The 71,859-nt window shown below is 41.5% G+C and overlaps 5 protein-coding genes across 5 annotated transcripts; 3 read left to right on the top strand and 2 right to left on the bottom strand.

Annotated features, from left to right (window-relative positions):
* The first annotated feature begins 20,254 nt into the window (after positions 1-20,254).
* On the top strand, positions 20,255-22,628 carry LOC141592436 (uncharacterized). The gene has a single exon (XM_074413109.1). It carries the CDS (start codon positions 20,454-20,456, stop codon positions 22,401-22,403), a length of 1,950 nt encoding a protein of 649 aa, XP_074269210.1. The 5' UTR covers positions 20,255-20,453; the 3' UTR covers positions 22,404-22,628.
* A 12,774-nt stretch (positions 22,629-35,402) lies between these two features.
* Positions 35,403-42,456, top strand: LOC141592435 ((DL)-glycerol-3-phosphatase 2). Its single transcript, XM_074413108.1, has 7 exons — positions 35,403-35,726; positions 36,620-36,844; positions 40,105-40,165; positions 40,310-40,457; positions 40,561-40,640; positions 41,956-42,089; positions 42,212-42,456. The coding sequence occupies exons 1-6, from the start codon at positions 35,648-35,650 to the stop codon at positions 42,086-42,088; spliced, it is 726 nt and encodes a 241-aa protein (XP_074269209.1). The 5' UTR covers positions 35,403-35,647; the 3' UTR covers position 42,089; positions 42,212-42,456.
* Positions 42,457-47,538: 5,082 nt separating this feature from the next.
* On the top strand, positions 47,539-49,757 carry LOC141592433 (uncharacterized). The gene is made up of 3 exons (XM_074413106.1): positions 47,539-48,327; positions 48,538-48,615; positions 49,472-49,757. The coding sequence occupies exons 1-3, from the start codon at positions 47,737-47,739 to the stop codon at positions 49,472-49,474; spliced, it is 672 nt and encodes a 223-aa protein (XP_074269207.1). The 5' UTR covers positions 47,539-47,736; the 3' UTR covers positions 49,475-49,757.
* A 223-nt stretch (positions 49,758-49,980) lies between these two features.
* Positions 49,981-53,853, bottom strand: LOC141592434 (auxin-responsive protein IAA33). The gene is made up of 2 exons (XM_074413107.1): positions 53,277-53,853; positions 49,981-50,463 (listed from the first exon to the last, which is right to left on the bottom strand). Exons 1-2 carry the CDS (start codon positions 53,795-53,797, stop codon positions 50,382-50,384), a joined length of 603 nt encoding a protein of 200 aa, XP_074269208.1. The 5' UTR covers positions 53,798-53,853; the 3' UTR covers positions 49,981-50,381.
* Positions 53,854-67,852: 13,999 nt separating this feature from the next.
* LOC141590434 (uncharacterized) lies at positions 67,853-69,775 on the bottom strand. The gene has a single exon (XM_074411027.1). The coding sequence runs from the start codon at positions 69,773-69,775 to the stop codon at positions 67,853-67,855; it is 1,923 nt and encodes a 640-aa protein (XP_074267128.1).
* Positions 69,776-71,859: the final 2,084 nt, after the last annotated feature.

The raw sequence follows: 71,859 nt of genomic DNA, 5'->3' as shown, positions 1-71,859 counted from the left end.
CGGCAAGCGGTATAGAATTATTGTCCCTGAGGGTGATCGGGCGGTCGTTGCCCTCCGAAGGTTGTATCGGCGTGTATATTAGACATCTGGAGTATGGGCTCCGATTTCCTCTTAATGAACACGTCGCGGCCATAATCAAAGCCATGAATGTCGCCGTGGCATAACTGCATCTGTTGGCCATTAGGACGATTATTGGCTTCGTATGGTTTTGTCTTTTTAAAGGGGAGGCCCCAACGGTGAACTTTTTCCGCCGGCTCCACCATCTTGAGCGATCTACCCTAGGCGGCACGGGGTGGTACGGCGTGCGACCGAGCCGGGTTATGTGACCGTCTCAGCCGACATCTGCAAAGACCGGAAGGGGCGGTGGGTATATGTCGAGGTTCCGGAGGACTATCCACTGCCCGGTCCTTCGGCGCACGCGTCAATTTGCGGTGTGAGAGTCAGGGGGAGCATAAAAGATATGTCTCCCGTAATAAGATTAAGATGGACGCCAAGAAGGTCTATCTTAAGGACGACGAAGTGCGGGCAATGAGCATGTTCGAGGCCGAGAGGGATGGCACGCCGAAGGGATGGATGCCTCCGACGCAGATCGTCCTTTAAGACGAGCCGCTTTGTCACGTCGGCCTCATACCGGCCCTCAGCCAGGGTAAGTGGGGTCGGTATGAGGCCCACCTTTGCTTTTTATGCTTCTGTATTTGAGCCTTGGTTTACTTCTTTTGCTTAACTATTGACTTTGTTTCTTGCAGATCGATTTGGTCGGGATCTCTCTGTCTCCATCCTAAACAAGTTGGGACTTGACCAGGACGGGAGAGTTGTTGAGCTGCACTCTAAGGCCGCGCCGCGTGATCGCAGACAGGCCCCGCACGAACTCATGGAGCAGGCGTTGAAGGCAATGGATGTGAGGGCGACTCAAGCAGAGATTGGCGGTAACGTGCCGCGCCGGAGACCAAAAACAACGTCTACGGCGGCTACGACGTCAACCCCCACTCGATCTCCAATCCCCGTAGTCCAAAAGGATAAGGTGGTCGTCAATGTTGACGAGGACGTCACCGTTCTGGAGGGTCCTCCTCCTTCAAACAAGAGGAAAGAAACAACGCCCGCTCGCTCTTTATTTACCGAGGCGGGGAAAGAGGAGGGTCACCCGCCCTCAATCCAAGAAGGCGGGGATCGTACGGATCTAACCCATGGCTCGGATTTAGCATATTCCTTATGCATTCGATGACAAAGCTTTCGATATGTCGATGAATTTTGACATGGACGCTTTGTCTGGGTTTTTTATAGATCAGCCGTCGCCAGCTGTTGTTCTCACCGAATGGCAATTGGAGAAGCAGCCTGTGCAGACGGGCGACAAAAATGCCGCCGCCGACTCCTCGTCCGAGAAGGTTTCCTCCGTTCAGCTCAAGGCGGACGGCATAAGGTTGGCCAAAAGGCTGGTGAAGTGGGTGAACTAGCGGCACTCATCTTATCGAGCAAGAAAAGCTCGTGGCTCAAATCGCCCTAGCTCGAACGGCTTAGGCTTGAGCTTGCCGCGCTAGGAAGGAGGCCGAGAGGACGAAGAAGGACTTCCCGGCCACCATGAAGGACTTCTTGCGAGCGAAAGCTTAAGGAGGACGCCGAGAAGGTGGTCCTGGCCGAGAGAGCCAAGGTTGAGTCCGCGTTGGGCCGATGCCGTTAAGTCGCGGGAGGAGAGAAACAAGCTTGAGGGTGGTTATAAGGCCACGGTTGAGCAGAGGGAAAGATGGAAGTCCCTGCATTTGGCCGAGGCGAAGGAGCATAAGGGCACAAAGGCTATCCTTGCTCAGAGGGAGAAGGATATTGAGATGCTGAAAACCGTCATCATCCCTGAAATGTTTGCCCGGTACCGGGACCAAGCTGAAGATGCTACCAGGGATGCGATTAAAGAGCTCCTTCCTGAAGGCACCTTTCCGTGGCAAGATTTTGACAGGCTTCTGGATGAGAAGGCGGCTGCTGCGGAGGCCAAGGCCGTGGCCGAGGCGAAGGCGGCGAAGGCTGCTCAGGAAGCTGCGGCCAAGGCGGCCCATGATGATAAGGTGAAGGAGGCTAGAGAGGAGGCAGAGAGGGCAAAGTCAAGTGAAGGCGCAAGTCGTCCTGGGCCGCCCACCGTTGGTGATGTCTCTGCTGCCGGTGGCGAAAGCAACAAGCATAGGGAGACAGGCGGTCGTCACGATTCACCCGGCCCTTCGGACAGCTTCAGCTGTTCGGGGCCAACTATTGAGCCTTTCCCCCCTGCCATCCTTTTGGCGCTTCATGTCTTAATGTTGTAATCTTTTGTTGTTCCTTCTTTTTTTGTTAAACTTTGGTAGGTTGTGCTTAGGCTATCCCTATGGGGACGGCCGTCGACTTGATTTTGTCTTACTTGTAAACATTTTTAATAAAGTTTGTTTATTTGCCTTCGGCTTGGCCGAGGCTTTGATCTCATCCTCCATTTAGTTGTCTTCTTACGTTTTTAAACATATTGAGCGCTTTTTCGTTTTTACCTTCGGCTTGGCCGAGGCAATTAGATTGCGTATCTCAACTGTACTTAAACGTTTTTAGCATATTGGTCGTGTCCTTTGCTGCACCTAAACAGGTCGAGGTAGCAAGATTCACGTTTCCCAATTTGCTCAGCAACATGTTGGCATGTCGGTCGCTTCCTCCTCCACTCCCGGCTTTGGCCGAGGCGGTCAGATTTGCGCTTCCCAACTGCTGTTGTAAACATGTTAGCATATCGGTCGTTTCCCCGTCACTCCCGGCTTTGGCCGAGGCAATCGAGGTTACGGCTCGACTGCATTCGTATCTATAGACATATTGATCGCTTCCTCTGCCACTCCCGGATTGGCGGGGCGATCGATTGCGTTCTCAATGTTGTACTTATACGTTCTAAAGCATGTTGGTCGCTTTCGCGAGTATCAACTGCATTTGTAGTGACTGCCCGGCTTTGGCCGTGGCGTCTACTAGTGACTGCCCGGCTTTGGCAGTGGCGTCTACTTTGGTACGACTACGGAGGGGACTCTTCATTTCGATGGAAAACTTGGATCACTCTTCATTAGACATAATCACGCGTTGGGGTGCCCACAACGGTCTCGGACACCTCCGCCGCTATATGAAATATTTCCTAAGGTTGTCTGTGTTCCAGTGGCTCATTAGAGGCACACCCTCCATGTCTGTCAGCCGGTATGTCCCTGGCCTCATTTCTTCAACCACCCTGTAGGGTCCTTCCCAGTTGGTCGTCATCTTACCATGGATGTTTCCTTTGTTGGTTGCGGCCGACTTTCTCAGGACTAGATCTCCTACTCTTAAGTCCCTTTTGTGGACCCTACGGTTGTATGCTCTTCTTATTCGGTTTTGATATACTGCCAAGTTGAGCCGTGCCGTATCTCGACTTTCTTCGACCAGGTCTAGGGAGACTCTCAGGCCTTCTTCATTTTCGACTGGGTTAAAGGTTTGCGTTCTGAATGTCGGCACCGCTGCTTCAATTGGCAGGACGGCCTCAAACCCATAAACTAGGTGGAATGGACTGTACCCTGTTGATTGTTTCTCCGTGGTTCGAAGGAACCACAGGACGCCGGGTAGTTCATCAGCCCATCTTCCCTTTAGGTCTTCAACCTTCTTCTTCAACCCGTTCAGTATTGTTTTATTAGCTGCCTCCGCCTGCCCATTGCTCTGAGGGTGGCAGACAGAGGAGTATGCAAATTTGATACCGAGCTCTTCCAACCAATTCATCACCATGTCGCTCCAAAACTCTCGGCCGTGGTCAAATACAATGACTTGGGGTAACCCAAAACGAGTTATGATGTTCTCCCAAATCACCTTTCTTACGCCGCCGTGGTCTTGGCGGTACCGCGACCTCGACCCATTTGGTGAAGTAGTCAACGGCGACAATCAGGTACTTCCTTCCTCTGGAGGCCGTCGGAAATGGTCCTAATAAATCCATCCCCCACTGTGCAAATGGTAGGGGACTACATCTTGGTTGCGGGTGTCGGGAAGGTGCATGTATTACGGAGCATGCATCCGACAATTCTTGCACTTCTTGGTTTTTGCCCCGGAATCTTTCAAAGCATGGTAGGCCGAAGTAGCCGGCTCGGAGAGCTTTGTGGGCTAGCGTTCTCGCCCCATGTGATGTCCGAGATGCCTTCATGAATCTCTGTCAAGTATAAGCTCGCGTCGGTTGGGCCGACACATTTCAAGAGTGGTCTTATTACGGACCTTCTGTACAATTCTCCTTCGAACACTAAGTACCTTGCAGCGATCCTTCTTATCTTCTGAGACAGATTGCGGTCCTTCGACAACTCTTTTGTCAGCTTGTATTTCATTATCGGAGTCATCCACGTCGTCTCGGCTTCGATGTCGCCCACCATGCCGACGGTCTCAGTGATGCTTTTAGCATTTTCGATATCCACCAAAGACGGTTCGTGACATTTTTGATGCTTGAAGCGGCAAGTTTTGAGAGAGCGTCGGCTCGGTTGTTCTCGGACACAGGGATGCACTTTGTATTTGGAAAGATTTCAATTTTGAGGTGTCATCTTTTACCCTCTCCAGGTACCTTACCATCCCATCGTCTCGAGTCTCATACTCTCCTCTGATTTAATTAGTCACTAAGAGCGAGTCTGTTTTCAACACAATATGCTCCGCCCCGGCAGCTCTAGCTAACTCGACTCCAGTTATCACCGCCTCATACTCGGATTCGTTACTTGAGGCCGAGAAGGTAAACTTCAAGGCGTACTCAAACTCGTCTCCGTTAGGGCTGATGATAAGGATGCCGGCTCCTGAGCTGTTCGCCGTGGAGGAACCGTCGGTATACACTTCCCACACACCGGGATGTGATTCTTCTTGATACGTTCACTCGGCCAGAAGTCGCAAGCACTTGCCCCTTTATCGAAGGCCTCGGCCACATCGAATGCCAAAGCCGGAGAGCTCTCTCGCCCATTTGATAAGTCTGCCGGATTTTTCGAATTTTTCTAATGCTTTCTCCAATGGCTGGTCGGTTAAGACCGTCACGGGATGTGCGTTGAAGTAGGGTTTCAGCTTCCTTGCGGTAACGACGACGGCGAAGGCTGTTTTTTCGATCAGTGGGTAATTTCTTTCGGCGGCCAGCAGTGTATGGCTGATAAAGTAAATTGGGTGTTGCTGCTTACTTTCTTCCCCGACGATTACGGCAAGATCGACCGTGGCCGAGGTAATCGCTAAGTATAGATATAAGCGTCTCCCCGTCGTCGGCACGGGACGGGGTCGGTAGTGTCAGAAGGTGGGTTTTCAGTTGCCTGAAAGCCGTGCTCTGTTCCTCCCCCCAGCTAAAGTTTTTATTCCCCTTTAGCACTTTAAAGAACGGAGTGCTCTTGTCGGCCGACCGAGAGATGAAGCGGGCGAGAGCCGCCATCCTTCCGGTCAGCGTCATAACCTCTTTTCGATTTCTCGGCTCCGGTAGGTCTAGTATTGCTTTGACTTTCTCTGGATTGTCATCAATTCCCCTGGCACTGACAAGCACGCCGAGGAACTTGCCGGCCCGGACACCGAAGTTACATTTCTTTGGGTTAAGCTTCATTTTATATTTCCTTAGTGAACAAAATGTCTCGCTCAAATCGACTAAGTGCTCGCTGTCAGACTTGCTTTTTACAATAGCATCATCGACGTAAGCCTCGATGTTTCGCCCTTTTTTATTTTGGAACACTTTGTCCACCAGCCTAGTGTAAGTTGCGCCAGCGTTCTTCAAACCGAACGGCATCATTCTATACATGAATGTGCCGTGAATGGTGATGAATGCGCACTTAGGCATGTCTTCCTCGGCCATGAATACCTGATGATACCCTGAGAAGGCGTCTAGCAGGCTTAGCATAGTGTAGCCTACCGTGGCATCAATTAAACTATCTATTCGAGGCAAGGGATAGCAATCTTTAGGGCACGCTTTATTAAGATTGGTAAAATCAACGCACATCCTCCACGCCACTGACGATTTCCTCACCATTACAACATTTGCTAGCCGCTCAGGGTAAGTACAAGGCATGATAAAGCCCGCCGCTAGTAATTTGTCTACTTCAGCTTTAATGGCCTCATCCTTCTCGGCCGAGGAGTTCCTCATCTTCTGCTTGACCGGCCGAGCGGTGGAGAGTACGTTCAGCTTGTGAACGATCACCTCCCGGCTCACGCCCGGGCATCTCGGCGGTGAGTATGCGAAGACATCTTTGTTCTTCCTCGGCAGGTCTAGGAGATCAACTCGAATTTTGGCTCCGTGTCGACACCGACGATTACGGTGCGCGCCCGGGTCAATTTCCACTTCCTCGGTCTCGGCTCCTTCGACCATGCCGACATTAGTATTCATCGGATCGCCCTCCTGCTGCAAGGATGGGCTCTTCCCTTTCTCCGATTTCTTCGCCACTTTGAGGGATTGCATGTTGCACCCTCTGGCAGACACTTGGATATTGACTATTTCATCTCTCTCGTCCTTTGAGACGAGCTTTTGTGCTTCCCCTCGGTCCGAGACGTACATCAATGTCAGATCCCGGATGGACATCACTGCATCGGCCTCGCTCAAAGTGACTCGGCCTATGAGAACATTGTAGGCAGACGAACCGTCGATAACCACGAACTCAGATAAAACATTTTTAGCCGCATCCGCTTGACCGAATATCACCGTGGTCGATTGACCCCGGGGTACAGGCCGGCCCCGAGAGAAGTCTGTATAGTGGGTTAGTGCAGGGGCTCAGGTCTCCAATCTTCAGACCGAGATTAGGAAAGCACTCCCTGAACATGATGTTCGTGTAGGCGCCTGTGTCAATTAGGCACCTTTTGACCAAGTGGTTGGCTATATCCAGGTGGACTACAAGCGGGTCGCTGTGCGGAGCGACGACTCCCTCGTAGTCCTTCTTTCCAATGGTTATATCGGGGATGGTGGAAGCGGGGATCGCTGTTTTGGGCAAAAAGTTGATGGCTTGGTACAACTCATTTAGGTGTCGTTTGTGCCCATTAGCTGACCCACCGTTCTCGTTTCCCCCGATGACAACCTGGATCACTTCCATCCGTTGGAATACTGATTTTCTATTCGCCCCGTCGGCGCTTGCTCCTGGGCCTCCAGCTACATACTTGCTGAGGCTCCCCTTTCGGATTAGCTCTTCGATGGCGTTCCTTAGATGTCGACAGTTGTCAGTTTTATGGCCGGTGTGGCCGTGGTACTCGCAAAACTGGCTTGTGTCACCGTCCCCCCTCGCCTTGGGGGCCTTGCCCACTTTTGTCCATCATTCTTGCTTAGGGTAAAGACCTCGGCTGGAGAGGCGACCAGGGGGGTGAGACTACTCTGCACCGCTTCGGTTGTACGGTCCCGAACTCCCCGGCGCCCGCCGAGTGCATTTCCTATTAGATCTCTCGGCCGTGACCTATTCCCGTCACGGCGACCTTCATCTACGTTGTCCCGGCGGCTCTTCCTCTCTGGGTGCCCAGCTTCACTGTGGCCTACCCAGGTTTTGTGATAGTCCTCCACCTTTACGGCTCGGTCGGCCATCTTTCTGGCGGAGTCTAGGTTGAGGTCTTCGCACTGATCGCCTCGTTTTTGAACTCGCCTTTTGGGAGGCCTTTCATCGGCGCGAAGGCCGCCGATTCGGTGTTCGGCTCACGGATCCGCTGAACCTTAGCGTCGAATCTTTTCACGTAGCTTCGGAGGGACTCGTCCTCCCCCCGTCGGATAGTTAGGAGATCGATGTTTCCACGGCCCTTCTCTTGTTGCAAGCATCTTGGGTTATGAAATTGTCTCTCGTGTCGGCATAACAATATACCGAGCCATTAGGTAGCCCCTTGTACCAACTCTGAGCCATCCCATGCAGGGTCGTTGGGAAGACTCGGCACCACACCTCATCAGGCTGCTCCCATACCGACATGTACGACTCGAAAGCCTCGGCATGGTCGGTCGGGTCGTTATCCCCTTTGTATGATAAGGGCGGCAGCTTCAACTTAGTCGGCACAGGGATCTCTAGGACATAGGTACTGAGGGGCTGTCTGAGCACGTGTCGAATTTCACGCGGTGATCGGCTCCTCGCAACCTTAGTCCGGCTTCTCTCCCTCTGGCGGGAAGGGCTTCTTGTCCGACTTTGGTGAGTCGGACTTCTTTCATTCCTTCGGGGCTGGCCTCGTTGTTGCCGCGGCGACGCTGTCCTCCCGCGAGTGGGGGAAGGACTTAGGTCTGCCACTGGCGCCACGGGCTCTGCTGGCGTCCTAGCATGCCCAGCTCCTTGTATCGCTCCGGTAAAGTTGTTCGGAGTCACTTTATGGGCCCTGGTCATCTGTGGATGCGCTGCCGTCACCGTCGTCGTAACAGGGGTGATCGGCGTACTACCCATTAGGTCCAGGAATAACTTCAGTTTGGCCGCATCGACCACATGTCCCATGACGATGACTTGGTCGGTAGGCAGCGGTGTTTCTGGCTCTTTCGGCATCCCGAACATCACCGGCTCAGTGACTCGGCCGGTGGGGGACTGCCCGATCTCAGAATTACGGAACGTGTCATCCTGGAAGAATGCAGTTCCTTCAATCACAGTTTCTTGTTGCTTTGACATCTTCTTAGCTCGTTGAATGGTTTTGGTTCTTTTTTTTTTAATGTAGGTGACTAGATTTTAGTTTATATCCCCACAGACGGCGCCAATTGTTCCGGGTGTAATTCCGGAACAGCATTGTGACCACTTGAACTTGTTGAATGATGTCGTTGCTTGTCTCTTCCTTTCACTCTCTCCTGTAAAGATGAACAAACTGAGGGCTCGGCTTGGTACCGAGCGTACTCACTCCGACGCTCAAGTCAGTAAACTTAGAGGGATAAGTTGTGTGTTGAACTTGGCAAAGTATATTGTAGAGAGATAAGGGAGTTTATACCAGATATTTCAGTTAGTTTCTCAATGAGAGATGATGAGTATTTATAGACTTTCACCTTTTGTCACATAGTGGCCAAGTGGCCAAGTGGCGTAGCAGGTGGAAAGACCGTTTTACCCTCGGCCGAGGGACCCATGACAGGCCGACAGTAAGCTAATTACAATCTTTATGATGCTTGCTTAAGACCATCACATGAACGAAAAGTATCACATGAACGAAAAGTATGATAATTACAATCTTTTGATGCTTGCTTAAGACCATTTAAGGATCGCTTAAGTAAGCTTTGCATAATATGTTAGGATTCTTAGATCTTTATCTAAGGTTTTGTGTTCCGTACTCTTCCTTCTCTAAATTCCCATTTTAGAAAAGCGAATTTTTAATATCATTTGCCATTCTTCATCAAAATGAAATGTGGCAATTCCTAACATGATTTATCTTGATCAACATCTTCATGTCAATCTATGCATTTAGGTACTCTAAAGCTCTATTTACTTTAAGGAGACCGTCGTCTTAAAGTAAATCTACTCTTGAGATTGTAATGCTATGGCTATTATGCAACAAAGTCGATTTGGGACTGCACGCAATTGATCATTCAATAGGTCATAATTTCATTACTTTCGAAAAGTAACATATTTAACAATAAGACATGTGTACTTTACTCCCACTCTATTATAGTTCCATTACTTTCAAAAAGTAACTCATTAACTACAAAACATGTTTGTGACGATTTACTCCCACTCTATCTCTTAGAAATACTTCTATCTTCTTAAGTGATAGCTTTGTGTGTCACAAGCATATGTGGTGAAGTAATACAAGTTCGTCTAGACTACCGAGTTAGCTCATAAATAGACCGGCTCTATTATGGCAGCTTGATTCATGTAATATGTTAAATAGACTCTCTATTTTAGGTATCTCCAGGTTGACCCTCCAGATTAAAATAAAAATCCCCAAAAGTGAGTTCAACAACTCAACCCGACTCATATTAGTTTGATCTTATAGGTAGTGATACAAGGTCATAATCCATAAATAATAAATCAAATTTATTACTTAGATCTTATAAAGTATGTCTTAGTGCAAACCTGGCACTTGGGTGAAACCTTTAGGAACTAGTCGTGCTTTATAGATATCTTGTTGACCTTCCACAGAATGCTTTATCTTGTAAAGCCATTTGCATTGAAGGGGACGAACCTTAGCAGGTAAGTCAACAAGATCCCATACGTTGTTCTCATACATGGAGTCCATCTCGGATTGCATGGCCTCAAGCCATAGCTTTGAGTCGGAACTAGTCATGGCACCTTTATAGGTTGCGGGTTCACTACTCGTTAAGAGTAGAATGTCATCTATGTCATGCTCCTCGACCATACCAATGTATTTGTCCGGAGGAATAGAGACTCTACCCGATCTCCTAGGTTCCTCAGGAATATTAACCGCAGCCGGGATTGAAGGAACTGGTTCCTCCAATGGTTGCTCGGCATTGGTTCTGGAATCTCTGACAGCTCAAAGGTTCTATTACTCTTCGCGTTCTCGAGAAACTCCTTCTCTAAGAATGTCGCACTAGCCGCAAGAAACACACGTTGTTCGATTGGCGAATAGAAGTAATGACCAAATGTTCCTTTAGGATAACCTATAAAGTATGTCTTGACCGATCGCGGGCCGAGCTTATCCTCGTGTCTCCACTTGACATAAGCCTCGCAGCCCCAAACCCGTATAAAGGACAAGTTAGGGACCGTTCCCTTCCATAGTTCATATGGAGTCTTGTCAATGACTTTAGACGGACTTCGGTTGAGTATTAGAGCGGTGTAGAAGAGAATAACCCCACAATGAATCAAGCAATACGGTGTGACTCATCATGGATCGAACCATATCAAGTAGTGTTCGATTTCTCCGTTCGGACACACCATTCAACCGAGGTGTTCCAGGTGGAGTTAAGCGTAAGGCAATCCCACGTCCTTAAGGTGTTGATCAAACTCGTGAGAAAGATACTCGCCACCACGGTCCGATCGCAGTGTTTTAATCTTTCTACCCGATTGATTCTCATGACCCGATTCTCGGTATTCTTTGAATTTCTCAAAGGACTCACTTTTATGCTTCATCAAGTAGACATAGCCATATCTACTTAAATCGTCCGTGAAAGTGATGAAATACCTATAGCCTTCTCGTGCGGTGATTGACATAGGTCCACACACATCCGTATGTATGAGTCCTAATAGGTCGTCAGCCGCGCATTCCAACACCTTTGAAGGAAATTCGAGTCATCTTACCAATGAGACATGATTCACACGTGCCAAATGATTGAAAATCAAAGGCCGAGATAGCTCCATTCTCTATGAGTTGTTTAACGCGTTTCTCATTAATGTGTCCCATACGGCAGTGTCATAGATAAGTTTGATCTTTGTCACCAACCTTTAACTTCTTATTCATTACGTGCAATATTTCGGTGGTCTGATCTAAAACATAAATTCCATTCATGGAGACTGCCTTGCCATAAATCATATCGTGTAATGAGAAAATGCAGCTATTATTCTCTATTACAAATGAAAAACCAAGTTTGTCAAGTGCAGAAACTGAAATAATGTTTTTAGATAGACTGGGTACATAATAGCAGTTATATAAAAATAACTCAAATCCGCTAGGAAGCTGGATCACATATGTTCCCCTCGAGACGGCAGCCACTCGTGCTCCATTCCCGACACGCAGGTCCACCTCACCCTTTACGAGGGGTTCGATGTTTCGGAGGCCCTGCACATGATTGCATAGATGAGAACCACAACCAGTATCTAGTACCCAAGTTCCGTAACTTGCGTGGTTAATCTCAATCATATGAATAAAAGAAGAAGAAGAAGAAGACATACAAACAGGGTTAACGCGACCTGCTTTTATGTCCTCATGGTATACAGGACATGTACGCCTCCAATGCCCAGTCTTGTGGCAATGATGGCATTCCATGTAACCGGTCTTGCTCTTTGTCGCGCCTGGTGAGGTGCTCGACTCACCAGGCCCACTCTTACGATCCCGACTTCTTAAACTTCGGCTTGCCTCTTCGCTAGGTCCGCCCGAGCTTTGCCCTTACCCTTGCCCTTGTTTGACACAACGAGAACATCCTGTTTCAGGCTCCCACTAAACTTCATGTCCTTCTCGGTCTGTACGAGAAGGGAGTGTAGTGCATGAGGACTTTTCTTCAAATCATTCATATAGTAATTGGCTCTAAAGAGCGCAAAACCATCATGGAGTGAATGAAGCATGCGGTCAATCACGATGTTCTCACTGATCTTACAATCAAGTGCCTCCAGTTTCTCGACATTCTCAATCATGTTGAGAATGTGTGGGCTAACCGGTTGGCCCTTCTGGAGTTTCGCCTCAAAGAAGCGACAGGTATGCTCATAGGTCACGATTCTCGGTGCTTTCGAGAATTCCTTAGTGAGCGTGGTGAAAATCTTGTTTGCACCTTGGGCTATGAAGCGTTTCTGCAAATTGGATTCCATTGCAAAAATGAGTACGTTCTTTATCGCACCCGCTTCCATGACGAAATCGCTATACGTGGCGATCTCGTTAGCTCGGCCGTGGGGCCGGGTTTGGCGGGATGGGCTCGATCAGATATTTGAGCTTCCCGTCGGCAATGGCAAGCATTCCGTAATGCCGCCTCCCGATCGCGAAGTTTGATCCATCATTCTTGATCGAGTAGATCGATTCATCCGATTCATGAAGATCCAGAAGCCAGGACTCACGGCCCAATGTGGCACTTGGCATTGGGTCGTTCGAGACGGCTGACCATTTTGTTATTAGCAGTTTAAATGATCGTGATCTACACTGAAAAAGAAAGGAAAAACAAAACGAAATAAGCAACTCATCGAGGTCATTTAAGTCTATTTAAAATACATTTTAACCTGTAGACTCATTGCACTTGCATAATTGATCTACCTCAAGAATTATACAAGTGATCCCAAGACTCAATTTCCGTAAATTGATAAGCCAACTGTTTAGCTAGTTCTACTCTTAGAACTCTCGGTCGATAGATTTCCGTAAATCCTATCTATAGTCCACCATAATCACAGGATCGTACGAGTGACCATAGTGTTGAGATAAAATAGGTCAATCAGTTCCAACTTACCCGACGTAGAAGGGGTCATATTATGCCTACCGACGAAGAAGGGATTCATTGGAGTTTGACCTATAAAGACTATTCTCAATTTTTGTTTATACGAGGAAGATCCCATCAACTTAGTTTTAATTCATTTTAAGTGAACGAAAAACTAGCATTACGTGAATGAATTAACTTAGGTGATGGCTTATAAAAATGTGTGATATCTGTATATCATAGAAAACTAACGTGCAACCTCTATATGAGTCAGTTTTCATGCAAATATTAGGTGGTTTGGTTTTAGGCGGAATATGATGCAAACTATCGTTACGATGAAAACATAAAAGAATGCAAAACGTAAATAAAAGTCCTAGTGTGGCCTATCCTAGCAAAATGAACATAATACAACTTTGGAATCCACCGTTGGACCCGAGAAGCTTGTCTTGATGTTCCATCTTGATCCATGCAGCGGGAGTGAGCATCCGATCTCCATCTTTGGTCTTCTCAAAATTACAATTTAAAATTTACAAATATGATCCTATTTACATTCTAAATTAAAACTGTAATTACAAGGAAAAATCAAAACGGAGATGCGAGATCTCAAAATACAACCAAGACCGTGTTCCATCATTACGGTAACACGTTCTACTAAGGCCACACTAAGTTACAACCGTTTGTAAAATTAAATACGTAATTAAAAAAACATTCATTGCATTCAAAAGTAACGATAAATAAAAATGCATCAACTAAAACAAAATTTATTCGTGACATAATTCCGTAATTATGTTAAATTTATCCAAACCACCTTATAACGATTAAATAATGTGACAATACCGCTTTTATCAACTACTTAATTTTAATCCATAACAATTCATTACTTTAAACCGCTTTAAAATAACTAAATGGTACGTGTGTGAACCGTTTCACAATCAAGCGAGTGCACAAAATCCGTATTATGCACATTTTGGCCGAAAAAAAAATTAAAACACCAAATTTATTTTTTTTTTATAGCTGTTGTACCGTGAGCAAAAAAAAAATAAAACACGAAAAAAAAAAAAATTTCAGCGGCTCAATATTTCAGCGCGGCCAAAACCTTCGTGTAATCGATTTGACAAAATAAAACCAATTGCAATTTTGACCTAATTCGCATAAAATTAAATCTACAATTGATGAAACCTTAACATATTGCTTTTAATAATCGTATATAATAACAATATGTAAAAACAAATCGAAAAACAAAATCAGACGATCGAGACTGATCAGCCGTGAGCTAGCATGTTACGGTTTTCAAGAAAAGAAAAACAGAAAACAGCCGAAAAAAAAACAGTTCGGCCGCACGGTTTTCAATGCAAAAAAAAATTATCGATTCAAATCGTTTAATGAAAATCACTATGAAAAAAATACGTGGCCTCGCTCTGATACCACTTGTAGGATAATATCTGTATAAAACCCCTTAAAATTAAGGACTATAACGCAATTTTAACTTGTGATTAATTGTCATAAACGAAAAACAAGAGAAACGATAAAAGAACAAGAATCAACCTCGGGTCCTTGTGCAATTCGGCCTAATGAACAGAAATCAATGTAGATTTCCTCCTAATTGTTGCACCCAAGATCGTCTGAGACTATGCCCCTTGTGCTAGAAAGTACTCTCTAATTGCCTTGCAATATTGAGAGAGTTTTTGTGAGTTTTCTGATGTGAGATCTAGAATTTCAGAGAGAATGCCTCCAAAACCCTAATTTTTGCGCAAAAATGATAAAAGATTAGGTCAAAAGGAGAGAAGCTCTCCTTTTGTTCATTCTCGGCCAACCGCACGGTTCCCAATGGAGAGAGTGGGTTTTCCACTTTCTCCTTATTTAACTCGTGATCTGACCCATTTTGCTAAATGTATATGACGGGTTTTAATTATAAATCGTTATCTGTTATCGGATATTAAAATATCGACTAGTAACAAGCACCAGTCGACATATTAATACTTGTCCGAAAATAACAATATTGTATAATTAATTAATTCAATATACATTAATTAAATATAATCGTTTATATTCAATTTGCGAATTAACCGCTTAATTCACCTTAGCCAGCATTATTTAATCCGTATTAAATAAATATCTCAACATCGCGTTTGACTAATTATTAGTCAATAACTCCGACTAACTGCTTAGTCATATTAGGCATCAACATGACTGTATTTTCATACTGTCACATCTCTCAAACGTATTCTATAGGTGTGACTTTTAGGGACCACTTGATCACCGCCATCAGTATGACAATAACGTCAAACTTATCTAGCAAGCCAACCGTTATTGATAAACGTGGACCAACTGATAATAATACAAAAGTATACCCTTTATTTTTTTAGAGATTTATATGCCATTGCACTAACTGTAGAGGACACCAGCCCCAACAAGCTCCCACTTGTCCGTACAAGTGTACGTGCAATAACGTTATCCGCACTAACTGGAGGACACCGACTCCAACATCCACACATCCTCCACCCATTCCCTTACCCTATCATATCCCATAGATGATCTTACCTCCACTCCCAAGGATTGAAATCATATTGTTAAGAGTTAGGGTTAGACATAAAGTAATATATAAATGTTTCCTTTAAAGCATTTTTATCTATCCGATCTTCCAAATGATGAACGGGTTGCAGGCTTGCTTACAGCTACGATAATGGAGACCGTCTATCTCCATAATAATATCGTTCTTTGTCATCTTCATAATAACGTCGTCCTTTGTCATGTCTTAATTTTGTTATCATGGAATTACAACTTCAATTATGCGTCTGGTCGAAAAATAATTGTCTTATTCAATTTGCTAAAATTTCAAACATTAACTGTAACACCCCAAGTTATTGAGAGTAAGGTTGTCCCACATCGGAGAATTGAGGAGGTTGTGATATGTTTATAAGGGATTCCACCCACCACTTAGTAACAAGGCCTTGTGCTTTTGCGCTTAAATGAGGACAAATATGAGCCCAAAGGTACATATCCCATCTTATTGGGTTGTGTTACGACCGTGGTGGGTCGGGTTGTTATAAATGGTATCAGAGCGACCCTGCGACCGTGTGGTGAGCCCGTGGTCGAGAGTACCCGGGTCACACACCTAGCGGGGGAGGATTCTGGGCTTGGCTGCGGTCAAGTTGGAGGCACAACGAGGACGTTGTGTTCTTTAAGGGTGTGTTTGGATTGACAGAATTGAAGGGAAAGGGAGGGGAGGGGAATGGAGGGTTTCAATTTCCTTTGTTTGGTTACAATATGTGGAAGGAGGGAAATGAAAGGGGATGGAAATGAGAGGATTTAATTTCCCTCCTTTAGATTAAACTAGAATCTTTCCATCATTGGCAAGATTTGGAAGGAAAACTTTCTCCTTCCAAATTGAGTGTGGTTTGCCAAATACTCCAGCAATATGGCAAGGGTATAATTGCCTATGCATTGAAATTAGCTTCACACTCTTTGTCCTCCTCCAATGCAGAAATAAGCTTCCTCCTCCTTTCTCCCCCTCCCTTTCCCTCTACTTATTTTGCTATCCAAACAACCCCCTTCCAATTCCCCTCCCTTTCCTTTCCTTCCCTTTACCTTCCCTCCATCCCTCTCCCCTCCTTTTCCTTCCCAATTTGCTATCCAAACACACCCTAAGTGGAGGAGATTGTAACACCCCAAGTTATTGAGAGTAAGGTTGTCCCACATCGGGGAATTGAGGAGGTTGTGATATGTTTATAAAGGATTCCATCCACCACTTAGTAACAAGGCCTTGTACTTTTGGGCTTAAGTGAGGACAAGTAATGGGCCCAAAGGTACATATCCCATCTTATTGGGTTGCGTTACAACCGTGGTGGATCGGGTTGTTATATTAACAGCCAGACCTTCAATATATTAGCTTCTTTTGTTTTTTGCATTTTAAATAAGTATCTTTCTCATTGAGCTACAAGTTACTAAAATTTAAGTGTCATATACGTACTCTCAAATTTAACCGACTATTTAGAAGTTTGCAACTACTTAAAACTTGGGACTCTCAAACGGACTTAATTCCTTATCAATTCCAATCTACTTAAAATTTAGGACTCGCAAATACCTACCATATATAGAGTAATAGCCATTTCAATTCAATCACTATTTGATTACGTTTTTTTTTGTATGTTTAGGAACCTATTTCCGGCATTGAAACATATTAAGTGTTGAGAACCCTTATAATTTGGAATTAGAATTGTACTCAATTTATTATCAATTCCAACCTAGTTAAAATTTGGGACTTTCAAATATTTACCATATAGTAGTCATATATTTAGATTTATCACTGTTTGATTACCCTTCTTTTTATTATTAATACAACGGAAAATTCACATGGTACCCCTGAACATTATCACTTTTCACATGGTACCCAGTATTTTAAGTTTGTGTACATTATACCCTCCACATTTTATTTTCATGCACAATATGCCCTTTTTGTCGCCATAAAAAAAATTAATTGAGCGTAACTCCTACATCGAAATTTGGAATCGACAATTTTTTGGTTCTAAAATGATTTTCTTATCATAACTATGATTTGAGATAAAAAAAAATTGTCAATTGGCATTTTCTAGGTTTTTTTCCCCGAGAATATTAAATCGACCATAATTTCGATCTTAAATTTCCGAATGACCATTTTTCGTTGTATAAAATTGTAGATCTCGAAAAGATAATCGATTTTGAAAAAAAATGGCCAATTTCGATTTCTGGTCAACGATTTATGCTCAAGTGAAAAATTTAAGAACGATAAAAAAGGCACATCCTACTTGAAAAACAAACTTTAAGGATACCATGTACACAAACTTAAAAAGTTGGATACCACGTGCAAAATGATAAAATTTAGGGGTACCACGTAAATTTTCCGTTAATACAAATTTCAGCGTAATGTTTTTTTTTCTTTTCTAAATGCAAATATTTCGTCGTCCTTTGTCATGTCTTAATTTTGTTATCCTAGAATTACAACTTCAATTATGCATCTTGTCGAAAAATAATTGTCTTATTCAATTTGCTAAAATTTCAAACATTAACAGCCAGACCTTCAATATATTAGCTTCTTTTGGGATCGATCCCCCACAACTGCGATTGAGAGGGGTTTAAATACCGTAATCCTTGGACATGCCCCGAAATCCGGATTAGTCGGCCCAATGTGGTTCGGATTACCGGATGGTTTAGACCAAAAAAAAAAAAATTTAGGCGACTATTTAGAGGTTTGCAACTACTTAAAACTTGGGACTCTCAAACGGACTTAATCCCCACTAAACTAAAAGAATAAGAAATTCTCAATATTTTCCCGCTCAATTGATTGACATAGTGGTGGGTCATGCTAAAATTATAATAATTGCTATTGATTGACTAACAAAATAAAGTGGGACCTATGTTATTCTATACAAATTTATTCAACTCAGTTGATACAATCTTCTATACTACATTCTTAACTGAGGCCCTGTTTGGTAATCAGCAGATTGATATTAGCAGAAGTAGGTTGGTCAAGCGGATTATAAATGACAGATTGGATTAACAGGTTTGACTAGTATATTTCAATTAGCAGATTTAGTAGAAGTGTTTGGTAATTAGCAGATTCTGGTTAATAGATTGTTGTATTTATGTGTAAATTGTTGACGGATTCATATTTCACTATCTACTAATGTAAATATGTTAGGTAGAGCAGCATATTGGAAAACAATAGATTGAACTCTAATCTACTCTGTCAATATGTCATTTACCAAACACTCAAAATAGTAGATTGGTAAGTCAAACATGCTAAAAACCTTGAATATGCTGAAAATTTTCCAATCCGCCGTTTACCAAACACCCCCTGAATACAAAATAAAGTGGGCCCGATTGATTGACTAATAAAAGAAAGTTAATACTCCCTCCTATTCACTATATTCTTCCCCTTTCCTTTTTGCACAAGAATTAAGAAAGTGAATTTGGACCACACAAAACACATTACCCCACATGCAATTTAATTTGGAACATACAAATCAACCCAAAAAAGGAAATAGGGAAGAAAACCCGAATAATCCGAATAAGGAAATAGGGAAGAATATGGTGAATAGGAGGGAGTATGTGTTTCCGTTTAGATGTGTCGTATTATTTTTGTATATGTTTCCGTTATAAAGTTAATATATGCGATTTACTTACATTTCGTCCGTTTAGATGTGTCGTATTATTTTTATATATGTTTTCGTTATAAAGTTAATATGCAATTTATTTACATTTCGTTTTTAACTCAATGCTCATATCCCCTATAAGTAGTGACCCTATATTAGATTATGTTTTTCCATAATAGTCGGCTTTCATTATTTTTAATAATAAAAAAAAGTTCGTACAAAAATAATTTAATCTAAAAGTCCTTTAAATAATACACTTTTCTTGAAAATATCACTAACATTATAATCAGTACATTACAACTTATTATAAGTACAACTCATTTATATAAATATCTTAAATTCTTACTATATAAGTCAAGCTCACAAATGTCGCGCTTTAGCTCTCAAATGTCGTGCTTTAGCACGAGATCTCAACTAGTTCCTTATCAATTTCAATCTACTTAAAATTTGGGACTCGCAAATACCTACCATATATAGAGTAATAGTCATTTCAATTCAATCACTATTTGATTACGTTTTTTTTTTTTTTTGTATGTTTAGGAACCTATTTCCGGCATTGAAACATATGAAGTGTTGAGAACCCTTAGAATTTGGAATTAGAATTGTACTCAATGCATTATCAATTACAGCCTAGTTAAAATTTGGGACTTTCAAATATTTACCATATAGTAGTCATATATTTAGATTTATCACTGTTTGATTACCTTTTTTTTATTATTAATACAAATTTTATAGTAATGTTTTTTTTTTCTTTTCTAAATGCAAATATTTTTGATATTTTCCTTCACAATACTTATATTTTCCTTACAAAATTTATAAAAAATAAATTTGCTGACTTCGACTCATACCCGCCTCACCCAATTCCAATTCTACGGGTTTCCCAAATACCATTGAGATATTATAATCCAAAATTGAATTCCACGTAATCTCGAAATGAATTTTTGAAATTGAATTCAAAAATTTTAATTTCTACCTTCATACAGCAAAGCTTTGCGTCTTGCTCACAAATCACAATAAGGCAAGTGAGATGACAAGTAGTGAGAAATGGAACACCCCATAGATAGTGTCATTTGCATATTGTGAAAGTAGCACTATTCGTCTTCAGCTTATGACGAATAACACCCGTTTTTAGTGAGAATTTTTGTTCATACAATTGAAGTTATAAAAATGAAATTAATTCCGCGTAAGTCATAATTAGGGAATTTAATTCCAACCTAGATTCCTAAAACACATCGAAGATAGCTCAGAATTGAAAACTTTACTTGATAACTCGGTCGATCCGATCATAAAACCAAATGAAATTACCAAACACACACCTTCTTTCCATTTCTCCCCTTTCTTCTTGATTTGATCACAACTCAAAACTCACCTGTCATTTCCCAGATCTACACCAAAAAAAAATGTCGTGTTTAGCCCTCTCTCTCCAACCCATTAACGGCCCCGACATCCTTCTCCAAACCCGGGAATGGTTTCCTCCGGCACGCGCCCTTGTAGCCCTCTCAGCCTTCAGGAGCACGCGCCTCGCCCTCTCCTCCAAATCCCCCTCCCAAAACGACGACGTTTCAGGCGACCTAGCTCTCGTCGGGGATGACCCACTTGCCGCCTCATCCGGTCAGGTAATTGTCGGCGTCGAATCTCGTTACCGCGTCGTATACCGTTTGGTTAATTCCATTTATGTCCTCGGTGTTACTACTGCTGATGATAATAATGCACATCTTAATCACACTGTTAATTACAATGTTAGTGTTGGTAATAATGTTTTTGAGTGTATTAGTATTGTTAATCAGGCTGTTAGTGTTATTGTTACTGCTTGTAGAGGTGTTGATGTTACCCCTGAGAAATTAGGGAAGAAGTATGCTGAGGTGTACATGGCTTTGGATATTGTGTTGAGAGGAGTTAGTAGTATTCGGTTGGCGGCGATGTTAGGGACGATGCATGGGGAGAGTATTGCTAAAATGGTGCATTCTGCTGTGGATACCGAGAATAAGGTTAGGGGGGCGGAGAATTGGGGTGCGGTTGAGGGGTTGGCTGTTGGGCATGAGGCTGGGGTGGAGGCTTTTTCGAGTATTAGGTTTGAGTTGCCTGCGGAGACTCTTGCGGCTGGGGATGAGGTGGCAGCGAGTATTGGAGGGGTGGGGCAAGCGGGATTGGGGGAGGGTGAGGGGTTAGGGAAGGGAGAGGAGAAGGAGGAGATTAAGGATCCTTTTGCGGCTAGTGACTCGGTTAATAAGGATGTGGGGTCGTCGTTGGTTGGGGAGTTTAAGAAGGATAAGGACGTGGGGTCTTCGGATGTGACTATGGCGTTGGTGGGGCTTGAGGTGACCCCGTTGCCTTCTGCGGAGGCTGCCCAGCCGACAAGGATTGCGGTTGAAGGGTTTGAAGGGGATTATGGTGGGATTGAGTTTGGTAATGATGAGGCGTCTTTGAGGGAAACGTTTGAAGGGTTTGATGATGCTTTTGGGGGTGGGTTGGATGCTTCGGAGTTTGTGGGATCTACCAAGGTTGCCAAAAAGGACGGCCTTAGTGGGCTTGAGTTGTTGCAGACTGGGCCTGATGGTGCCCCGCTTACTTCTGCTCCTCCGGCAAAGACTCCTCTTGAGGATCTGATGGCTCAAAAAACAGAGATGAAAGGACCTGAGATGTTCATTGTTGAGGAGATTAGTGCCGAGTTCAGGGAGTCTTTGCTTGCTAGAGTAGGACTGCTGGGTGTTGTATATTTGAAAACCTTACCTCCAAAGATGGTTGGTGACAAAGAGACTGAATTTTCATTCAAGGTTGATGGTACAACGTCTATTAAACGGGTTATTATTCAGAGCTCTCGAGTAAGCACCCTCGGGAATGGCATGTTTCATGTTAGGTCACAGTCCTCTGAAGAGCCTTTACCTGTCCTAAAATACAGTATAATGCCTCAAATGACCCCCATTCCTTTGCGAGTTCGGCTTGTTAAACGTCATGTTGGGACATTACTCTCGGTCATGATACAATATGTTTCGAACCCTGATTTGGCAGCACCCCTAACTGATGTAACATTCGTTTTAAAACTACCAGTTGATCCAACATTACTGAATGTCTCTCCCAAGGCGGTGTTGAATAGATCTGAGAAGGAATTAAAATGGCATGTGCCCGAGATTCCATTAAAAGGTACTCCCGGGAAGCTAAAGGCACGAATGCCCATCGACATAAATGAGGATGACATTGAAGAGGAAATTGAGGTTGTATGCCACGTTAAGTTCTCAGTAAAAGGAACAAAAACACTGTCTGGTGTTTCTCTTTTGCCTGCTTCTGAAGCTAAAACAGACTTCTATTTGGTAGATCATAAAGTTGAAAGTGGCGATTACATCTGTAATTGATCATCAATGACATGGTACCATCCTCACTCATATTTCTCCATGAATGCTTGCAGTTTTGTAAAATGTTTTGTACTAGTCACTTTTATTGGGTTGTGATTTTTTTTTCCTCTCCTGCTCGTTTGTAATTGATGTCACTTACTGTTACCATTGGAATTCGAAGCACATTTGTCATCATATATTGTTATATTGTTCCAAATACACACCTCGGATTGGGATTATGGTTGCTTACAATGATGATATTTTTCATGGAATGTATGAGCTTCAAAAGAGTGGAAGCACAAATATGAGTTGGAAAGTCACCAGAATTCCTGAAAGCATTTGTAAGGAAGTGCGATCAAAACCAAAAAAAGGCGGTGAAGTTTGATTGTCATTATTGGGTGAATTTGAAAAGTGAAGGAAGATGCAGATATTTCAGCCTATCATGGTGTGGTAATGTTCAGCTCAGCATACTCAGGAGTATCATTGTATCACGACCGTTTTCCACATGACTGTGTCCCCTTGGGTTTGTTATCGTATATTGTTTTTTCTGCTGTGAGTAGTAGTAAATCTCTTGCTTTTTTGTGGGGGCGGGGGGGTGGGTTCGCTAAATATTGCGCTTGATGTTGTTCTTTTTGTTTTCCAGTGCTGGTTTTTGGTAGTTGCAACTTGCAAGGCTTTAGCCTTAATGTTTTGATCGTAAAATCACATTCTCCGTGTCCTATTGAAATAGCTATTTGTTTATTTATTTTGAACTGTGTAAATCAGCTGTTGAGGTGGCAGTTTGCTTCGTGGGACGAATTGCTGTTAAATTTTTCTATTCAATATTTTATGGTCGGTGGTGAGAGGCAACTGTGGATAGTGTATGGAACAATGTGAGTTGCTCAAGCCCAAGGACATTGAAATGTCACTGGTGCAACATTAGGCCACATGTTCAGAACTTCAGATATTAAACGGTTTTATATGTTTGTTTTATGAATTCAGAATCTCAGATGCAGGTTTTTGGTTGATTTATGAACTCAGTATTCTACAAAGGAAAGGTAATGTGGAAAGTTTGGACTTTTACCTTGCCTATTTACGTGTCTTGCAGTCCGGGTTACATAGCATCACTAGTTTTATGTTGCTCACACTCGGCTATGGACCCGTAAATGGGTAAATCTTCTGTTTTTGGTGCTTATCAGGAGTATTCAATATTGAGACTATTTTTTAAGGCAAGTTAATTGAAGGATCCCGCCCAAGTTTAATTGTATCCCTTGCATAAGTCGGGTATCAAATCGGATAGTCAAATGATTTTTTTATTGTGTGTTTGTATTGTTCTAGACCTTCAGTGCCACTCTCTGTATTTGCATTGTATTTACTCGTGTGTGGCCGCCAGAGCTGTATTCCAAATCGTAATACATATGTATACTGTATAGTAGACCTGGCAAAACGGGTCACTCGGGTCGGGTACGGGTCGGGTCAGTTTTGGTCGGGTCATTTCGGGTCTGCTACATATTTCGGGTCGGGTTGGGTCGGGTCGGGTCAATTTCGGGTGACCTGTTGTCGGGTCATTTCGGGTCGGGTCATTTTCGGGTATAAGTCATTTTGGATCGGGTTGCTTTTGAGTTAATGGCTAAGCACTTAAGTTAATACTATTTTGATTAAGAAATGCTATTTTGCAAATTTAACCATTTATTAGGGATTATTGTAACCAATGAAACTTTATTTTGATATATATAATATTAATATGAGTTAGTACTAGTCGTTTCGGGTCATTTTGGGTCACTTCAAGTCATTTGGGATCAGGTCAGTTATGAGTCGGGTCTTTTTGGATTGGGTCACCTCGGGTCGGGTCAACATTGGGTCAGACAATGTTCGGGTCGGGTCTGGGTCGGGTCAATTCGGGTTTCGGGTCATATTCGGGTCAAGCAAGTTCGGGTCATTTTCGGGTCTCGGGTCAGCCTTTTCGGGTCGGGTCATTCGGGTCTGACCCATTTTGCCAGGTCTACTGTATAGTGAATAGGCGTATACACGGTACATATAACCGAGTACAAGTAGTATTTTTCAAACATCAGATGTTTAAAGTTAGGCAGACGAGCGAAGAAGAGAACCTTCTTTCATGACCTTTTAAAATCAATTAAAATTTCATAGAAACTTTATTAGAAACATGCACTGTTATGTGTGAGTTAACTAAAAAGAAGACTAATAATCAGTAGTTATTATAAGATGATTTTGTTTTGGTAGAAAGTTGTTATAAGATGATTAAAAAGAGAGAAATAGATTAATGGAGTGTATCCTTAACATGGGTTGGGGTGTAGACCTGTTAAAAGATGACCCGACTCGAAAAACCGATAGAAATCCGCCTGTAAATAACCCGACCCGAAAAAATGTGAACCCGAAATGACTCGGCCCGATAATGACCCGCACATTTAGGGTCAAGACTCGACCCGTAACCCGACCCGTTTTTTATATTATACTTAATTGTTCCGGGCGTAATTCCAGAGCAAGTATAGTTACCACCCGTGGCTTGTTGAATGATGTCTTGAGTTGGATTCTCCTTTGGTCTCAATCGTTCCTCACGGCCTCTCCTGCAACAATGAACGCAGGCGAGGGCTTGACTTTGTGCCAAAGCGTACTCACTACGACGCTCAAGTCGTAAACTTAAGAGATAAGTTGTTACTTGGTGAATGTGTATTGTAGAGAGATAAGGAAGATATTAAGGATGAATAGTGTATTTAGGTTTAGTTATGGATTAGTTGGGATCCTTTCCTCAATGAAGGTTGAGGAGTATTTATAGGCTTTCACCTTTTGTCGTAGTAGCCAAGTGGCCAAGTGGCTAGCGGTGGAAAGACCGATCTACCCCTCGGCCGAGGGGCTATGGCTGGCCGGCGGATCTGTTGACTCGCCGCCCAGGGGTCTTGGATATGAGTACGCGGATATGTGTCGGTGGCGGGTTACCATGCCGAGACCCGACGGGCCGATGGGTCAGACGGCTAGATTGTCCAAGTCGTTGACTTCTTGTGGATATCTTTGACCTTGCTCAATCATGTTGACTTGGTCGGTGCGAGAATATGCCCCATCAATTTGCCCCCAGCGTAGTCTATGCCGTGGTATGGGCTCAGATGTATGTTGAGCGTATATTCTGCGCAAGTAATTTGTAAAAAATTTCTGCATCGGCTTCTTCTGCGGCGGCTTCTTTTGCCTCGGCTTTGGTCTTTCTTAGGCCGTACCATATCCCCCTCCACATGGATGCGTAAAGGGCATCCGATGTGGAAAAGAAAGTGACGCTGGCCGAGACCAGGGTTGAGAGTGCCGGTTGTTTTTGATTGCCCCCGGCCGGCGCTTTTTAGCTTGGTTGATTATGTGGCCGGCGGAGAGCAGATGCTTGGGAATTTGTTGAGGAAGGTGAATAGGCAAGGAGATATGAATAGGCGTGTTGAAGACGCTTGGTCACTGTTGCATTGATTGACGTCTAAGCGTTGCAACGATTGACATCCCGTGGTTGCATGTCCGACACGTGTCCGCACGCTCGATTGGTTGGACGCTTCGGGTCTGTTCTTTGATTGGTCCTTCTTCATGGGCTTTTCCTATAAATAGAGGCGGTTGCTCAGTGAAATTGGTCACCAATTTCATTCTCCAAAATTTTCCTCTCTAAACTTTCAAAGGTTTTCTTTGTCTTCTAATCTTCAGAGTTGTTACTCCGGCGAGCGTTTTCTTCAAGGTAAACAAACAAACTTCCTTCTTATTTTGTTAAGTAACTATTGCTATCATGTCTTCTGTCGACGCAGGGGCTAGTACTTCGCACCGGGGGTCCTAGGTCTCCTTCTCCTGAAGTTGATCCTCGAGTTTTGGAGGAATGGGATGACTCCGATGAGGTTGATGACGATTTTGGTGATGATCTTTGAAAAGGCTCGCCCTAATGAGGAGAGAGAAGCGTGTTATGGATCACGGCGACGCTTGTAAGGTCCGCCTTGACCGTGCTTGGACCTATAAGCTTGCCGTTGTTCCGGCGAGAGATTTTTCGAGGACCATTTCTCCTTTGGCGAGGGGTACGAGATCGTTATTCCTAGGGAGGGTCAGGCGGTCTGTTGTCCTCCACCGGGTCATCTTGGTGTATACATGCGGCATTTGGAGTACGGACTCGGTTTCCGCTAAATGAGTATGTTATGGCTATCATTAGAGCCATGAACGTTGCCGTTGCCTTGACTACACCCGTTGGCCATGAGGACCATAGTCGGTTTTGTTTGTTGTGTCTCTTCAAGGAGAGGCCCCGACGGTGAATTTATTCCGCCGGGTTCATTATCTCCGCCATCGCCCTAACCGTGTCGGATGGTACGGTGTGCAAACGGAGCATGGTTATGCCTCGTTGACAAACTTACCTCCTGCAAGGACCTGGAGGGATCGGTGGGTGTACGTTAAGGTCTTGGGATGACTATCCGCCTCGCTCCTTCCGACACCCGGTTAATTTGCGGTGCGAGACTAAGGCGGAGCGTGACAGGTGGGTTTCATACAAGAAGCTCAAGATGGATGCCAGCTGTGTCTACCTTAACGCGGATGAGAAGCTGGCGATGAGGCTCTTTGAGACGGATGAGAGTGGGGTGCCGAGAAGATGGATTCCCGACGCGAGATCATTCTTCGGGATGAGCCGCTTTGCTATGTCGGTCTCATACCCGCCCTAGCGCGGGGTGAGTGGGGTCGGTGCAAGGCCCATCATCGCTCTCAATGTTCTTGTTCTTTGAACTTTGATTTATTTCTTCCACCTAACTCCTGCTTTGTTTCCTTTTGAGACCGCTTTGGGCGGACTGTTCGAGAATATCCTCAGGAGAATGGGCCGCACAAAGATAAGACCGTTGCTAAATTGCATCCCAAGGCTCTAACCCATGACCGCAGGACGTCGCCGAATGAGCTTATGGATCGCGGTGAGATGCTTGAATGCGGTGGAAGCCCGGGCGAGGGTCGTTAGTCAAGTGTCGCGCCGTACGCGAAGAACAAAGTCTTCGGCGGTGGTGGCGCCGACATCGATTCCACCCCCATCCCCCTGTTCGAAGGAGACGGTGGAGATCGTTTACATCTCTAATGGGGATGATTCTGACGAGGAGGAGGGGTCTCCCCTTGTCCGTAAGAGAAAGCGGACAACCTTTACGCTGCCGTTAGCCTGCTGGCGCGAGGAGATGTGCCCTTCGGCCAAGAAGGCAAGCACGATCGATCTATCCGGTGGCTCAGATTTAGCCGGTTCATCAGTATTGCCGATGACGAGCTCTTGGCATGTCGATGTATGTTGATCGATGCTTTCTTTAAATTTTGTAGATCGGCCGTTGTCGATCGCCGCTCTGTTGAGCAAAGCAAGTGGAAGAGAAACCGCGCGGTGATGATCATGACGTCGCCATTGGGTCTTCATCCCGAAGGTTTCCCTTTCCCGACCGCAGACTAGTGATCGAAATGTCACTGTTGACCCTTCATCCCAGAAGGTTTCCCCCTCCCGGCTCGTGGCGGGAGGTGCGAGGTTGGTCGAGGAGCTGGCGAGGTGGAACGAGTGGCGGTGCTCGCATTATAGAGCAAGAGAAGGTCGTGGCTCAGTCCGCTCTTGAGCTTGATGTCACTAAGAAGGTGGCCGCGAAGGCGAGGCTGGATCTCCTTAATGAGCGAAGGCTTAGGGGAGATGTCGAGAAAGCGCTCTTGGCTGAGAGAAAGCTTAGGGAGCCGAAAAGGAGGTCCTTCCGAGAGAGCCAAGGCCGAGGCCGCTGCGGCCGAAGTTGCAAAGTTCTTTGGAGAAGTGTGACCTTGTTCGAGGCATGCCGACCTTTATCTCCAGCAGAGGAATGAATTTAGGAGCAAATTTCGAGATCCGGGGAAGGTGATCCGGAGCAAGGAGGCCATCATCGAGGCAAAAGGAGGACGACATTGAGATGCTCCAAACCAAAATGCTCCCTGACCTGTGTTCCGAATTCCGGGATCTGGCCGAAGCAGCTGCCAGGGAAGTAATTGAGGAGCTTTTTCCTCTTGAGGGTTCCTTTCCGTGGGACAAATACGACAAGCTGTTTGACGATAAGCTCGAAGCTAAGGAGAAAGCCGTGGAGGAGAGGGTCAAGGAGGCGGCGAGAGTGAAGATAGAGCAAAAAGCGGCCGAGGAGGCGGCAGCTATCGCTGAGAAGGCTAAGGCGGCCAAGGCGGAAGCCGATTGGGCAAGGGCGATTGAGGCCGCCGAGGCTAAGGTCGGGGGCTTGAAGGCCGAGGCGCTAAGGGAGCTTTGGGTTGCCCCTTGAAGAAGGTGCTGCTACCGCTGCTGATGGCGAGCAACGGCAGACATAGGGAGATGATATCCGTAGCCTTTTGTCTTTTGGTTTGTCCTTGTAATTTCTTGTAATTCGTTGAACGTTTTTTTTTTTTTAATAAGAGCTCGTTTCTTCTGCCTCCGGCCTGGCCGAGGTTTTTACCTTACCTCTTTTTCTTGCGCTAGTATTTGAGCCTCAATTTGTACTTTTAGCGTTTTGTCTTCGTCCGGGTTGTCTCCTTACGTTATTAATTGAGTGTCTCTTTTTGTTTCCGCCTCGGCTTGGCCGAGGCGGTCTAGAGCGCGTATCTCAATCGTGTTAACGCCTCTAAGGCATTTTGATTGCTTTGCGTAGTATCAGCTGCGATGGTCGTGATTGCCGCTCTTGTCGGTGTGATGACATGTGTGAGCCGACATTTGCTTCTTCATGAGTCTGTAGTGGCGTCTACCACTTGGAGTGAGCTGCGACGGCGTCCAACCTCTTGGGGTGGCTAGTGGCGTCTACTACTTGGGGTGGCTGCGACGGCGCCTATTTCTTCATGAGGCTAGTGGCGTCTACCACTTGGAGTGATGCGACGGCGTCCAACCTCTTGGGGTGACTAGTGGCGTCTACTACTTGGGGTGCTGCGACGGCGCCTACTTCTTCAAGGAGGCTAGTGGCGTCTACCACTTGGAGTGGCTGCGACGGCGTCCAACCTCTTGGGGTGACTGCTAGTGGCGTCTACTACTTGGGGTGACTGCGACGGCGCCTGCTTCTTCAAGGAGATCTGCGTGGCGTCTACCACTTGGAGTGACTGCGACGGCGTCCAACCTCTTGGGGTGACTGCCGTGGCGTCTACTACTTGGGGTGACTGCGACGGCGCCTGCTTCTTCAAGGAGACTGCCGTGGCGTCTACCACTTGGAGTGACTGCGACGGCGTCCAACCTCTTGGGGTGACTGCCGTGGCGTCTACTACTTGGGGTGACTGCGACGGCGCCTGCTTCTTCAAGGAGACTGCCGCTCTTGTCGGTATGACAGTGTGAGCCGACATCTGCTTACTGATAAAGACTGCCGCTCTTGTCGGTATGACAGTGTGAGTCGGCGTCTGCTGCTTCCTAGTGACTATGGGAAGAGTGAACATTTTGATGGAAGACTTGGATGATTTTTCATTTAGGTAAAAACATGCGTCGGGGTGGGTGCCCCACAATTGTTTTGGACACCTCGCCGCTACATAGATTATTCCGAGATTACCGGCGTCCTAATGGCTCGTCGAAGGCACAACGTCCTAGTCGGCCGCTAGTTACATCCATGAGGTCGCCCTCTGTTGTAAGGATAGACCTTTCCCTTTCTCGATTTCTTTGCCACTTTGAGGGATTGCATGTTGCATCCTCCGGCGCTATCCGGACGTTGACCACCTCGTCATTCTCGTCTTTGGAGACGAGCTTATGCGCGCTTCCCCGGTCGAGACATACATCGGTGTTAGGGCCGGATGGACATCACTGCGTCGGCCTCGCTCGGGTGACTCGGCTATGAGAACGTTGTAGGCGGACGAGCCGTCGATGACCACGAACTCGGCTAGGACATTTTTAGCCGCATTCTTTTAGCGAACGTCACGGAGTCCGATTGATCCAGTGTGGTACCAGGCCGGCCCCCGGAAGAAGCTGTATAGTGGGTTGGTGCGGGGCTCAAGTCCTTGACTTTCGGGCCGAGGCCGAGGAAGCACTCCCGAACATGATGTTCGTATGCGCGCTGTGTCAATCGGGCACCTCTTGACCAGGTGGTTGGATATGTCCAAATTGACTACAAGTGGGTCGTTGTGAGGAGCGATGACTCCTTCGTAGTCCTTCCTTCCGATGGTTATATCGGGGATGTTGGAAGCGGGGATCGTTGTGTTGGGCACAAAGTTGATGGCCTGATATAGCTCGTTCGGTGCCGTTTATGCCCGTGAGCGGACCCTCCGTTCTCGTTGCCCCGATGACAACATGGATCACTCCTATCCGTTCGAAGACGGATTTCTTACCTGAGCTGTCGGCGTCAGTCTTTTGGCCTTTGGCAACGTACTTGCCGAGGCTCCCCTTCCGGATCAGCTCTTCAATGTCATTCTTTAGATGCGGATCGTTGGTTAAATGGCGGTGTGGCCGTGGTACTCACGGTATTGGCTCGTGTCACCGTCACTTTTTGGCTTGGGGGTCTCTCCCACCCGGCCCTCGCTTTTGCTCGGGGCAAAGACCTCGGCGGCTGATACGACGAGAGGGGTTTTATCACTATACCGCCTGCGGTGGTACGTTCCGTACTCCACCCGGCGCCGTCGAGTCTGTCTCTGGCGGGTTTGTTCGACCGTGACCTATTGTTCTCACGGCGTCTTTCATCGGACCGTGACCCGTTGTTGTCACGGCGCCTCTCATCCGGGTTGTCCTCCCGGTGACTCTTCTTTTCGGAGGGCTCGGCTTCGCTGGGGCCTACCCATGTCTTGTGATAGTCTTCTACCTTGATGGCCTGGTCGGCCATCCTCCTGGCGGCATCCAAGTTCAGGCCTCCGCACTTGATGAGCTCATTTTTCAAGTCTCCCCTTGGGAGGCCTTTCATCGCCGTGAAGGCCGCCAATTCGGGATTAATTTCTCGAATCTGCTGGACCTTTCCGTCGAACCTCTTCACATAGCTTCGTAGAGACTCGCCCCTCCTCTGTTTGATAGTTAGGAGGTCCGATGTCTCCACGGCCCTTCTCTTGTTGCAAGAGTCTTTTGGGCTAGAAAGGCGTCTCTTAGGTCGGCGTAATAGTATACCGAGCCGTCGGGAAGCCCCTTGTACCAACTTTGAGCCATCCCATGCAAAGTTGTTGGGAAGACTCGGCACCAGACCTCATCGGGCTGCTCCCATACCGACATGTAAGACTCGAAAGCCTCAGCGTGGTCGGCTGGATCACTATCTCCTTTGTACGATAGGGGTGGCAACTTGAGCTTAGTTGGCACCTGGACTTCTAGGACGTAGGCGTTGAGGGGTTGTCTGACCATGTGTCGAACGACACGCGGCGATCGGCTCCTCGCATTCCTACTCCGGCTCCTCTCCTCGTAGCGGGGAGGACTCCTTCTTCGACTCGGACTTCTTCTCCAACTCTGCTGAGTCGGAATCCTCTGGTTCCTCCGGGGTAAGCCTCGTTCGTGTTGCGGGGACGCTGTCCTCCCATGAGTGCGGGAAGGACTTAGGTCTACCACGCCCACTTTGGGCTCCCCCGGCGACTTGGCTGGGTCAGCTTCTCCCAGTGCTCCGTTCAAATTTCTCGGAGTCACGTTTCGGGCCCTGGTCTCCTGGATGGTTTCCGCCGCTCTTGTCGGCGTGACAGTGTGAGCAGGCGTATTACTAATTAGGTCCAGGACCATTTTCAGTTTTGCTATGTCAACCACATGTCCCATGATGGTGACCTGGTTGGCTGGCAGCGGCGTGTCCGGCATTATTGGCATGCCGAACTCCGGTTGGATTACCCCGCCGGTGGAGGGCTGCACGACTCCAGAATTGTTGAAGGTGTCATCCTGGTAGAATGCGGTTTCGTCGGTCACGACTGCGTCTTGTTGTTTTGACATCTTAGCTTTTTGGGGTGGGTTTTTTTTTTTTTTTTTTTTTTGTTTGGGAATGAATGTGACTAGCTTCTAGTGTCTTTCCCCACGGACGGCGCCAATTGTTCGGGCGTAATTCCGAGAGCAAGTATAGTTACCACCGTGGCTTGTTGAATGATGTCTTGAGTTGGATTCTCTTTTGGTCTCAATCGTTCCTCACGGCCTCTCCTGCAACAATGAACGAAGGCGAGGGCTTGGCTTTGTGCCAAGCGTACTCACTCCGACGCTCAAGTCGGTAAACTTAAGAGATAAGTTGTTACTTGGCTGAATGTGTATTGTAGAGAGATAAGGAAGATATTCCCAGATGAATAGTGTATTTAGGTTTAGTTATGGATTAGTTGGGATCCTTTCCTCAATGAAGGTTGAGGAGTATTTATAGGCTTTCACCTTTTGTCACGTAGTGGCCAAGTGGCCAAGTGGCTAACGGGTGGAAAAGACCGATCTACCCCTCGGCCGAGGGGCCTATGGGCTGGCCGGCGGATCTGTTGACTCGCCGCCGAGGGGTCTTGGATATGAGTACGCGGATATGTGTCCTTTGGCGGGTTACCATGCCGAGACCAGTGACGACGGCCGATGGGCTGCATCGGCTAGATTGTCCAAGTCGTTGACTTGCTGTGGATATCTTTGACCTTGCTCAATCATGTTGACTTGGTCAGCGGTGCAGAATATGCCCCATCATTAATCATCCTAAATTAACACTTTATTAATTTTTTTTATTTCACATCATTATTGAATTGTAAGTTATTCAAGAAAACTGAGTACAATTAAACTCTGGGTAAAATTGAACTGTAAAATAATAGTGTTATCTCATTAATTGTTCATTTTTCTCGTTATTGTATTTTGTTTCGAGAAAAAACAATTAAAACTGAAAATTTAATCTAAGATTGTTGAGTAATGTGCTGAAATGTATTTTTTTTAAAAGTAATTTTTATACCACACAACTAATGATTCCAATTTTTTTTTGTCATGAAAGTAATCAAAACGATTTATAGTTTTGTTTTATACATGGTATGAGTCAAGTCATTCTCATATAATAGCATCAATAAAAGATTTAAAAGTTTATAATTTTATATTATTTTATTTTAATTAAAATACTATAATTTAGTGTTTAGTAAAAATTATAAATTTGATGAAAATATAATTTTTAATGAAAAAAATTATATGATAAAATACATTATAATTATTAATTTTCTTATTTAATGAATACAATTAAATTATCAATAGCTTCCTTATTTAAAAAGATACTTTTTGGAGGGAAAATTTGTGAGTTCACACATTCTCTTAGTAGATAGGGGTATAAAATAATTTAATAATAGCAATGATTGATGATTGTTCCGGTTAATTTTGGCAATGATTTCTTACGCTATATTTTTTATGCTATATTTTTTGAGCTTTCAGATTTGGCCCAGTGTGTTTAGTAGAATGCAAAATTAAAGGCCCAATTAGAAGTTAATATAGTTAGGCGGGAAAAAACGTAGAATCACCTATTCATTTAGTAAATAGGGGATTTTATTAAAATTTAGTATTTAAAGCAAATTATACTAATATAAAATGATTAATAATATTCCGACTTTCAAAATATTAAATAAAGCATGATGATATATGTTTTAAACCATAGTTTTAGCACATGATTAATTAATCAAATGATTAGCAGATATATAGTCGCTACTCACTATTTGTCACGCGCCGTATAACAACTTATCAGTTCAACATTTCGCACAAAATTGAGATATAACATATATTAGACAAAAAAAATTGATTCTTATTATACCATGTATCAAAATATATAATTGAAATATAATGTAGGTTTGATGAATATGATATGAATAAATAGTTGAATTGTCGCACATCAGAAGATTATTATAAGTTGGGTTGACCCCATGATTTTACATAAGACTATAAGAGTCATCATTGACACTCAGGTATCAACACAAAATTTTTTGAGTTATTGTCATTCCACAAACAATAACATACAAATATTAAGCACATAAATATTTATAAGGCGATTATATATTAGTGATATTATAACATGTTTATTTTAAAAAGAAACTACGAAAATAATATAATTAGATTAACGGTAAAAAAAAATGTTGTCGTTAGAGTATAGATTTCATATAATTTGCACATATTAAAATCATGTATTTCTTAGTATGTTATATGTCCCACATTGAAAAATAACGTAGATGTGATGAATATACTACATATATCATTGGAAAGTAGATATCAATCCAAAATCTTTTGAATATCTTCAGTATGTCTTAGAGAGCTTTTAAGAGATTGTGTCATTATTTCCACAATATGATATGTTCCATATTATATTCAAGTATGTTTATAATTTTTATTTATATTCTGGCCTGGTAAAAAATGTTATCATTAGAGTATAAGTTTCATATTATTTGCACACATATTTTAATTATGATAAAAAGAAAAGAAAAGAAATGTACGAATACTAATAGATAGTATAGTATTTGCTTATCAGTAAACCATGTTTGATGTCGAATTAGATGCGAAAAATATGGTGTATTTCTAAGTATATTATTGTCCCACATTGAAAAATTATGTAATTGTGTTGAATATAGAACATCTAAATAGTTAAATTATCCCACATCAAAAGATTATTATAAGGTGGAATGATCTCATGACTATAATAAGAGTATTATTGAATTTAGGTATCAGACCAAAATATTTTGAATCTTCCAATTATTGTACCAGTTGCAATGCACAAGTTTTACATTATAATTAAGTTAATTACCGTTGCAACGCACTGATATGAAAATAGTAAATATATTATGTAAAAAAGGGAGACTACTAGATAGAAAAATAAAAGATAAATTGATCATTAATTTAAGAGTAAATAAAAGGATACAAAAAATATCTCAAAAAAAGAGATGGAAAAATAATAATTTATACAATTATTTAAAAAGGAGTCACTAAAACCCGTTTTGACCCTAACCCGTCTTAACCCGACCCGCACGAACCCGTATTTCACAAAACCGAAATTGATCCTAACCCGACCCGAACAGTATAAACCCGACCTGTATAAACCCGTATTTTACAAACACGAAACTGACCCGATCCGTATTTTACCCGAACCCGTAACCCGTCCGCCCGACTCGTTTGACAGGTGTAGTTGGGTGTGATTTTAGATTTTCAATTGAAGAGGCTGGAGTCTGAAAACATGTTAAGGTTTAATACGACGAGAGGTGAAATTGGTTTGGTGAGTAGGAGGACAAAATGCGGAAGAGAACAGATCCATGACGCTCGCCCCAATGACATCCAACAGGGATTGTATTTGGACAAAATTAACCAAAAGAGAAGGAATTGGATTGGATTCGTAGCTCGTAGGTCAATTACTTTTGGTCTGCCTTCATCACCTAAATATTTGGTTCAGAAAAGTGATAGAGTGATTGAGAAAGAAAGTCTGGAAATGGCGAATCCCAGAAGCGATGATACCCAAAGACCCAGCATTACTCACGTTATTTTCGACATGGATGGTCTTTTGCTTGGTATTTCATTTATTTCTGCTCTTTTTAATTGCATTTTCAACCAACACTAAACAAATCCTAAATTCTCCCAATATCTGTCATCAACCGCTTAGATTCTACTTAGATGCTTAACCCTAGTAATCAATCAATCATGTTGTATTATGCAAAATTTGAGTTGGGTATTTCAGGGTTTAAACTTTAGCCTAGTGTCCACATATATGATAGATTTTAGTATGAATCTGCACTCTATAATGTATCTTTATCATCTGGTTATACAATCATCTTCTTATCGTCTGGTTAATTATTTCTTTGCTAAGTTGTAAACTTGAACAAGTCTTAATTTCAGTTATTTCAGAATTTGGCAATTAGGTTTTGGATTGCTGGTACAAAGTGTTACACTCTTTAAAATGGCTACATCTATAGAGAAGCCTCAGAAGAGATTAAAAAACAAGAGAGACAATGAAGAAGGAACATGTAGGGATCAATAAAGTGAGATGACAAAAGTTACTACAAGGACTAACTGTTATTCGTCATTTAGTTTTGGATGGATGAGTATTTCAACATGGTGAGGGTGTGGTTGTCCTTCCTAAAAGCTTACCCTTTATGTCTAACAAGTTTAAGCATTCCCCGGAAAAGGATTCCATAGAGAGCAACTTCATTTATTAAACAACAACAAACTACTTTTCAAAGATTTTTCATGTCTTCAGCGATGATGCATAGCCCTTGATCTCAATGTCACCTTTATTGATTAAGTTTCTGTTATTGCTAAAATGCTTCTTAGTTTTGTTCTCTCCCCCAAGATGTTCTCTGTCGAAGTTCATACAACTATGCAAGTCCTGTATTTACGAACTTCACTATAGTCGATATTTCCAAGCATGAAAACCTGTTCGCATTCTTGTCTTTTATTGCTGTAGATACCGAGAAGTTTTATACGGAGGTTCAAGAAATGATACTGGCAAGATACAATAAAACTTTTGATTGGCCTCTCAAAGCAAAAATGATGGGGAGGAAAGCATTAGAAGCTGCTAAGATCTTTGTTGAAGAAACTGGAATTAGCGACTCTCTTTCACCCGAAGACTTCCTTGTTGAGCGGGAGGCTATGCTGCAGAACCTGTTTCCAACCAGTGAGCTAATGCCTGGTACTCATCTCTTTTTAATTTTTATATTCCCCATTTTTTGCTCATTTGTAGAGGTCATCAGTTCCCAGTATTTTCACTCAAAATCTTCGTCCTTGCAAGTTTTCCCTATCTCAGATGCCTCAAAAGTTGCTCCTCTACAATTTCTGGAGTATCATAGATAACAGAGCCTTTCAATTGTTACACCTCTGTGTAGGATGCTATGTAGTCATGTAGCTTAATTCATCTGCAGTTCACGAAATGCTGAGGAACTTCATCAAACTGTCAATTCCTTACCTTTGTAAGGACACCAAGGACAATAAATAACCCTATGTTTGGATGGTGGGATTTGCAGGGGAGGGAGATAGGAAAAGGCAGCGGGACTTCATACTATTGTATCCAAACACACAGTTAGTGAAGTAAAGAAAGTGAGTATATTAAAAAAAAATAGTTCTTAATATTCATCTTGGATTGAACTTTTGTTCTAGTTGGAGACAAATGATATGTGCTGATTTACATAAAAAGAGACACAGTTGGTTGACAGAGGGGCGTCAGGTTATAGGGCATTAGTGTGCTTGAGCTGGAATGGATATTCGATCAAGCATTTTCATTTTTTTTCCTGAAATGAAGGACTAGCCTTAGACCATTAGTATGGAAGCCTTCGTGACAATTGTTCTGAAAACTAAGACACTGAATATGAGATTAATCTGGGTAGTGCTGCTTCTTTGTTGTGTGCTTAGTTAAGAGTCTTTAAACTTTTTTCCGTTACTCTGGTTTTCAAGTGTGCTTTGTTTGAACTTTGTTTTGACGCGCAACCAAAATCTGCGAATAGCTAAATGAGACTTGCTGGAAACTCGTTGACCAAAGGCGGATGGTACCTTTCTAGTTGGACCATGAATCATGATCTCTATTTCTAGGTTATTTATTACAACAACAACAACAACAACAACATCAAAGCCTTAATCCCAAAATGATTTGGCATCCATGGGTGAACGCACCCCTCAAAAATGCGAAAAAATAGAAAGGAAAAAGTAAGAAACAAAAGGGGAGTGAAACATAATACAAAAGCCGGGTAAACTTATAGGTATTAAAATCGAAGTCCGGTTTTTTTTTATAAAAACTTAGAATTTAAATCGAGGATAAAGATTAAAACGATTTTGAAAACCGAAGTAAAACTTAAGCGCCCGGAATACCTTAAAAGTGAACCAAGTATTAATATATAAGAAAGTTGTTGGTAAAAAGGTGTAATAAATCCGAAATAAACCAATAAATTTTAAATTACGAGGAATATTTTTGGTGTCCAATTTGTAACAATGTTTTAGTACATGGGTCTTGAAAATAGCTTTTACCACCCAAACGATCTAGATCATCTTTTTGAAACCTAATGGTCTGAATTCCCTAATGTAAGAAATAATTTGCTTTGCACCATCATGGTTAGTGCTCAAACTTTTACAGCACTCATTTGTGATGATCTGTTGGATGGCATTTGGAGATATAACATTCTACATGGAGCTTGGTGTTTTGATTGATAATATATTTATATGTGATGATTTCTCTATCTTACTGTGATAGATTGAGAAAGCTTGAGAGATTTTGGACGAGTGATGGAGAGGTGTGTGAACACAAGAGTGGGAATGATAGAGAAGGGAGAGTTATGACTTATGAGTACCTCTTTACAGGCCTTGATTGGAGATATATAATGTAGGAGTTAGGTGTCATAACAAGTTGTGAATTGTAATGGTGCCTTGCGGATAATGAATTTGGTTGCTTGAGATATTGGCATGGAGGAAAAAATAAGTTCATGTAGAGAAGCACTTGAACCAATTTTGAAAAGCCAATATTCTGATTGATAATTGTTTGTATCTGGTGTGAGGTAAAAGGGTCATATTTTAGTCCTAATCTACCTGCAAATGTGGTTTATACTTTATAGTATGGCTCAATCTGTAATTTGGCAGCATCCAATGATAAAATATCACCCATAAGTCAACAGTAACAGTGAGAAACTGAGAACATAGAAGAGCAATACATGAGAAGTTATGGTTTATCAATGCCTAGCGATTGAAAGACAGACACTCGGTAAAACCAAAGTCTTAGGAGAGCAGAGATGTGTGGGCTAAGGAAAATTTTCAAGTGTGGGAAAATATGACTGTAGTAATCCATTTGACATGTATTAAAGGAAATGGTAAAATCGAGCGAATGGGCCTAATAAGGAGGTTGATAAGTATGAATACAGTTGGCGGGTATTCTTGCAATGGTGTTAAGTCTTTAATTATAGCTATAATCACAACTATAGCTGCCCTCTGTCCATAATACATAGATATATAGGTGGAATGATTCTTAGCTCCTAGATAAAAGACGATTTCTTCTTTCCCCTCGCGAGTCGTGACTACCAATGTACCACTCACTTCCTATTGAATTGCTGTTAGCTTGTGGAGTTTATTATTTGGAAATTTGCCATTATTCTTGCAATTTGTACTGTAATATCGTCTATCCACTTGCCTTTCTGAGTAAGAGTATGCCCGTCTTCTATATTATAGCTTTCCATGGTTTGGCAATTTCATTCACTTCTAAATTGCATTTTGTCATAAATCTTACAAAAAGCAGGCCATAGAAATCTGAAACGCAACAGTACTGCAGTCTAATTTGTATAATCTCAATCATGATTGCAATTATTTACTGCTAGGTGGGCAAAAGGGGATCAAGTTTTGTGTGACACACAAGCAATATCCTTAGTCAATATCTTATCCATAAATGGATTTTCTTAGAGTCTACTGAGTTCAACATGTAGGGGAGCGGATAATTGCGGAAGGGAACATGTGTTAGCTTCGATTGCGTCATTTATCTTGGTTCCTGAAACCAACATATTTTGTCCACCTAAATTAAACTTTACCTTTAGGTTACCGGATTTACTCCACTTCCAGCTTGTTGCTAATTGGTTTAAACATACAGTATCGTGACACTAGTTTAAATTATACTCCCTTTGTACCAATCATTTGTTTACCTTTGATTAAAATACCCCTCACAAAGAATAAAAAAAGGTAAACAAATGATCGGGACGGAGAAAGTATGTAACAAAAGAGCGTATCACGTATCAGGTGTGATGTATTCATAACGGATTAGGTGACCTTGCTGCTATCTGTGTTTTATGAGGAGCAAGAGAACACACTATGAGCTGAATGCATTTCTATTCCCTCTGTCCTTATCCTCATTATATTTCTTTCCTAACTCAGTTTTTGAATTTCATGCCAAACCTGACATTTTGCTTTCATTTTCTTGAAATATAGGGGCTAGCAGGTTGATAAAACATCTGCATGCGCATGGGGTGCCTATTTGCATAGCTACTGGGTAAAGTTTTGCTATTAACTTCAAATTTTGTTGACCGTTCTCTCTGTATTTTTGTGGTTGAAGTTAGTGATACGCAGTTCAAGTTGAGCTGTTCTTTTGTACTAGTAGCTTCTGACGGTTTGCATGTTGAATGTTTTGACATAGTTCCCACAAACGACATTTTTTGCTGAAAACTCAAAACCACACTGAACTCATATCCTTGATGAATCATGTTGTTCTTGGAGATGATCCAGAAGTCAAGCAAGGAAAGCCAGCTCCTGATGGATTTTTGGCGGCTGCTAGAAGATTTGAGGTAAACTTTAGTGGACTGTTTTCGTATCATAAGGAGTCCAGAATCTTCCTCAACGTAGGCCGTAGGGTAACAGATAGGGTAACAGATCAGCTTTTAATGACAGGGTGGACCTGTGGATCCAAAAAAGTGTCTTGTATTTGAAGATGCACCAACAGGAGCGCAAGCTGGTAAAAATGCTGGAATGTAAGTGCTACCTCTAAATTGTTAGCCTTCATCTAAGCCTATTGGAGGACCCAGAAATAGTTGTTTATGGTGTCTCATTGTATTTCTTTCTATATTATATAAAAATATAATTCAAAAAATCACAAGGTAATTTTTTATTTTTTGGCAAAATACATAAAAAATTTGCTTTACTGCGTCCCGGGACCTTGGGTGAGTAATTGTGAGACGCCTATTAAGGCAAAAGAGTTTAAACTGTTTAGCATTCTGATCAGTTGCATATCTTGAAAGTTTGAAGGGGCAGATGAGCACTTTCATGGAGATTAATAATGGCTAATTCTTCAACGTTTTATAATCTTAAATAATCAAACTGTTCTTTTTTGACTTGGTGAATTGGTGTAGATGGGAAGTAGGAACTCGGTATTAACTTGTGTTCATGTCATCTTCCTGAACTTACGATGTTGGTGAAGTTAGGTGGTTCATATATTTTATGGTTAATCCTTTATTTTTATATAAACCATAAATCTACCCCTCCCGTCCACTTTTCTTTTCTTTACGTAATTTTCATCATAGATCATTCCGAAGTAGTGTCTATGTGCTTCTAAAAGACTAAAACATAGCTAAGGCACAACCGCTGCTTACATCTGACCCTTCATTACCTCTCCATGGTGGAACTTTGAAGCCTTTTCGACAGTTGGGCAATACTGTTGATGTCGATGCAATTAATGACTGAGAAGTACCTCAAGCTGTTTCAAACCTGCCTATTGTTGTAAAGCAAAATCCAGGAGAAAGTTGAAGATTGTCTTTAGCCTGGCTGGTGTAAGAAGTGACTATATACTGAGGCGTAATATCTCAGATGTCATGTCTGTGGATGTTATGAAAGTTGCAATAACATGATTGCTTGAAAGAGAATTGTATTTCATTATAAACTGAAAGTTCAGTTACAATGATGGATCATCTCTTCTATTTATACAATTATTAGGCTGTTATAAACCACCTTAGCTTATATTAACTAACTGCCAACTATACAACAGTTTCAACTGACATAACTAACTTCTAGTCAATATAACTAACTTCTATATCCAATCGATGTGCATCAACTGACATTTGGTTAGTTGCTAGAGTGAAGAAATATGAGGTGTTGAAAAATAACAAGAAAGTTGTTTGGTCCTGAGGTAAACTAAAAAACTGCTTCAAAGGAACTGTAGCGAACAATACAAAGTATTCAAAACAAGGATACTTTCTAGTAACGAGAATTTGAGGAATAAACCAAACCCGTCTTTGTTTTTTCTCACCCTATTGTTTTGTGTAATTATTTTATGTTTACTTTGGTGTGCAGGTCTGTGGTTATGGTACCTGATCCAAGGCTAGATAGCTCTTTTCATGAAATTGCTGATCAGGTTCTGAAATCCTTGATGGACTTCAATCCTGCTGAGTGGGGTTTGCCTCCTTTCCAAGATACACCCAACTAAGGTAACTAACTCATCATTACAGTCCCATTTTCACTCTAAATATATCATCAATTTTGTATTAAATTTGAACTTCTGCATCCTACTGTGCTTATTGACCGAAAAACATACATGCGTCTTTTACAGAGTTCAGGATTTCGCCTGGTATTTTATCAAGGTGCCAATCCTCTTATCGACTATACCTATGGTTGGAACTGAAGTTACTAATTCTTCTCACCTTCTTCTCCACAATCGAGCTTGATTGTAATTGGATTGTCGATTATTTTCTGAGCTACAAATGTGTTTTATTTTCATACTACTCGGTAGTTCATGAGCGACTCATGTTCTATTTTCAGCCATCTTAATAGGGATGTGTACTGATATTGCAGGTTTTTTTTTTTTTAAATAAAAAAGTTACATGGTTCCCCCCCCTATTTTTCTTTGTTGACAAGATTGTGTACATATGTAGACTTCATGTGATGGTAATGCCGTGATAGTTGAGTTGGAAGAGTAGTAATAGAACAGTGGAGAACGATTGGTAATTTGGTATGATATTAAATTTCCACCTTAGTAAGTCTTATAAACAAATGATTAATTTGTATGACAAGACATTGTCAAGGGTGGTGGGATCATGTGCATCTCTTATACACCACGATTTCTCTCTTAAAACGGGATAATATCCGTTTTAAATGGGTAAGTTGATAGATGAGACAAAGATAATAATTAAGGACTAACAAAATGTTTGTCTTAGGCCTGTTTTTTTAGACTGAAACGGATCTGATTTAAACTCAACTTATAGGATCTGAATCGAATCAACTTATTGGATCGAATCAACTTATAGGTCCGAATCGAATCGAATCGAAACTTATATGATCTGAACCGAACTGAACTTATAGGATTTGAATTGAACTTACACGATTTGAATTTAAATTAACTTAAATTAATTTAACTTAATTATTATTATTGTAACACCCCACGTTAATTGAAGAGGTCCATTGATAGACTTAAATGACTAGTGCTCAAAGGGATTGGAAGTACTACTTATATCAACAAAGTGCACTTTCTTTTATGGTCATCCATGCGAAAGAACTCCAAAGTTAAGCGTGCTTGGCTGGGAGTAGTCTTAGGATGTGTGACCTCCTGGGAAGGTTCTCGGGATGTACATGAGTAAAGACAAAATGCGCTATAAAGGACACGTGTTGATCTGTGGGCCATGTACACAGCCTGGTGAGCTATCATAAGTAACCGCTCCTGACCCGATTTGGGCCGGGGTGTTACAAGTGGTATCAGAGCAACCCTGCGACCGTGTGGTGATGGGAGACAGTTGTTATACGCTCTTGGAGGCAGTTGTTATACGCTCCATTGTGCTCACCCACCTAGCGGGGAAGGATTCTGGGTCAGCGGTTATGCTCTCAGACGCAACGAGGACGTTGCGTTCTTCAAGTGGGGGTGATTGTAACACCCCACGTTAATTGAAGAGGTCCATTGATAGGCTTAAATGACTAGTGCTCAAAGGAATTGGAAGTACTACTCATATCAACAAAATGCACTTTCTTTTATGGTCATCCATGCGAAAGAACTCCAAAGTTAAGCGTGCTTGGCTGTGAGTAGTCTTAGGATGAGTGACCTCCTGAGAAGGTTTCCGGGATGTGCATGAGTGAGGACAAAATGCGCTATGAAGGACATGTGTTGATCTGTGGGCCATGTACACAGCCTGTTGAGCTATCATAAGTAATCGCTCCCGACCCGGTTTGGGCCGGGGTGTTACAATTATTATTATTATTATTATTATTATTATTTTTATTTTATTTTTATTTTTTTTATGGGAAGGATGCGCGCAACTTTCATTAAAAGAAAAATAAAAGTTTACATGAAATTGGTGGGGAGCCGAGAGACAATCTGGGCTCCCACACCCTTAGCAATAGCAAAACATTATTATTATTATTATTATTGTTATTGTTATTGTTATTGTTATCATTGTTCTTGTTGTTATTTTTATTATTATTTTAATTTTTTTTTTTTATAAAACCGCAACTTTTATTATTATTATTATTATTATTATTATTATAAAAATAAGCGCAAACTTTTATTGAGATTAAACAAAAATTTTACAAGAAATTAGTGGACAGCCAATAGAGAACACTGATAAGAATATATAGTCTAAAACACAAGGTAAGATAATAACATTTTTCCGCTTTATATACATTGGTTTGTTCATACATTATACTCCCTCCTATTCTACATAAATGTCCCATTATTCATTTCCGTCTATTCACAATAATGTCCCATTGTCTATTTTTGGTAAACTTTTATACTTATTTTAATCACTTCAACCCCACAACAATACCCACTCAACCCAAAACAATACTTATTTTAATCATATCACTCACAATAATACCCCACAATACCTTCCCTCTCTCTAATTACCTCACCCCACCACAATACTTTACATTATTTAACTCATTTCCTTAATTCACGTGCCATGTCCACAATGGGACTATTATCCAGAATAGAAGGGAGTACTACGGTTACATTATGATAAAAAATAATGAGAAGTGTGATAATTTTGTTTTAAAAATAATAATGTATATATGTATCGAATAATTAATAATATCAAATATTTTTGCGTCGGTTTTTAAAAATAATATTCTGTATATAACTTTTCTAAACTGAAATTATAGGATGTGAACTGAACTTATAGGATCTGAACTGAACTGAACTGAACTTATAAAATCTGAACTGAACTGAACTGAACTTATAAGATCTGAACTGAACTTGATTTGAAGTAAACGTAAGTTAAGTGACTTTAAATTCAAAAGAACAAGCCCTTATAGTTTATATATATAAAATAAAGTATATTTAATCTTTTTTTATTTTAAAATGGATGTTGTCCTCGTATTAAGAGAGTTACTCTACAATTCTACATCCATGAGTTAGGAACCGAGAGTCTTTCCAAAGTGAGTGATCCAATTGCAAGTTGTAAAACTTTTTTCAGTTTCTTTTTTTTCTGGTGCGTATGAGGGGCAACCCCCAAAACATAGATAACTAACTCGAAACTACACGGGGAAAGCTACCCCTAATAAATCTTCCCAAAGGATGGAGTGGAGGCCATCAAGTGAATTTTTCGAGGAAAGTGATGGAAGTCGATGAATTGACTCTCACATTAGCTAGCCAGTCAGCTCCTCTATTTCCTTCTCTAAAGACGTGATCGAGCTTGACCACCCAACCCTCCAAGTTGATAAGCTCTTTGCAACGTAACACTAAGGGACAGAGATTATTACCGAGTACTTGTTCCTCCCTTATGAGGTTAACGCAGACGATATTATCCATATTGACTAAGAGATTGGTCAGACCGAGTTGTTTAGCGGCTTTAGCCCACTCAAGCCCCATCACAAGAGCTCTCATTTCAGCTCTCATGGAAATACAATTCCCACACGAGAAGAAAAAGGCATACATGAAGTTTCCCGCTGCATCCCGAAACACCCCACCACATTCCGCTGGTCCTGGGTTACCTTTCGAGTTGTTTATTCAGGTTGATAAGGTCATTTGTCTAATTAATTTCAAACCAAGCGCCAACCTTTATAATTAGAGACATATTTTCCAAGTTGAAAGGAACTCCTGCACAAAATCAAGGGCAAATTAGAAATTGAATTCAATAGGGTTAAAATGGGAAAGCAATTAATTCCATTTTTCCTTTCTTTATACTACTTGTGAGTTGTGAGCTAAATGAGCTAATTTATAAATTTTAACTATTTGATTTTTTTTTTAGTAAAGCCTATAGTATTTTTTTTTTGGCAATGTGAGGAGACTTGGTTAATCGACGATCAACATATAACATCCTTGATGTGAATGATTAAGCAACTGAATGAGAAGTCCGGTGGGGAGCGGGGAACATATACATTGATAATTGTTAGTATTAGGTTGTAAATTGTAAAAGGGTGATTACGTAAGGTTCAAATTGTAGAGGGTAATTTCGTAATTTATGCGGGCGATATTGGAAATTTTCAGGCGACAAAAAGAAAAAATTATTTAAAACTATTAAAATGAACACAACTTAATAGAGGGCATAAAGATAAGGCGGTAATTCACATAAACAAAGTGTGAGATTTTAATACACAAAAAAATAAATAAAAAAACTTTATTACATCAAGATGAAAAAAAAAAAAAAAGATCAAGACTTCAAAAAAAAAATGCAATAATTGTTTGTGTTTGTTAAAAGGCGGGCCTCTTTAAATAAAGCAAGTAATGAACCGCAAAAGGTACATAATGTAACAAAGAAAATCATGTCTCAAAGGAGATAAAAGATCAAGAAAATTGATTGATTTTTTTTCTACCACTAAATTTCCGAAGAATAACATAAAAACCTACGTTTTCATTAAATATGGAAGAAGATGAATTGATGTTTTGAGATCTTTTAAAAATTTGCAAAAAAAAAAAATTCCGATACTAAGTTCTCATACCTTAGTTGTTGGGAAAGAATGTGATTATATACGACTTCTGGTCGACCTAATACAGATTAGAGGTATATAAATAAGTTGGCTTAAGGTTGAGGCTGAATTTGCACGTTAGAACTTACATTTACAAACTTGTTGACGATAATACATCCGTACTTGTTTTCAAATGGAAAGATAAAACTGGTTAATATTGCTGACTCATTAGCACATATGTTTTGTAAATTTGTAAGTTTAATTTGTTAATTACCAGCCTAATTTTATATGAAACTAATTAAAATTGACTTATAATAAATTAAAATTAAAAATAAGAGTTTAAACAAATTAAACCGATCTAAACCAAACTAAATTTAATCATGGGGAAAGACCTAGGGTTGAGCATCAGCTCAAGATCGGACTGGACCAAATCGGACTGAAGATCGAAAACAATTTTTTCGTGGACCGAAGATTAGACTTAAAACTTTCGGTCTTGGACCGAACTGAACCGGGAATATTCGGCCCGGTCTGGTCTTAGACCGAAATGGACCCAAAATTATTTTTTCCACTATTTTGTATCTGATAAATACATTTAAATTCGGCTAAATCAATTGCATTGAATATTAGGCGATTGTTTTTATGAAAATAATTGTTAATTAATTTATAATATATTTTGAAGATAAAATGATCATTTATTTTGTGATTTTTTAAAGATTAGTCTTTAAAAGCATAATATTCGATCCAGACCTAAATTAACTGTTTGTGGACTAGACTGGATCGAAATCTAAAAAAACGTGAACCGAGTACTGGACCTAAAAGAATTTGATCCAATTTCGGTCTAGACCAAATAATCTGATCGAGTCCATTTTTCGGGTTCGAACCTAAGATTGTTCACTCCTAGACCCTAAGACCATTTTCCTTTGTGATTTACCCAAAGTGACGAGTCCTCACCTATAGGAAGAGTAACAAAAATTACCCGGGAAACCCTCTCTCTATACCAAAACTTCAAACAAAACAAAACAAAGAAGTATATACTTGAAAAAATTGAAGTAAAAAATCCGAACGTTAAAATCGCCTTCTCTCTCTCTCTCTCTTCCTCCGCCATTCCCCTTCTCTTCTCTCTCTACCTCTATCAATTCTTCTCAAATCACCCCAACAAATTAAAAAATAAATCCCATTAAAAAAATATTCAAACAAAAACATTAAAATCAAAATATATAAACACGATTATGATAAAGGTCTGACATGGCGGCCATGGCACCGGAACGAGGAGTAGGAGGATCAACTTCTACTAATAATGGCGGCAACAATGGCGCCAGAACTCTTCACAATTTCTCTCTACCTCCTTGTTTATCGTGGGGCACTCAAAAACTCCTTCGATGCTCTAACTCTACCTCCTCCTTAAACGACGCCGTTACTGGCTCTCCTCCTTCGAAACGGCGTCGTCACAGCCCCCGCGATGATAATCAGATTGAAGTCATGCGTGAGAAGCTCATGTTTGATCTTCGCTCTGAGGTTGATAAGATGCGCGCCGTCTTTTTAGGTAACGGACATCCGCCACCGGCGCCGCCATTGAATGCTGCGGCGGCGACAACAGAGGTGCGACCGTGGAATTTGCGGACGCGGCGTGCTGCGTGCGGTGGTGATCGGGTGGCGTCGCCAGTGAGGCAAGAAGTTGTGTCGGTGGCGGCGGAGGAGGAGGAGGCGGTTCCGAGAGCGAAGTTTTCGGTGCCGTTATCGAGGCAGGAGGTTGAAGATGATTTCGTTGCGATGTTAGGGAGACGGCCGCCGAGGAAGCCGAAGAAACGTCCTCGTTATATTCAGAAGCAATTAGAGGTACTCATCTCTCTTCGATTAATTTTGTTAACTTTCTTCTTATTTATTGATTGATTTCAGTTGAATTGTGGTGATTTGATCGTAGTTTGAGACTTTCATTGTAAAAAATGTCAATTTTGATCAAAATCTGAGATTTTTTTTTTTTTTTTTTTTTTTTTTGGCGAAAATTGAGATGATATTGATTGTGTGGATGTTTGAATTTTGGTGCAGACGGTATTCCCAGGCGTGTGGTTGTCGGAGATTACGGCGGATATGTACAAAGTTGATGAAACTCCGGAGCCTCCCAAGGTATGTTTATATCACCATTTGAATGAAGAAAGTTTCCGTTTTCTTATTGTTTTAGTTGGCTACTTGGCTGCCATTGGCGATAATAAGGATGTCTTTGGATCGGTTATAGTTGGAACCGGCTATATTTGTTTGTTTCGATCTTTATGATTTCTGATCCTGGTTGCTGTTTAGTAACTCATGCTGTAGATGAATTGATAACCATTTTTCATATAGTTTGAGTTGTAACTGGTCCAGCAATTCATGATAGATACAGGATACTCAATGAACTTATACGATATCCTCGAATGAGTTGATGATCCCAGACTAAAAAAGAACAACTTCCCTGTTTGTTGTGGCATCAACTATTGAGATTTGTTTCTAAATGTTCAATTGGTGAGAGTGTTAGTCAATGAATTACCTTGCATTAGCTGCTCCTGCTTGTTGGCTTTGAATAGGATGGAACAAAGCAGAATGAATCAGTTATCTATCCGCGCTTTTAGATTTGTGAAATTGCAGTCACCTGGCGCAATTTTATAATGGCCGTCTCTTTGTAGAACAGACGGGTAAAGGTGCATACATTGATATATATGACCTCCTTACATTGCCTGCCCAGTGATTGTGAGGCCCCAATTCGTGACTTCGAGGTAGGACGCGAGTATTTTGAGGCACTACTGTAATGATAGCCCTTGCTGGTATATGAGATACTATTCCTGAAAATTAAGGCATTAGCTGAATGGTTTGTTTTCTAGTAACCCTGAATCTGCGTTTTAAGTGGATGATTGTCTGTTACTTTTGTGATTGAATGTCGTAACAATATGCTTCCATTCTTTTTTGTCGATTAGTACTTCAGCTCTGTTTGTTTTTGTACCTTTTGCAGTAAAAAACGAGGCGAGGAACAGTTGGAGCTCGCGGTGATGTCCTATGAATGATCATCATACAGGAAGTCTTGAACTCTTCTTTTTCATTGACATTGGTAAATTTGTGAGCCACTGGTACTATAGCAACAATATATGTAGAGTAGCAAGTAGCAAACTAGAAACCGTTCCGAATTATAAGAAATGTGAAGTTTCTTATATATCTTGTGTAACTACAAGTAGAACAGCCATAATAGAGTTACGCTTCTTCCATCATCAATGACGATGAAGCTCTTGCTTTTTTTTCCCCTTCTATTTTGAAAAATAATTGTGATTGAAAACTGCAAGTGTTTGCTTCTGGTTGTTTTTTTCATGTCCTGCGAACTGTAAATTCTGTAATATCATGCAATTAACTCTTCTATAAGTCTGGTATCGGATGTCGAAGGAACTTCTACAAGACTGTTGCGACAAATATCTTTCTACACTGCAAATTTATCAAGTGATTGATTAGGGTGTTAAGATAATGAACTTCTTGCTCGAAAATATTGTACAGAATTCATAGAATTTTTATGATAGATGTTTATACTCCCGCATCTTTTGATGACTAGACTCTCCGCCATAATCAAGCGTGAAAATAAATTTGAGGAATAGAGATGTCACTCTCCTTTTTAAAAGCGACTTTCGCTGTAAAAAAAAAAAACAAAGTGACTTTTGTTCTCTTCATACACAAACCCGGTGATTTATAATAAACGACTAATTGACTACTACCGAATATTAATATAGAAGACAAATTTGAAATAGAACTTCAGTTTTTGGGATTACAAGAGGAACACAGATTGTGGATTGGTACGACTTGATCCCAAATTTAAGCTGCTCTCTCTGTGTTCACTTTTTTAGGCCATCTGTTTTTGGAAAGAAATGTGCAAAGCGTCGCTAATGTTTGGTAGTTCTTCCTTTCCTCAATTTCGACTTTGCCGGCAATATCCTTATTCTTTTGGCCACTCTCACGAAATCTCTGCATCACATCCATCAACAACCAGGTAAATATTGTGCACGTACCTAGTCCAGAAACATGTGGAGTACTTACAACCAGAGTGGGCAAGTTTGACCCGACCTCATAGAACCCGAGAATTTTGCAAATCAAAACCGACTTGACCCGACTCCAACCCGAGCAAATCCGACCTGGTAGAACCCGGGAATTTTGCAAATTGAAACCAACCCGTAACTTGACACGACCGGATGATCGGTGACCCAAACCCGAACAAGACCCGACCCGATTAAATTGATAACCCGACAATTATTAAGCTTTAATATTGGTCACAATAAAAGTGATTTAGTGTTTAAATTTGATACGTTTGACTTAATAAATCGAGAAACAATAATTTTGGAGAGAGACTTATAAATTTTTGTCGCCTTTTTTTTGAATAAATACCAATATACCATAACTTTATCATAGATGGTTCAAAACTTACTATGTCATGATCATAATTGTGACATGAGTTTTTCTTGTCTCATCCAAACCTTTAAGAAAACGTTTTTCCACACAACCTTTAATATAATTTTTTTTTTTTTGCCAAAAACGACATTCTGATCGGATTCCGTCAACTTAAAGCATTTTTGGTCACTTAAATGTTTCGCACGTGGGAACCTACTTTGATTCCCTTTAGCCCACCACTTGCAACCAACAACCACCACAACTACGACCTACATTATTACACTCCTCTCTACCTACATACCAAAGTTTAGACTAAACAAAGCATCATAACTCCATTAAATGACCCACGAAAAACTCCTGACCACCCGCTGTAAACTCAGACCTTACACTCCCCTTTACCTACATACCAGCCTTATATTACACACAAATCGACCCCACATAAGGCCACCTTTGACCACCTTTGACCACCGTGTTAGCAACCTCTGGAAAGCCTGTACTCTCACCTTTTCAACGAGTCCAAGAACACCATAAACCGACCATGTTTGCTATATCAAACATCGACTGAAAGTCACTCCATTGATAGTGGTCAGAAAATGCAAGTTGACAGAATCCAGCTAAAATATGTTGTGTTTGACAAAAAAAAACTATATACTCGTATTAAAGGTTGTGTTTGACAATTTTTTTTTAAAGGTGTTTGAAAATTTTGTTTTTTTAAAGGTTGTATTTGACAAAAAACTCCGTGACATTACATATTTGGATTTTGCCTTTTTAAGGTTTACTATCTATGGCTTATATGGAGTATTTGATATAAATACATATTGTTCATTAGGGGAGAGTACGTATCGGATATCCGATTCAAAGTGTTAGTTCGGATTGGATATCCATATTACAAATTTCCGAAGTTAGATATCCATACTCAAACCAAATGTTTCGGATATCCAATGTTCGGATATCCAAAATAATCGGTTCGGATGCAGATATCCATCGCATATCCATATTTTGGAATTTACTTTAAATTAAGTTAGAAACACGATCATATTCATCATCTTACACGATGATTTTCTTTAGTATTCTTACTCCAATGTTCTCGATATAAATTTTAAGTACCACTTACATATTTTTCTAATATTTTAAACTTTTATTAAGTTGTTGTATCAGATAAAATTGTATTTTCTCGAAATTATACTAGAAAACTATAGTTTCAGATCGGATCGGATATCCAAATGTTTTAATTCTAATATCCATATCCAAACCAAAACCAAATATTTTGGATCGGATATCTGAACCAAACTTAACTTTCGGATCAGATATCCATAAATTCGGATCATATACGGATCGGATATCGAATCGGTTTGGATAATCGGATTTTTCGCTGAGCCCTACAGTGTTCATACCTACTAAGGTGAGCCCAAAACTAAATTTTTGTTGTCCTGTCACATACTCTCTCCTATTCTAAATAAACTTCCTTATTTCTTTTTTCTTCTATTCATAATAACTTCCTTTTTTCTATTTTTGATAGGCGTTTGTGTGGTCCAAATTTAATTGTATGCTAGGGTTCCTTAAATTTTGTCCATGAGAGGAATATGAAAGTTTATTTAGAATATGAGGGAGTATACAACAAGTAATAACAATTTGATCTCCCTCTAGTTAATTAATATTTCCTCTATGCCGGTCATTTGTTTACATTTTTTCATTTTGAGCTGTCTCACTTAATTGTTTACATTTCTATTTTAAGAATGTCTTTGATTGGCAATTTAATTATCTACACTCAATTTGGTTCAATGCATATCTTTTTTCCTTAATCTTTGTGCCGAAACCAAAGATAAACAAATGATCGGGACGAGGGAATACTTGGTACTAGTAGTAGCAATATGTTGTTAGTCCAGCTTCGAGAAAAAAAGCAACAACTTATTGGTTCTGGAAATTGGAAACTACTCAGTTATTACAAAGGGAAAATATAGTGTGTGTTTTTCAAGTAACAATGGGCAGATTATTCCTGATCTACAAATTTGAAAGCAATTTAACTACTTATGTAGGGCAAATCACACGTCAAGAAAAAAAAAAAAGAGGGAAATTATTATGTTTTTTTCTCATAACATGTAATCAATTAATTAACTAATTATCGTCTGTGAATTATGAGTTTCGGCTGTGATCTATTGTTACAATAGGTCCGTTTTAACCATCAGGTTAAGACTTTATCGATAACCACCCTCTCACTTATAAATGTACACCTTACACATACAATGGAGTGTTGGAGGAGGGTGTGACGATATTTAGTTTTCCCTTTTTTTCCAAATTATAATGTCAAATAAAAGCGTCGCCCAAAAAACCGTAAAACCTCATAACGGGCATAAAAAACAACAATTAAGGGACAATGTTAATAAAGAACATACTTCCAATGAAGGTCACCAGCAAGAAGAAGATCATTCTCCAAGTCTTCATAAGCAACAAGATGACCAGGAATCGCATTCGAAATATCAACTCCTTGTTCTTCTTTTCCTTTCCCTTCACCATTATTATTATCAGTACCAGAACATTGCTCTACGTTCAATGTATCCGCAAACATTTGACGAAGAGCCTTAGCCAAGCTTTGGTAGTTACCATGGCTTTGTAAGTTAATGCGTTGGCATATCGAACGACCCTCTAGCACCACCGTCACTGCTGGGACAATGTTTCGTACTAATTCCCGGTCACGATCAACACCGTCTACTAATGATCTCCCTTGGTTTATAATGTGGGGTGGTTTTGGCACGAACATTGTTGTTGATGATGAGGATGATGTGGGAGTGTTATTAGGGTTATTAGTGAGAAGTCTAGTGTAGAAACTATCATGCCATCTTCTTTTTAAGGCTTCTTGCCTTTGAATAATATCAATATTATTATTATTGTTGTTATTGTTATTGTTATTGTTCATGTTATATTCTATGTTATTATGATTGTAATTTACGGTATTTAACAATTTATGAAGAATTAATTATTAGTAGGTAAATTGTAACAATGGAAGTATAAATAGAATGAAAAAGAGCGAGGAGAAGTAGTCGGTGGATGAGGTAGTTAGTGTGAGCTATCAAGCAAAGCTTTTGTAGCTTGCTTAGAGTGGCATAGTACATTATCTATGCATGTTTACCAAACTTTTTTTTTTAATTACATGTTGTTTTCACATTTTTTCGTCTTAATGTCTTGTTCGCTTTCAAATATACCGCGATTTGTAGAACAATACTAGCTCATTCCATTCTATTCAGTTGTTTACCTTTTTCATTCTTTGTAAGAAGTATTTCAATGAAATGTAAATAAACGCTTGGGGTAAAAACTAGGCCGATGTGTGTGTATATTGAAAATTTATACTCATTTACATATATAATTCAATGATGGATGTCAATTATTAAATTGTTGAACGTTTTGTGTTTTGTATAATACGAGTTGTGTCATTCTAAATTTCTAATTAGCATAAGCAGGATACATATATACATGAGATAATAGATAATTGGGCACATACCATAAACTAAATATGAGGCTTAAGTCGGCTAATACCCCCTCAAACTGGAGAATGTAAATCAATAATCAGTTTGCAGAGAAGAAACTCAAATTGTATATACCGAACCTGGAGCTTTAGTGAAAATATCCGCGATTTGTTCATGAGTAGGCATATGAGAAGGCAAAATCAGAGCAAACAGAAATATATAGCATCATGTATAAAATGGCAATCTAAATCTATATATGCTTAGTCCGCTCATGAAAGACGGGATTTTGAGCAATATGAAGAGCTGACTTACTATCGCAAAAGGGGCGGATGGGACGTGGAGTGGACACCTCCAAATTAGCAAGCAAACCCATAAGCCACTTTAACTCACAAAGGACAGACGCTATGGAGTAGTATTCAGCTTCAGCAGAAGCGAAAAATTATCTGTTGTTTCTTGGTTTTCCACGAAACCGGAGAGTCTCCCAAAAAACGATCCAACCCGAGACAGAACGCCGGGTCAAAGGACAACCGAATAATTTTCCATTTTACTGGAATTTGTTTGGTTAGATTAGTTTTCTTAACAAATCATTTGATATTCGACAAGTCTGAAAAACTTAAGGTTCTTATTCGAATAAATTTTCTGCGAGTCTTATACTCGTTTATCTTACCAACCTTGTGAAGATGAAGAAGATTAATGAAGATCGAAGAAGATGAAGACAAGAAGATGATGAAATGATTTTTTTTCTTATTCTTGCAAACTTATGGAAATTTTTTCACATTACCATGAATTTAAGGGGGATGTTAGGAAATCTAGGGTTTAGTAGTGACGGCTACATCACGACGGCTGTCTCTAGGATTTTAGTAATGCTTAGGATTTCTTATAAGGTATTATAAATATCGATCATTCTATTGATATCAATAACACAACAACATTATCATCAATACAATTATCTAATTATAAAATATTGTCCCCTTTTATAATCAATAGAGAAAATATGATTCAAAGGAGTTGTTTGGTTACCACTTGAAAAACACAGGCATTAGAAAATCCCATGAATTTAAAAAAACAAGGTTGTTTGGTTGCCATTTTTTGAGGAGAATGTAGAAGGAATTTCAATGCCTACATGATGTGGGAAGTGGCTTACCTACTCCCCCCTTGGTCATTGGAGATTCCTGTGGAATTTAATTCCTACATGGGCAACCAAACAATTTTGCCAAATTCACCCGAATTAGATGATGGAATTTAATTCCTATGAATTGCAAGTTCCTAGGAAGTTGAAGTTCCTTGATCAACCAAACGACTCCAAAATGTGGAATATGCAACTGTAATACTAATGGCCAGGTAATATAAATAATAAGACAGTTGTATAACGTATATTGACTTTCTAATAACTTTTTTGCTATCTCATTTTTTATTTAATTAATGCGAAGGTGTTTAAAACATATACTTCCTCTGTTTAAGTCAATAATTTACATTTGCTTTATTCTATGAGAATAAATAAAGCAAATGTAAATTAAGACTACGACGGAATGAGTACGTAATAGGGAGTAACAATCAACAAGGTTGCTACGTTGTCCAAGTGAATAGGTAGAGTAAGTAAAATGTTGTATTTTGGCATAATTAATGATAAAGTACCATGGTTTGGGGATCTTTTTCTTTCTTTCGTTATCGTGAGAAGTAGTTTTATCTCCTCCCCTCTTTTCAAGATTGTGGTTTTAATTTGATTGACATGCCGTAAAATTAGTGTTGTACAACTTCAAGATCCACCAATGACATTTCCCTACTTTCAAGAACTTTGCTATTTACCTTGTATTCAACAAATGAGGATATCAACAAGGTGATTATGATGATATCTAAGTTTTTGTATGAGTAGTTATTAGGTGAAATCGTTGTATAGTGTAACGAGTAAAAAGTGACCACTTTATAATAAACGATAATTATTTTATACTAAAAGCTTAAAAGGTGGTCAGTTTATAATAAACCATTTTAACAATGGCCATTTCTATATAATAACATAAAAAGGCATCTTGAGCCTCCATTAAAGTGCCACGTGTCACACCTTAACTGCTTACCACCTATCATATATAATATACCTCCATAAATTACATCAAAAATAAATTGCTAAACTTATGTTTTGCACTCTTAGGCTCCCAACCTCATTGATATTGTGTATTAACATGCCATAAAAAAGAATTAAGATGCATTTATAAGGGTTGAATTTACGAAATCCTGACTATTGAAATTCTATTTTCCATATATATTCCTCATTTTCTAATCCTAAATTTGGAGTCAATTTTCCTACTCTTCCAATTTTCTTGACACCTTTGTCCATGTCTAACTGTTTATGGATGTAGAAATGGTAAGTTCCATTTATTGGTTCCTTTTGATATTTATTTTACTTTGAATTTACTCATCTTTCTTAATAGACTCATGTCCATGATTATAGTTTGATCCAATCTCTTATTTGGTTGGGTTTTCCTCTTGTAGTTTTCACACAAGGCGTATAATTATTGTGTATTTAGAGATGTGTATAGGTAATGAAATTGTTTTTTGTAGGCTATATATTGAGGAGAAGTTTGTTCATCCGAGTTTCGTTGAAGTTATAAGTATTTGTTCAGTGATGATAATTGATCTAATAATGTACCACTTTGTATTGTAGGTTGGTGACGTAAACAAGTGAATGACTTTTGCGGGACATCATTAAATCTTAGCCAACATATATTTGCTACAATATCTCTTCATGAATATCATTTCTTTCGGGCAAAATTGACAAAGCAAAACACACAATTTTTTTTAATGCAATATTATTTTTTCCATTTTTAAAGAACTTCATGTGTCCCTTTGATATTATAGTATAGACCGTCGCCTTTTGGTGTTCATGCGTTTTTGTCCCCGAGATCATAAACCATCCCATCTCCTATCCCGCGAGACATTACTTTTAACAACAAAAGAAAAATGATGTCCATAACAAGCCCCGTAATTTTCACGGGAGACAGAACTAGTTAAGCAATAAAAACACTTATAGCATAATTGTGAAGTTTTTGATAATATAACAACATTAATCATTACGCAACTTAGTGCAAGTCTTTCATGAAATGATAAATACAACCCTTTGGGTTGTATTTAAACATTTAATAACCTTCTATATTTGGCATTAATTTAAAAATTAGAGAGTAAATTACACATAAATCAATGCAATTAATGCATATATTAACTATTTATTTCCTCTTTTAGTTGCTTAAATACAACCCACTGGGTTGTATTTATCATAACCCTTCTTTTATATACAAAAACACTTATTATTAACTATATATAGTAATAGTAATAAAACTATGTTTAATTTCATCTATAACAATCATAATGTTGTCACTTTTAATTTTGATTTAATCAAAATTTTCAATATTTGTTAGTTTTGATCGATTAGGGGTACGACTCTTACACACTAGTATAAGTTAAAAAAAGTTAACGTTTTAGTACAAAAATAGTTTATCACTTTCCTACAATATTCAACAAGCGAGTTATTTTGATTTCATAACTGAAATCATGAATCGAATTTTAACCCCCTTATTTTTAGTTGTAAATTCTATTATTGTACATGTAATTAACACAAAAGAATAGGAGTACCTAATAATAACAATTCATCACTTGTGTTATGATTTACCCTCTTTATCCGGGTGAATAATTTACGTTTGTTTTAATTTACGACGGGGAAATAAATAAAGTGTAAATTATTAATTAAGACGGACATAAGAAGCATGTTTTATGAACATGGCATATAAAAGGGCCTTCATGTGGAAAAGGGCATGTTTGCTTTCGGAAGGAAAAAGTTGGTGATTAAATGTGATTATAATGATGACAAGCAAGACAAGAACATGAAAAGGATCTTGTTAAATACAATAATGGTAATATTAGATTCACAAATTTGCATGGGGATCAACTTTGATGAATCTCCGCTGCGTGGAAGGAAAGTCAAGAAGCCTAGAACTCATGGTTTTACGAGACCTGTTGCGTAAAATAATTCTTGTAAATTGAATTTCACATTGTCGTGTACTCTGAGGGTTGCGGTTGACAAAAATATAATAATTATTGACACGAGAAAATCCGACATGAAATTAGTGGGTTAGGGTTAAGATGTTGTGATTTATTTAAGTAATTGGGTTGATACGGACACGACACAAAAAATGTATCGGATTAGGGTTGGACGCTTTTGACAGGAATAAACCCATTTGTTTAAAAGTGTGATAATATATTTGGGTTGAATCAATCAATAATCCAACCAAACAACTTAAAAATAAGCATTTTCATTCATTATTTTTGGGATAATAATAATACTATACTTAGTTTATTTTATTAATTTATTAGGTTAAACGGATTAGGGTTAAAAATGACCTACTAAAAGATAAATAAGTTAAACATGTCGAATTGGTTTATAAAAAAAATAAATGGGCTGGGTTAGGGTTGAGAGAAATGACAGGCTTATGTAATTCGGTCGAGTTAGGGTTGGGATAGTGGTCCGTTTAAAGTTCACTCGAACATTAACACGACACGACGTGATACGATCCGTTTGTCGGGTCTAAAATTATCTATAATAAGTAAATAATGTAGAATCTTTAATTTTCAAAATAACTACTTATATATGCTGCAGTCATGCATATACAATGGCAAATCCAGAATTATTAAAATGGGAATGCACAATTGAAAAAATTCCGAATAATATAACAAAATGAATAAATATTACACTTTTATCATAGTCATTACATAGTAAACAGCATGCCAAAACAAATTACAGATACTAAATTACCAACTAGCTCATGGTATCCTCGATGCATTACAACATTCAAAGGAGAGGACGAAAACATCATTCTGAGCAATGTTTGGAGAATCTAACTTTGAGCATTATGAGCTCTCTTTATTCCTCAAGGAATTAGAAACCCGCCCAAGAGAGGTTGACTTACCACCTAATTTATAGCGTTCTGAGTTAAGCTCCACTATATATAGTAAGAAGTGTAACAACTAAGATGGAGATTTGAGCATGCCAATAAACCTATTTAGCAGCGGGAGGCTTTTGGTTTGAGATAACTCTTGGTTTATACCATTTAAAATTACCAATATGATAGCCCAATTCCCCACAACCAAAGCAGTAAAAGTGTAACCACTCATACTCAATTCTCTAAAGAGAGTGGCTCAAGAAATAAAGGAGTATTTAACACAAAATGATCAGGCAAATCTAAAGAAACATCTGTCTCCACCATGGTTCAATCAAATGACAGTGTAACCTTGCAAGTTGTGGTTAGGTCAGCAACAAAAGTTTTCTTATCTTGCTAGCTATTTTACTAAGAACACTTCCAGACTAGATAAAAGGATAGATCTAAATTAATTAGGGAATAACATCCAAATTTGAACAATTGATACCTTACCCATTTCATAAGAGAAGTTTGGTGACCATTGTTTAAAGATCAGAGAGTTAACTCCTAATTTTCATGGACCTCCCTTAAGAATATTGTTCATGTCTTCCAAATTAGAGAATCTAAAACTGAACCATCCTTATAATATTTCATAGTTGAAGAAACAATAGGTAACCAACTTTTCTGAATAAAATCTAATACATGCTTTAGGGTTAGCTTGATCCCTAGGAAGTTACCTATTTGTGTATAATTCTAATATTATTCTAATTTGAATTCATCTTTAAAATCATCCAAAACACTCACTGCAAGAATTCCTCAACCGGGCGACTTAAATAGGCAACTGCTGTTAAAAGTCGCCAATTTGACGACTGAGAACGAACTCAGGCGACTGATTTCAGTCGCCAATTTGGCGACTACGAAAGTCACACCATTATTTACATTTGGCGACTGATTTTTAACTCGGCTGACCACAATCAGTTGCCAAATTGGCGACTACCCTAATCCGTCGCCAATTTCAGTCACCAAATTCTTTAATAGATCAGAACACGGGTTCCTCTCCCACATTCATACACTTTAACAAAAAAAAACGACTCTTCACCGGATTCCGCCACAACCACCACCACCACCATTATCATCACCTAATTCCGCCGCAATCACTACCACCACCTTCTCCGGATCCGCCGCCCCTATATTTCTCTTCTTCTTCTCCACTTTATTCAAATTGGACAAGGTTTGTTTAATTTGTTTCTAATTTCAATTTTTCTTTTGTTTGTAGATTTAGTGATTGTAATTAGATTAACATGAAGCTTGCAGTGTTAGTCTAGTGGTAGCCAGGTTAAATCTTGAAACATGCAGAAATGCAGGAGTTGAGAGGTCCCGGGTTCGACTACCAGCTGGGGCGATGATCACTTGGCCACTGCAACCTCCGAAGAGGGTGGCTTACATGATCCATGTGGTGGTGCGGGAAAGCATGGGCCCGGGGGGGATTCAACCCCCTCGTCATAAAAAAAAAAAAATTAGACTAACATAATGTTGTTAGCCTTATTGATGTTGTTATTCTTTTAATTGTTACTTAATTAGGGTTTGTATAAATTGGGGTCAGGGTTTATAAAAATTGGGGATTTTTGAAAATTTGTTAGTATTATGTGAAGTGGGATTATGATGTCTGTTTTGGTAAAAATTTACCGATTAGTAGTTTCAATTTAATGGGTCAAAGTGATCTCTGGCTACTACGAATGAATTAAGAAATGGCGATGCAAATAAAGTAAAAGTTAGCGAGAAAAAGATTGACGCAAGGAATTTTTGGTGACGCGGAAAACCCGGTGTGGGAACAACCGCGGGGGGAGTCGGAATCCCGCCAATATTTTCACTAAAATCGAGGTAGAACTTTAGCAAGTAAGGAATACAATGGAATTTATGCTTAATAATTCACTGTTGCGTATTTTCTTTCTTCTTTTTGATGATCCCCCATGTGCTTGCCTTTCTTTTCTTTTATAGTGTGGCCTTCTTAGGGTTTAATGCGTTCAGGCTCCTCCGGATCAGCCTCCTACTTTTCAGGAGCCGTTACCTATTTTCCAGGGGATAGTTATGTGGGTATTTTCTCTTTTGACTTTCCTGAGAATGTATGTGGACACTTCTTTGCACAATAATTCAACGGTCTTTATTTTGCCAAGTCACTAGTCCTCTTGTCTTTGTCTTATCCAACGAAAATATGCCACGTATTACCCGGGAGAAATTGCAAATTTCGACCCTAACAATTGCCCCCAAATTCCCGTGTAAGTGTACTTGGGCGGGAATTTCTTTATCCTTCTAGAGTAATCATTTAGGGAACTGATTAGACCCCTCACCTCCCTTACGCCTCTCAACTGCCGTGCCTATTAACTTCACTCAACCGTCCTTTGCTTTTTACCTTCCCTAGGATTCTTCACCTCTTCTCTCTTAAAAACTCTTTAACTTTCTTTTTCCCTTCACTTTTCACATCTCTTTCAAACCTTTCTCTATCTTTCCCCTAATTCTCCTTATCTTTTGTCTCTTGTCAGGTATATTCCGTCTCTTTCTCTTCGTTTATCATGGTTCGAAAAAGTACTAGATCTTTTTCTTCTGACCCCCATGACCCATTCCCCTCCGCCTCTATCCTTTCTCCAACACATTCGTGTGACTCCTCTTTTGTGGCGGCTGATCTTGCTTTGATCAAGGAATGGTTCGGGTTTTCGGAGGATGTGGTGGTGCATGTCCCACTTCCCGGTCAGAAGGCTGACTTTCGAAGGCCGGGATGGACGTGCTTTTATTACTATCCCTTCTTCTTGGGGTTGAGGTTTCCTTTTCCCAAGTTGATCCAAGACTTCCTTTGCTTGAACAAGTTAGCCGTTTGTCAGGTTGCTCCGTACGCTTGGCGTACCTTGCTTCCTCTTTGTGCTATGAACGATTTGTATGGCAGTGACATTGACCTCAGTGACTTGGGTCATCTCTTTACCGTGAGCTCCTTGGGCCATGGCCAAGTGACCTTGCGCGTGAAGGAGAATGAGGAGCACTGTATTGTCTTTCCTCCTTAGCCCAATGATTCTGACTGGTTTCGCCGTATTATTTTTGTGGAAATTAAATCTCTTTCTCCTCCGGTTGATTATTTGTTTTCTGATTGGAGATCTACTGCAGGTACTTGATATTTCTTGTTGCTTTCTTGATCTTTGCCTTCTTACTTTCCTTACCTGCTCTTTTGCGCAGGTCTGAACTGCCTCGTTCCTTCGCCAGACGAGGTAGCCTCATTGACGAAGTTGTTCGGTCCGTCTCCCGATAAGCGTTCCTTCAATCTTTTGATTGGTCTCTCTTCTGGTGCATTGCCCCATACCACTGTAGAGGAAGAAGAAGAAATGACGTCTGGTACGCTCCTTTTCCTTTTGTTGTGTTGCAATCTTTTGGAATCTCTGGTCCCTGGAATCTTCTGGTTCCTGAAATCTTTTTCTTTCTTTCAGACTCCGTAAGGCCCAAAGTTACCCTGCAGATGATTCTTGCTCAAAGGAGAAAGAGGGCGGCTGGAGGCGCTCCCAAACCTGCTTCTAAGAGGAGGGCTGATTCCTCTTTGGAGGGTGAGGCTACTTGCTCGAAGAGGCCAGCTACCTCTTCTGACTCCGTCCCTGTCGAAATCACTCCTCTGGCATCTCTACCACCTGAAAATAGAGAGGTTCTGAACCCTGTGACCCCCAATGCTCCTACTGCAGAAATGACACTGAAACTCCCCGAGGGATTTGGCCGTTCCAGGACCCTTGGGCATTGGCCTTATCTGGAGCGGCTGATGGTACCTGGTCCTTGTTCTTCGCTGGAGAGGAGGCCCCTGAAGGAAATGGCAGATATGGAGGCTGAGCACGCTTTCGAGGTGGAGCTTGCTTGACTTTGATAATTACCCTGCTTCTTTCTGTGTCTTTTCTTTTTTTTGACGGCTCTTTCCTTCCCTTTTGGCTCATCAGTCACTGCAGATATCTCTCCTCATCAGAGAGAAGCCTGCTAAGCTTGAGGATGATGTATGCCTTCTCCAAACGGAGAAGAGGGAGCTCCTTAATCAGTTGGATGCAGAGAGGAAGGAGAAAGCTACTCTCAAAGGGGATATCGGCTCGGTTCGTCACAGCCTGAAGGAATCAGAGGAGCAGCTTGCCCAGGTCCTGGAAGCTAATAACTCCCTGACTGCTGAAAATAGGATTCTGAAAGAAAAGAAGGCCAACCTCTCCAAGGCCCTGACAGATGCTGCTGCTTGTTCTTCCTGGAAGATGAAGATTGCCTGCATCAAGGAATTCAAAGAAGGGAGGCACTTGTCCTGGGATTTGGAGGAGGAGGAGAGGTTGTTTGCTGATTCCTTTCCCGAGAAGGTCAATCTAGGATTTTTGTCCGACTTCGAGATTGATGCTCTGGAGGATGATGGATTTTCTGCTGCCGAGGAAGAGGAAGTCCAGGGAGGGACCAACACTGCTGATAATCTGGCTCCTGAGAACAACCCCCTGGTGGGATTTGCTCTGCTGCCGAGCATACTTCTGAAAGTGCGCCGGCTGCTAAGGAGGTGGAACGCGTCCTGCTGGATTGAGGAGGTTCCTGGAATTCATCTTTTCCGTTTTCTAGTTTTATTTTCTGGGCCTGTGTGGCATGAAACACTGTTAATTTTTGGATAATTTCGTTGTGTTTTGGCTTTGCTCATGGGAGTAAGGCGTATTTTGGTACTCTGCCATTTTCAGGCGTTTTAATTAGTATTCTGCCGTCTTCGGGCGTACCTTTATTTTATCGTGCGTGCATTCTTCTTTTGTTTGTCTTTGTTGTCGGCTTTCGTTGATTGGAGGTTCTGGGATCTGTCCGCCCCTCTGTTCAGAGGAATCTCGCTGGCATGGTCACTAAGTATTTGCAGGAGCCTAGCTTGTTCGATCTGTGGATACTTAGTCATGAGTTCATGCTTCTCTGTATAGGGATACGAAACTCCATCAGATCAGTTCGTGTAGGCCTATATTTCTTGGAACACATGATTTTCAAAGATTTGGGAAGATCAAAAAATATTTTACCAGTTAAATTTGGGTTTTGAGATTTATAACGTTAAGACATGCTAAAGAATTCTAAAAAGTTTGGCCACATTAGTTAAAATCCAAAGGTTTGATTGGGAGCTTGGGAAAAGAAATTACTTTTTAGAATGAACAAAAACCAGGGTTCATAGAAAGATAAGGGCACCTAGCAAAACCTGGAACCTGATGGTGCCGTATGTGGCAGGCTTCGTGTCTGGTTGCTGACGGCTTCAGATATAGTATTTTTTTAGGTGGATGACATTCCATGATCTGGGGACTATTTGCCCTTCCATGGTCATGAGCCTGTAGGCTCCATTTCCGACGATACTTTCCACCTGGTACGGCCCTTCCCAATTGTAGGCAAACTTGCCTGCTCGCTTGTTTTTAGTGTTCTGGAAGACTTTCCTCAGGACCAGGTCTTCTACTTGCAGGGTCCTGACTTTTACATTTTTGTTGTAGCTCCTGGCCATTGTTTGCCTATACGAAGCCATCCTGATCTGGGCGCTGGTTCTGAGCTCGTCTATAGTGTCTAGGTTACTTGCCATTTCTACCCGATTTCGTTCCTCTGTTAGGCATCCATATCTGTGGGTAGGGACCCTGACCTCTGAAGGGATAACTGCCTCAGCCCCGAATACCAGGCTGAAGGGAGTTTGTCCCGTTGCTACTTTAGGGGTGGTTCTATCAGCCCATAGGACTAGTGGCAGCTCTTCTGCCCATTTGCCCCCAATTTCTTCCAGTTTCTTCCTGAGGTTCTCGACTATGATTTTGTTGCTGGACTCTGCTTGACCATTGGACTGAGGGTTTCTGGGAGTAGATTTCTGCAATCAAATGTTCCATCTAGCAAAGAATGCCTCTGTCTTATTGCCAATAAACTGAGATCCATTATCGCATATTATTTCAGATGGAATACCAAACCTACAGATGATATTGCGTTTAATAAAAGATATCACCTGGGCCTCCGTAACCTGGGAGAATGACTCTGCCTCTATCCATTTGGAGAAATAATCTATCATGGCGAGCAAGTAGACCCTGTTTCCTGGTGCCTTGGGCAGTGGTCCCACTATGTCCATTCCCCATTTCATAAAGGGCCATGGTGAAATAACTGGGTGCAGAGGCTCTGCAGGCTGGTGGCTGACTGGTGCATGCCTTTGACAGGCGTCACACTTTTTTGCATATTCCATAGCATCCTTGCGCATCGTGGGCCAGAAGTATCCCTGCCTGAGGGCCTTGTTGGACAGGCTCCTACCTCCTGCATGGTTTCCACATTCACCACTGTGGATAGCATGCAAAACAGCCTGGGCTTCCTCCTTACCCAGGCACCTCAGGTAGGGTCCTGCGAGGGATTTCCTGAACAAGACACCATCAATCAGCACAAATCTGGAAGCTCGCATTTTAAAGCTTCTTACCTCTTTTTTATCTGCTGGAAGTATATCATTTTGCAACCAATCTTGGTAAGGCTTCCTCCAATCTACGGCTTCCTCCTGGCTGGTGGTGTTGGTTAACACCCCTTCTTCCTGTGATTGTAGTGAGCCAGCTGTGCTTTCGTCGTCTTGTCCTGCTCTTGATATTGCAGGTTCCAGTACATGGACGATAGGTATGGTAGAGATTGTACCTGATTTGAACGTTGCCCCCAGGGCAGCTAAGACATCAGCCTCCATATTCTGGTCCCTGGGGATTTGCTTAATGTTGAAGGTCTTGAACCTGAGTTTCAACTCTTGCGCTATTTCCAGGTAGGCCATCATAGTGGGATCCCTAGCTGCATAAGAGTTATTTACATAGTTTACGATAAGTTGGGAGTCACTGTATACCTGGAGGTGCCTGATTTTTAGGTCCAAAGCCAGCTGCAGACCCAAGATCAAGGCTTCATATTCTGCCTCGTTGTTGGTAGCCCTGAATTCACACCGTACTGCCTGGACTAGCAGGTCCCCTTGGGGCGACTTAAGGACCAGACCAACTCCCGCTCCCTTTATGTTGGACGCTTCGTCTACATTCAGCTCCCACATCTGCTCCCCTTTGTCTTCCTCCAAAGTGAGGATGTCCTTTTCGGCCCGCGTCTGGAGGGAGGGGGAAAAGTCGGAGACAAAGTCTGCTAGAGCCTGGGACTTGATCGCTGCCCGAGGTTCGAATTTCAGATCGTAGCCACTCAGGTGCATGGACCATTTGGCCATTCTGCCTGATAACTCTGGTTTCCTCATTATAGTCTTAAGTGGATAGTTAGTTACCACAGAGATAGTATGAGATTTAAAATAAGGTCGCAATTTATAGGAAGCTGTGACTAGCGCAAGTACAAGTTTTTCGAGTGAGGTGTACCTGGTCTCTGCAGGCAGGAGAGCCTTACTGACGTAGTATACTGGATGCTGTACACCTTCTTGCTCTCGAACTAATACTGCACTGACAACCACCTCTGTTATTGAGAGGTACAAAGACAAGGGCTCTCCGGGTTCTGGCTTTGATAGGAGTGGTGGAGTGCTCAGATATCGTTTCAGCTCGCTGAGTGCTGCCTCATGCTCCTCTGTCCACTCGAACTTCTGGCTCTTCCTTAGGATGTCATAAAATAACCTGCATCTGTCTGAGGACCTTGCTATGAACCTGTTCAGTACAGCTACCCGTCCCGTCAGGCGCTGCACGTCCTTTGGTTTTTGAGGTGATTCTAGCTGGACTATGGCCTTGATTTGATCAGTGCTGGCTTCTATCTCCCTCTGGGTGACCATATACCCTAAGAACTTCCCACTGGAGACTCCGAAAGTGCACTTTGATGGGTTCAGCTTCATTTCATATTTTCTCAGGGTGCTGAAAGTGTCAGCTAGATGTGCAACGTGCTGGGCAGCTTGCTTTGATTTTACCACCATGTCGTCGATGTATACCTCCATGGTGCGGCCTATTTGCTCTTTGAACATAGTGTTTACCAACCGTTGGTAGGTGGAACCTGCATTCTTTAGACCAAAAGGCATTACGTTATAACAATAGATACTTCGTTCTGACCTGAATGCCGTTTTCTCTTGATCATCAGGGTGCATCTTGATCTGGTTGTAGCCACTCCAAGCATCCAGGAATGTGAGCATTTCGTGGCCTGCTGTGGCATCCACCATAGCGTCTATGTGCGGCAGCGGGAACGGGTCTTTAGGGCAGGCTTTGTTTAGGTCCGTAAAATCGACACAAACTCTCCATTTGCCATTCTTTTTTGGGACTACCACCACATTGGATAACCACTCCGGGTACTTCACTTCCCTAATCTTTCCAGCCGTGAGCAGGTTGTCTACCTCCTGGTTTATGACCTGGTTCCTCTCTGGAGCAATCTTCCTCCTCTTCTGCTGGATAGGTTTATAGCTCGGGTCCACGCTCAGCTTGTGGGTTATTATACTAGGATCTATCCCTACCATATCATTGTGGGACCAAGCAAAACAGTCCATGTTAGTTTTTAACAATTGAATAAGTTCTTGGCGGATTTTACCTGTGCATTCTGACCCAATAAGTATGGTTCGATTCACAGTTGCGGCTCGTCAGTGACTTCGTCTAGCTCTGCCTGAGGTGGCTCGACATATTCCTCCTGGATGTGCTGGCTCTATAATTGCTATGCTGGCGGTCTGGCTGTTGGTTTCAGGGCTATCTTATAGCAATTCTTAGCATCCTCATGTTCCCCACGTATCTCTTGCACTCCCCAAGGTGTTGGGAATTTCAGACATTGGTGGTAGGTTGAAGGTATTGCCTTCATTTCGTGGATCCAGGGCCTGCCAAGAATCACATTGTAAGTAGAGGGCCCATCGATAACCAAGTATCTTACCTGTTTGTTGACCCCTTTGGCATAGGTTGGGATGACGATCTCTCCTAGAGAGTGCTTTGTTTCACTATTGAAACCGACCAAAGGTACCTCTTTCGTTGCTAAATCCTTCTCGCTGAACCCCATGCCTTTGAGAGTTTCCAACATGATCAGATTGACAGAGCTCCCTGTGTCCACCAGGATCTTTCTTACCTCGCAGTTTCCTATGGGGAGGGTGATGATCAGAGCGTCGTGGTGTTGCTCCGCAGTATTTTGCGCGTCTGTTTTATCAAAGGTGACTGTTGGGAGGTCCTGGCGGCTGATTCTGCAGGAAAACTCTGGCTTGTCTCCTTTGGTTTGTGTGGCGTGTCTTTTGGCTGCTGAATAAGTTAGGCCGCACAATTCCGAGCCTCCTGTAATAACATTCACAATTCTAGTGCAAACAGGTGGAGGAGTAGGCAGAACCTGGTTAGTGGAATGAACTTTGGTGGAGCCTCCTGGCAATAGGTGGTCTAAGTTTCCTCGATCGTACTGGAATTTGACTTCCCTTCTCAAGGTGTAGCATTCGTCGGTGTCATGACCGATGTCATCATGATACTCGCACCTCTTGCTGGAGTCTCTTTTATCGTTGGGATGCTCATCAACCCGCTTCCTGGGCCATCTGACTCCCCGTATCTCCTTTAGGGCCTTGAGTACACCTACAAGGTTAGTCGAGAATTTATACTCACTTACTTTTGGAGGTGGCTCTGAGTTATTCTTTCCTCCCGGGCCCTCGGAAACTTTGTTCACAGGCTTGTTGTAGGGTTTGGCTCTTTCGCTCTGCTTCTCTACAGGCGCCTTTCTGGATATACTATCTGTGCCATAGGCAGCTCTCCTGGGCCCTGAGTCTTCCTCCAACCGCATGACTGCAATCGCCTTCATTTGTACCTCCTCAAAGATGGTGTACGGGTACTTGGTCAAGTCTTTGTATAAGTCTGACTCCTGGCGGAGCCCTTGGCGGAAAGCTTCTATGGCTGTGGCTATGTCACACCGGGGAATTGCCACCTTCTCTCTGTTGAATCTGTTCAGAAAATCTCTGGTGGTCTCCTCAGGCCCCTGTACTATTCGATATAGGTCACTGGTTTGTTTTTCTAGTCTGCGGCTGCTGGCAAACTGCTGGAGGAAGGCATTGACTAAGTCGGCGAAGCAGGTTATGCTCTTGTTGGGCAGGCTGACGAACCATTGCAAGGCTGCTCCGGACAGGGTGGATCCAAACCCTTTGCATATGCAGGCTTCTTTCAAGGATCCTGTCGCGGTGATCACCATCATCTTTTGCTTGTAGTGGTTGACATGATCAAGAGGGTCCGTGGTCCCGTCGTAGAGCGTCATGGCTGGAGGCACACACCCTTTGGGGACGCCAACAAGGGCTATGTCATCCACGAAAGGGGAGTCCACGTAGCTATCACGTGTTGCCTTTTCCAGGGGTCGTGCTACACCCGGAATCCTGTACATCAGGTCCCTTAACTCCTGATACTGTTGTTCCAGCAAGCTGCCTGTTCCTGCAAGAGGGTTAGATACAGGCGGATAGGAGCCAACATATGTTCCTCCAAGCCAGGCTCCTCCTGGGAATTGACTGCCTGGCTGACTTGCCAAAGGTGTTGCATGGATGATGGTTCCTGGTTGCCATTCCGGTGCCTGCTGAGAAGAGGTTCCTCCCACCCAGGTTCCTCCAGAGAAATGTCCGCTTGCTGGGTTCATCATACCGGTGCTGGGTCCCGGATTCCATCCTGCCACCTGCTGGACGGATGTTCTTGCAAAAGATTGCAAGTTAGTCCCTGGTTGGCTATTAGACAAAGTACTACCTGGGGTTGGCTGCAAGCTGAGTGGTCGATCAAAAGACAGGAATCCCAATCCACTGGGCTCGATGGCTTATCTGGGTGGTATTCCCTCAAGATCCAGTCTGGTGATCAGCTCTGATGGAATCTGCCGGGAGCCTGCGCTGGTGGCCGAAACTGGGGCCTCAGAAGGTGGAGGCAGCGCAACTGACGAGGTCCTGGACCTGGTTACTGTTGCGATCTGGTGTCTGAGGTCTTGGTTGTCCTTCCTCAGGCTTTCGATGGCTTGGTGTAGGGTATCCATTCCTTCCAACACCACTCGCATTGGGTCTGGTGATGAGACTCCTGACTTCTTCGGAATTCCTTCTAATGCAGTCTCCTGAGTCTGGGTTCTGCTGGGACTGCTTTCCCTGCTGGATCTCGTCACACTGGGTGTTGCTGACGCCTTAGGCGCTTATGGTGGCTTGAAAGGTGGTGGCATGGCCTTCGGGGATGCGTTGGATCGGGGCCATCTGGGTCTTCTTGGCGGCGCGGTGACCGATCCCGTGGTTGCTGGAAGAGGTCTTCCCCCAGAAGTCTGAGAGGATACTCCCTGGGTGCCGGATGAACTTGAACTGGCTCCAGACATGGTGACGAACGGATTGCTGAATTTCGGCTTTATGAGAAATTGATCACTGAGGCCCCACGGTGGGTGCCAAATTGTTTTGGTAAAAATTTACCGATTAGTAGTTTCAATTTAATGGGTCAAAGTGATCTCTGGCTACTACGAATGAATTAAGAAATGGCGATGCAAATAAAGTAAAAGTTAGCGAGAAAAAGATTGACGCAAGGAATTTTTGGTGACGCGGAAAACCCGGTGTGGGAACAACCGTGGGGGGAGTCGGAATCCTGCCAATATTTTCACTAAAATCGAGGTAGAACTTTAGCAAGTAAAGAATACAATGGAATTTATGCTTAATAATTCACTGTTGCGTATTTTCTTTCTTCTTTTTGATGATCCCCCCCGTGCTTGCCTTTCTTTTCTTTTATAGTGTGGCCTTCTTAGGGTTTAATGCGTTCAGGCTCCTACTTTTCAGGAGCCGTTACCTATTTTTCAGGGGATAGTTATTCGGGTATTTTCTCTTTTGACTTTCCTGAGAATGTATGTGGACACTTCTTTGCACAATAATTCAACGGTCTTTATTTTGCCAAGTCACTAGTCCTCTTGTCTTTGTCTTATCCAACGAAAATCGCACGTATTACCGGGAGAAATTGCAAATTTCGACCCTAACAATGTCCAATGAAGATGATTTTGATAATGTTAGTATTGTTGATTGGCATAATTAGTAATAAGTTAGTATAATGTTGAGATTGTTGAAGTTAGTGTGTATTAGTATGACGTTAGTAATATTTAAGGTTATAAGTTAGAGGTTTTAAGTTAATATAATGTTACTATAATGTGGAGTATAATTAATGTGATAAGTTAGTATAATGTTGATATTTTTGAAGTTAGTATGTATTAGTGTTGTGAAAAACAAATTAGTATTATTAGTATAATGTGAAGTATGGGTTATTGTGATATTATTATTCTTTGATGGAAATGCGTTATCGAATGACTGTGTAGAGAGAAAACTCGAGATTTGACCTTGATTTCCGCGCCTATGGCTAGGAAATCAAATCTGCAACGTCAACGGGAGATGACATTGCGTGGACGAAGCATTCATGTAACACAAGAGGATTCGTCTAGCAAGAATTCAGAGGAGGAAACAGAGATTGTTATGGAAAATAGTAATGAAAGGTGCCCTAATACTATGCAAGGAAGACCTGATGGAGAGGAAGGAGGAAAAATGAAAAACGTCAATGAACTGGTAGGAATTCCTGAACTAGTGGTTGAAACGGAAAACGAGGGTGATACGGATGATGATGTTGATGATAGTATCAATGAGGAAGAAGAAGGAGTAGTGAAGGAAACACAGGAGGAATTGATTTCTGAGGAGGATGATGCAAAAACAGAGGATAACGATATGC

Source organism: Silene latifolia, chromosome 7 (genome assembly GCF_048544455.1).
Source record: "Silene latifolia isolate original U9 population chromosome 7, ASM4854445v1, whole genome shotgun sequence".
Taxonomy (NCBI): Eukaryota; Viridiplantae; Streptophyta; class Magnoliopsida; order Caryophyllales; family Caryophyllaceae; genus Silene; species Silene latifolia.
The sequence above is the reverse complement of the archived record's forward strand: the minus strand, read 5'-3'. Positions and strand labels throughout refer to the sequence as shown.

Excerpts from the sequence above, each read along its gene's own strand:
- LOC141592435 (XM_074413108.1), top strand. The coding sequence starts at position 35,648 with ATGGCGAATCCCAGAAGCGATGATACCCAAAGACCCAGCATTACTCAC. Across the intron at positions 35,727-36,619 it reads CATGGATGGTCTTTTGCTTG|ATACCGAGAAGTTTTATACG; the intron begins GTATTTCATTTA and ends TTATTGCTGTAG. Across the intron at positions 36,845-40,104 it reads AACCAGTGAGCTAATGCCTG|GGGCTAGCAGGTTGATAAAA; the intron begins GTACTCATCTCT and ends CTTGAAATATAG.
- LOC141592436 (XM_074413109.1), top strand. The coding sequence starts at position 20,454 with ATGTCGTGTTTAGCCCTCTCTCTCCAACCCATTAACGGCCCCGACATC.
- LOC141592433 (XM_074413106.1), top strand. The coding sequence starts at position 47,737 with ATGGCGGCCATGGCACCGGAACGAGGAGTAGGAGGATCAACTTCTACT. Across the intron at positions 48,328-48,537 it reads ATATTCAGAAGCAATTAGAG|ACGGTATTCCCAGGCGTGTG; the intron begins GTACTCATCTCT and ends ATTTTGGTGCAG.
- LOC141592434 (XM_074413107.1), bottom strand. The coding sequence starts at position 53,797 with ATGAACAATAACAATAACAATAACAACAATAATAATAATATTGATATT. Across the intron at positions 50,464-53,276 it reads GCTGGTGACCTTCATTGGAA|AGATTTCGTGAGAGTGGCCA; the intron begins GTATGTTCTTTA and ends GATGTGATGCAG.
- LOC141590434 (XM_074411027.1), bottom strand. The coding sequence starts at position 69,775 with ATGAACCCAGCAAGCGGACATTTCTCTGGAGGAACCTGGGTGGGAGGA.